Source organism: Nicotiana tabacum, chromosome 8 (genome assembly GCF_000715075.1).
Source record: "Nicotiana tabacum cultivar K326 chromosome 8, ASM71507v2, whole genome shotgun sequence".
NCBI lineage: Eukaryota > Viridiplantae > Streptophyta > Magnoliopsida > Solanales > Solanaceae > Nicotiana > Nicotiana tabacum.
Window position 1 is genome coordinate 210,612,296 of NC_134087.1, and position 71,676 is coordinate 210,683,971.

The 71,676-nt window shown below is 36.7% G+C and overlaps 6 protein-coding genes, 1 long non-coding RNA gene and 1 pseudogene across 7 annotated transcripts; 4 read left to right on the plus strand and 4 right to left on the minus strand.

The window, feature by feature from the left end:
* The first annotated feature begins 10,682 nt into the window (after nt 1-10,682).
* Nucleotides 10,683-13,267, plus strand: LOC107786851 (uncharacterized). Its single transcript, XM_016608349.2, has 4 exons — nt 10,683-10,841; nt 10,960-11,097; nt 11,832-11,907; nt 12,751-13,267. The coding sequence occupies exons 1-4, from the start codon at nt 10,758-10,760 to the stop codon at nt 12,756-12,758; spliced, it is 306 nt and encodes a 101-aa protein (XP_016463835.1). The 5' UTR covers nt 10,683-10,757; the 3' UTR covers nt 12,759-13,267.
* A 3,902-nt stretch (nt 13,268-17,169) lies between these two features.
* LOC107786849 (bHLH transcription factor RHL1-like) lies at nt 17,170-22,680 on the minus strand (annotated as a pseudogene).
* Nucleotides 22,681-28,953: 6,273 nt separating this feature from the next.
* On the minus strand, nt 28,954-34,978 carry LOC107781613 (anthranilate synthase beta subunit 1, chloroplastic). Its single transcript, XM_016602349.2, has 7 exons — nt 34,514-34,978; nt 34,031-34,101; nt 33,209-33,246; nt 33,001-33,111; nt 32,165-32,264; nt 29,419-29,554; nt 28,954-29,225 (listed from the first exon to the last, which is right to left on the minus strand). The coding sequence occupies exons 1-7, from the start codon at nt 34,808-34,810 to the stop codon at nt 29,118-29,120; spliced, it is 861 nt and encodes a 286-aa protein (XP_016457835.1). The 5' UTR covers nt 34,811-34,978; the 3' UTR covers nt 28,954-29,117.
* A 3,654-nt stretch (nt 34,979-38,632) lies between these two features.
* Nucleotides 38,633-40,729, plus strand: LOC107781615 (uncharacterized). The gene is made up of 4 exons (XM_016602351.2): nt 38,633-38,822; nt 38,915-39,230; nt 39,379-39,929; nt 40,110-40,729. Exons 1-4 carry the CDS (start codon nt 38,633-38,635, stop codon nt 40,727-40,729), a joined length of 1,677 nt encoding a protein of 558 aa, XP_016457837.2.
* A 223-nt stretch (nt 40,730-40,952) lies between these two features.
* LOC107781614 (uncharacterized) lies at nt 40,953-41,285 on the plus strand. The gene has a single exon (XM_016602350.1). The coding sequence runs from the start codon at nt 40,953-40,955 to the stop codon at nt 41,283-41,285; it is 333 nt and encodes a 110-aa protein (XP_016457836.1).
* An 8,428-nt stretch (nt 41,286-49,713) lies between these two features.
* On the plus strand, nt 49,714-58,192 carry LOC107781612 (putative galacturonosyltransferase 6). The gene is made up of 9 exons (XM_016602348.2): nt 49,714-50,604; nt 50,694-50,728; nt 53,749-53,790; nt 53,887-53,962; nt 54,067-54,140; nt 55,141-55,373; nt 56,049-56,406; nt 56,890-57,411; nt 57,520-58,192. Exons 1-9 carry the CDS (start codon nt 50,493-50,495, stop codon nt 57,790-57,792), a joined length of 1,725 nt encoding a protein of 574 aa, XP_016457834.1. The 5' UTR covers nt 49,714-50,492; the 3' UTR covers nt 57,793-58,192.
* A 1,399-nt stretch (nt 58,193-59,591) lies between these two features.
* Nucleotides 59,592-61,380, minus strand: LOC142162620 (uncharacterized). Its single transcript, XR_012693844.1, has 3 exons — nt 61,169-61,380; nt 60,756-60,812; nt 59,592-59,906 (listed from the first exon to the last, which is right to left on the minus strand). It is a non-coding gene; the product is annotated as an uncharacterized LOC142162620 (long non-coding RNA).
* A 666-nt stretch (nt 61,381-62,046) lies between these two features.
* Nucleotides 62,047-66,684, minus strand: LOC142163527 (uncharacterized). The gene is made up of 9 exons (XM_075220828.1): nt 66,367-66,684; nt 66,206-66,259; nt 66,020-66,098; nt 65,372-65,716; nt 64,804-65,185; nt 64,036-64,111; nt 63,568-63,787; nt 63,052-63,411; nt 62,047-62,327 (listed from the first exon to the last, which is right to left on the minus strand). Exons 1-9 carry the CDS (start codon nt 66,682-66,684, stop codon nt 62,047-62,049), a joined length of 2,115 nt encoding a protein of 704 aa, XP_075076929.1.
* Between the last annotated feature and the right edge of the window lie 4,992 nt (nt 66,685-71,676).

Consider the following 71,676-nt stretch of genomic DNA (forward strand, 5'->3'; position numbering starts at 1 on the left):
CTGATTTAACAAGTTTTTTCAAAGTGTTTGAAGGCCTTTAATTTATGGCAGAAGTCGTACATCTCCGAGCCGCATTATTTTGGCCGTAGCCTTTTTATACGACCGTAGTCTTTAATATGGTCGTAGCCTTCGGGTATGCCACTTGGACTTGTTTCCCAATAACTTTTCGAACTTGTCCGAAAAGTTAGTCCCCGAGTATATTGGCCTTAGCCTTTGTTTCGAGCGAATGCCTCTTTGAGGTCTTATGATTCTGAGTATTCAATGGTGCTTTTGTATTTTGGCTCTTGAGCCGTTTCCCGTAGGATTATAAGTGTAGAGCTCGTATAATAGTAGACTTCTTTAAAACACAAAGTGTTTTGCCGTCGGGTATAAACAGTATGCTTCTTCAAGTTGTTACTAAGTACATGTTTTGTCGTCGGGGCTCGACTATTCTATATGGACACGGTTCATTTGACCCCTTGGACAATTACAAAGTTCTCCTATCGAGGCTCTCTTAGGCGTGAAGTATTTTTCTCAAAAATATAACCTCCGAGTGTTATGCCCTCCAGTATTTGAGGTTGACTGAAAAGAAGCCTTGGATACTGTTGAGTTTTCATTAAAAACCTCGTCGGTAAAACCCATTTGGGACAAAATCTGATCTAAGGGAAAATGAGAGCAATGCATGCTTTAAAACCTAAGGCCTTCGTGTAAAAAGGGTTCCTTCAAGATCGTATGCCTTCGATAGCTTCGATCGAAAATCTGCCATGACTTTGTTTCAAACTCAGATGGACAAAATGATAAAGTCATACCTTAGCAGTAGTATCGTTTGAGTAAGGATACATTCCAATTGTTTGGCAGTTGTTCACCTTCCATCATGCTAAGTTTGTAAGATCAATTTCCAACAACTCCGAGGACTCGATATTGTCCTTCCCAATTCGGGCCTAGTTTCCCTTCATTCGGGTCTCGAGTATTGAGGATGACTTTTCGTAGAACTAAGTCCCCGACTCCGAAATGTCGAAGGTTGGTCCTTCTATTGTAGTACCTCTCGATTCTTTGCTTTTGTGCGGCCATCCGAACAAGTGCTGCCTCTCGTTTTTCATCTAATAGCTCAAGGCTAGTGTTCATAGCCTCGTGGTTTGATTCCTCCGATTCATGTCGAAACCTGATGCTGGGTTCTCCGACCTCAACAGGGATTAGGGCCTCGAATCCATATACTAAAGAAAACGGGGTTGCCACCGTGCTAGACTTCGATGTCGTCCAATATGCCCAAAGGACCTTGGGTAAAATTTCTCTCCATATTCTCTTCGCATCGTCTAACCTTTTCTTCAGGTTTTGAATGATAGTTTTGTTTGTTGACTCTGCCTGTCCATTTCCAGTTGGGTGGTATAGAGTCGATAAAATCCTCTTTATTTTATGTGCCTCGAGGAATTCCGTCACCTTGCTGCCGATGAATTGTTTTCCATTGTCACATACAATCTCGGTGGATATCCCGAACCGGCATATGATGTGGTCCTAGATGAAGTTAATAACTTCTTTTCTCTGACCTTCTCCAAGGCTTGTGCTTCCACCTATTTAGAAAAATAATTAGTCATAAACAAAATAAATTTAGCTTTAACTGGGCCCGTTGGTAGAGGGCTGACTATATCCATTCCCCATTTCATGAAAGGCCACGGTAATAGGACCGAATGAAGTTGTTCTCCGGGCTGGTGGATCATCGGCGCAAATCGTTGACACTTATCACATTTTTGACAAATTCTTTAGTATCTTTTTCCATGTTATCCCAGTAGTAACCTGCTCTGATGATTTTGCGAACCAAAAACTCGGCGCTGGAGTGATTCCCACAAGTGACTTCGTGGATTTCTCGAAGAACATAACCGGCATCCCCCGACCCCAAACATACCGCCAATGGCCCATCGAACGTTCTTCTATATAATGTTCCATATTCATCTAGGGCGAACCTAGCAGCATTGGTTCGTAGAGCCCTCGATTCTTTGTGATCCGATGGGGGCTTTCCATTTTTCAAATAGTCGATGTACTTATTCCTCCAGTCCCAAGTCAAACTTGTTGAATTTATCTCAGCATGACCCTCTTCAACCCCAGACCTTGATAGTTGGACGATGGTCCCCGGGATGATGTCATCTTTGTTGACCAAGGATCCCAAATTAGCAAGTGCATCGGCTTCACTATTTTGCTCTCAAGGCACATGATCGAGGGTTTATTCCTTGAAGCGATGCAATGTTACATGTAGTTTATCTAAGTATCTTTGCATTCTATCTTCTCGAACCTCGAAACTCTTGTTTACTTGGTTCACCACCAATAAAGAGTCGCATTTGGCCTCGATGACCTCCGTTCCCAAACTCTTAGCTAGCTTGAGACCTGCAATCATGGCCTCATACTCTGCCTCATTGTTAGTCAATCTAGAAGTTTTGATAGATTGCCTAATGGTATCACCCGCGGGTGGCTTCAAGACAATGCCAAGCCCGGACCCTTTCACATGTGAGGCACCGTCCATAAAAAGGGTCCATACCCCCAATGATGTACCCGAACTTAGCACGAGTTATTTCTCCACTTCGGGTATGAGGGTCGGTGCAAAATCAGCTACGAAGTCAGCTAGGATTTGAGACTTGACGGCGGTTCGAGGTTGATATTCGATATCGTACCCGCTAAGTTCGACGACCCATTTGGCCAATCGGCCCGATAACTTGGGCTTATGCAAAACATTTCGAAGGGGGTAAGTGGTTAATACACATATAGGATGACATTGAAAATATGGTTTTAACTTTCGAGATGCGCTTATCAATGCAAGTGCTAAATTTTTCTAAGTGGGGGTACCTAGTTTCAGCATCTCCTAGAGTTTGGCTTACATAATAAACAGGGAATTGCGTACCTAGCTCTTCTCGAACTAGCATTTCGCTTACCGCTATCTCGGACACTGCCAAATATAGGTAAAGTTTTTCATCTACCTTCGGGGTTTGAAGCAAAGGTGGGCTCGATAAATATTGCTTCAATTCTTCTAAGGCTTGCTGACATTCCAGGGTCCATGCGAAGTCCTTTTTCTTCTTGAGCAAGGAAAAGAACCTGTGACTCTGATTCGATGACCTCGAAATGAATTGACCTAGAGCAGCTATTCGACCTGTTAACCTTTGCACGACCTTCACACTATCCATGATCGTGATATCCTCGATCGCCTTGATCTTATCGGGGTTAATTTAGATTCCCCGATTTGACACCATAAAGCCGAGGAACTTACCCGAGCCGACTCAGAAGGCGCATTTCTCCGGGTTAAGCTTCATGTTATATTTTATCAAAATTGCAAATGTTTCCTGCAAATGAACTAAATGGTCCTCTGCGCGCAGAGACTTAACCAACATATCATCAATGTAAACTTCCATTGTTTTACCTATTTGTTCTTCGAACATTTTGTTAACTAGGCGTTAGTATGTAGCTCCTACATTTCTTAGCCCAAAGAGCATTACGTTGTAACAATAAGTTCCAAACTTAGTAATAAACGGAGTCTTTTCCTGGTCCTCCGGGTTCATCTGAATCTGATTATACCCGGAGTAGGCACCGAGAAAAGTTAGGATCTCATGGCCAGCCATGACATTGATCATACGATCGATGTTTGGCAAGGGGAAAGAATCTTTTGGACATGTTTTGTTCAAGTCCTTATAATCTACGCACATTCTGAGTTTGTTTCCTTTTTTAGGAACTACAACTACGTTGGCTAATCACACGGGGTACTTTACCTATGGCCTCCTTTTTTTGTTTTACCGGTTTAAACCTGGGATCGGTGCTCAACCGATGCGTGGTGATTTCCGGTGGAATCCCTACCATATCTAAATGGGACCAAGCAAAGCAATCCACATTATCAATAAGAAATTGAATGAGTTTTTTCATGAGTTCGATGGTCAATCCCGTTCCTAGGTATACCTTTCTCTCGGGCATGTTTTCTCTCAAAACGACCTGCTCTAGCTCCTCGATTGTTGATTTGGTTGCATCAGATTCTTCGAGAATGATGAAGGTTCAAGGAGTAAGGAAATCCTCACCTTCGTCTTTGATTACCTATTGCTCCGACTCCATCGAGGTTGGAGGCGGTGATTGGTATTTGGCCGCCTTTTTTACCTTCGGTGCTCGATTTCTCCAAGGTCAAAGGTTCTGGTATCGGCACCACTTCCTCGATTGCAAACATCTCTTTTGAAGCATGTTGCTCTCCGTAAACTGTTTTCACTCCTTCCTCTATTGGGAATTTCATCATCTAGTGAAGGGTTGAAGGCACTGCTCTCATGTTGTGTATCCATGGTCTCCCGAGAAGTGCGTTATACCTCATGTCACCTTCGATGACATGGAATCTAGTGTCTTGTATGGTCCCAGCTACATTTACTGGCAAGATAATCTCTCCCTTTATTATTTTGTTTGCCATGTTGAAGCTATTCAGGACCTAGGATGCAAGTACAATCTGATCTTGTTGGTCGAGTTGTTCCATGACCCTCAATCTGATTATGTTTGTTGAGCTACCTGAATCCACTAAACCACGTTTAACTTGAATTTTATTTTAAAGGATAAAGATTACCAGGACGTCATTGTGAGGTTGAGATATGCCTTCTGCTTCCTCGTCACGGAATGATAAGACGTCCTCGGGCACATAGCTCCGAGTCTGTTTTTCTCTGGTGATTAATACTTTGGTGCGTTTGAATACAGGCCGCTGAGGGACATGAACTCCATCAATGATCATGTGGATTATATGTTGTGGTTCTTTTTGCTCATTTTTCCTTGCATCTCTATCCCAAAAATAATTCTTATCCTGATCACTTAGGAATTCTCGAAGGTGGCCATCGTTGAACAGCCACGCTACCTTCTCCCTTAGTTTCCTGCAATCTTCGATTTTATGACCATGTGTGCCATGGTATTTGCACATCAAGTTCGGGTTTATTTGAGAAGGATCGGTCTGTATAGGCATGGCCCACTTGGTGTCTTTGATTCTTCCAATAGTTGAGACAATTCCCGGCGCATCTATGCTGAAGTTGAACTCTAATAATCGAGGAGCCTCGGCTGGGTCGGTATGTTTATCATACCTGCTCTTACTCATAAGTCCTCGAGAATTTTGGCCTCGATCGTTCCTCTGATCATTCTGAGGAGCGTTACGACCTGGACCATTGTTTCTCCGATCGACATATGGCTGATATTGTTCTTTGTTGAATCTCGATTCTCGGTCTGTGTCCCTCTGGGCTTGGCTGCGAATCTGTTAGGATAAACTGAACCTGTGGGGGCTTACAACTGCCGTCCTCGACCCTAATTTTTTATTGGTAACGATTGTGCACATCTGACCATGTCACAGCTGGATATTCGATCAAGTTCTATTTTAACTATCGAGATGCAATCAAACTTTGCTCGTTTAAGCCCTGCATAAAAGCTTGTACTGCCTAGTCATCGGAGACCGACAGTAATTCCATTCATTCCATCTGAAACTTGGACACAAACTCCCTTAACATCTCGTCGTTCCTTTGTTTTATTTTGAAGACGTCTGATTTTCTCGTGGCTACCTTTATGGACCCGACGTGTGCTTTCACTAAGGCATCTGCTAACATAGCGAACGAGTCGATAGAGTTAGGAGCTAAGTTGTGATACCAAATCATAGCTCCTTTTGACAACGTTTCCCCAAACTTTTTTAACAAGACCGATTCGATCTCATTGTCATTCAAGTCATTTCCTTTGATCCCACAAGTGTATGAAGTAATATGCTCGTTAGGGTCGGTTGTCCCGTTATATTTGGGTATATCGGGCATGCAAAATTTCTTGGGAATAGGCATCGGAGCCGCACTTGCGGGGAATGGTTTTTGTATGAACTTTTTGACATCTAAACCTTTCAAGACCGAAGGTGCCCCCGGTATTTGATCAACACGGGAGTTGTAAATCTCCACCATTTTGTCATTTTCTTCAATCTTCTTTTCCCCGAACTCGATCCTCTTAGTGAGCTCTTCGAGCATTCTCATGATGGCGGGGTCAATCTCCAAGTCATTTTCGTTTGACCTCTTTTGCGCTGGTTCAGCACGGCGAGTATTTTCTGGTTCAGCTATACTCGGAGTCATATTCTGACTTTGAAGTTGAGCCATGGCGATTTGCTGAGCTTGCAGCATATCGAATATCACTTGGGGGCTGATTCCCCCGCTCCCATTCCCTGTGCTCCTTGGCCACTAGATCGAGCCCCCATGCGTACATTCTCTCTAGGGTCTGTGCCTGAATCTGCGTTTAGAGCATTGTGTGAACTAACATCAATAGGTTCCATATTTGGCACTTCCTCAAGGTTTATTGGTGGTACACCGACCCCATACTGTTATTTTCTCCAAGACCTTCGTTATCATGAATAGGTGCGTTTTGTGAGCTAGACATGTTTTAGCATGAGAATTAAAAATTCTTGACAAGAAAAAGTGTAAAAAATAACGTGTGTAATGAGAATCAGTAATGAAATAATCACTATTATCTTTAGTCCCACGGTTGACGCCAAACTGTTTACCTCGAAAATACGAGTAACAATTAAACTTGATTTGTGATTTTAAAGATATGTGATATAGTTCATTACCAATTAATAATCAAGAAAAATGAAGTAAAAATGAAAGAAACAAGTAAATCAAACCAATGTTACGCAGCAGTAGTGACCTCGAAATGGATTAAGAGCAATAAAGTAAGAACAATAAATGTAAAGGACAATTCTCATGAACAATAGGCAAAAAGTAGAGAGTATATTCTTTGCTCAATGATCAGATAATCTTACAAATGATTGGGGTCCCTTTTATATAATATGAGAACTCTAAATAAGGAATATTTCTATTTACAGTAAGGAATATTCTTGACACATCTGTCTAACTGCCTAGTACGAAATCGTACAATCCTATTCCGGGATTTGCGCCATGATCTTGGGGACGTGGCAAGAATCTAACTCATTATGTTACAAATCTATAACGGTATTATTTCGGGGTCAAGCATACTCGGCTTCGGTCTTCCTCGTACTCCTACCTCCGGGCATTGCACTCTGTCTTTGAGCTCGAGTCTGGTCTCAAACTCGCACTACTAGAAATTCGGTAAATACCGACCAAAAAACTGACCAACTTTGGTCGGTTATGGCCAATTACCGACCAAATACGCTTGGACGATATTTTGATGGTCGTTTTAATATACCGATCAAAGTTGGTTGGAAATTACCGACCAACGTTGGTCGGTCAATTAAATTCAAAAAAAAATTGCAAAAAAAAACGGCCAAAGTTGGTCGGTATTCTCCGATAAAAGTTGGTCGGTATTTTAATTATGTAATCAAAAGATTCACTATCTGGGAATCAAACCAGGGTGTGTACTGTGGCAGGATACTATTCTACCACTAGACCATTGGTGCATTTTTTTTTAAGATTGTCTTATTTTTTATTTATACTCTTTAATTGTATTTTCGCACGAAAATAACCGACCAAAGTTGGTCGGTTTTATTAAAAAATAAAATTACCAACCAAAGTTGGTCGGTTTTTTTAATATTAATTTTTATTTATTTTAATTGCAAAAACCGACCAAAGTTGGCCGGTTTCTTGAAAAATAAATTTTGCGGCACTGAAAAATAGTTTCCCTCATTTTTGCGCCAAAGAAAACCGACCAAAGTTGGTCGGTTTCGTAAAAAAAAATTAAAAATTAAAATATTTTAAAAAACCGACCAAATGGTCGCTGCCGTTTTTTGACCAACCAAAGTTGGTCGGTTTTTCTTGGGCAATTTTTGCCGAATTTCTAGTAGTGTCGACCTCGCCCGGACTTGGGCCTAGGACGAACCCTCGAGCCTATAAATCGGAGGCATATGATTTTGACCGTATACATTAGTAATCTCTCTTATTGTGAGTTTGTTACTTATACTTACATTTTAGTTAATTTAATAGTGCAAAAGAATCTATGAGATCAATATATAGAAGTTATCTTTTTTTTTTTGGATAATAATAGTGGTAGAGTCAGAACTTTTACTAATAAAAATCAAAAAAGTAAAAAGGTAAACATATGAGTAAGTAAAGGAGATTCAATTAATTTTATATACATAATGTAATTTACAAATGAGAAGAGTTCGGATGAATCCCTCCCGCCCCTACCTTCATTATGGTGTAATAATAAGAGCCACCTAAGTACATCTGGGACCTCTAAGATGGCCGTTTGATTATTATTTTTTATATAGAAGTTTCAATGAAAATTCAAAAATATTTTCCTAAAAAGGGAAACTCACATGCCTAATTCCTCCTACCAGACACTTGCCTCTATGGCTAATGGAGGGGGGGGGGGGTGAGTACCAGCTAAATTGTACTAGTAGTCTATCAACAGGAGTGGCAGAGCTACATTTAAATATTTGAAAACTACGTAAAAAGTACTATAAGTCGCAATAATTAATAATTCAAAATATTTGAAAGGCTTATAAAAAATTACGGTAAAAATTTTGTTTCACTCTTGAAATTTGAACTCCGCTATATAAATTGGGGCGGAGGAAATAAGAATAAGAACTAGCGGAGACAAGGGCTAGGGGTCAAATTAATTCATGTTGTATAAAGTATATTAAAGAGAAAAATACTTCCTAAGTTTTCATTTTGATGGCCCGAAATTAATTAAATTTTTAATTGTAATGTAAATATATAAAATCACAAAATAGAAAGAGGGAGCATACTTAGAAGACTTTGGTCATAGATGCATTCTCAATGGTGCATGAAAAATAGATTTTGTTTTTGCCATTGCGATAATTGGACAAATATAAATTTCTGGTGATTGTTAATTTTGTCCTTAAAAATAATAAAAATAGCTATTATTTGTGCTTTTAAGAAAACTACTCTTTTCCAAAAAAATTATACCAATTGAATAACAACTTCAAAAGTTTTTTTTTAACTTAGTCAAACATCTTAATTTTTTGAAATAAATATTTTTTAAAGAGAATATACACCTTTAATTCTTAAAAGTTTTGCCACAAAAGATTATTATAAGCTTTTTTGCTAACATAACGCTTACATAAACAAACAAAAAAAGGGAAAATGATATTACATAGCCACTTTTAGGACTGCTCATTAGAATATAGCCAGCACTTGTTAAAAAAAATAATATATAGACATGTCTTAAAAATGCGACAAAGTAGTTACTTATGAAGTAGTCACACGAACTTAAAAAATAAATTCAATGATAGGGCCCCCCATAAGCGCCAAAGATCGGTGATGTTGTCATGATAAGTGTGGGAAGTCGATAGTGTACTCGATGATTGAAGGACCTATCGACTTGCATTAACTTCCCGTGGCTAGTAGGGGGAACTTTAATGTAATTGCGGATCCATTAGAAAAAACTTGGGGGTCGGCCTCCTGACTTCAATGCCTTTATTGAAGTGATGAGCTTTGAAGATATGATTTTCTCGTTTGGATTATTTGATTGGGCTTTCAATGACAGCAAATTGACTTGGAGCAATAATCAAACCGGTCAACATTGTATCTGGGCCAGACTAGATAGAATCCTTTTGAATGGGGACTGCCCGCTTCTATATAAAAGCCGTTTTGCTTCCACCAGAGTTGACCATTTGCCTAGAGTATCCTCTGATCACTCTCCTCTAGTAATCTTCTTAGAAGATTATAATACTCGCAGGCCTGGGGTCTTTCGTTTCCAAAGAATGTGGATTCGGCATTCTGATTTTCACATTGATCTCAACCATGCTCGGGAAATCCTTTTACATAAGATAGCAACATATCAAAGAAAGCTCTACTAGCTTGGGAGAAAGTATGCCAACCAACGTTAGCAGGAGGTTTTAATGTAATGAATATTGGTTTATTGAAGAAAGCAAATGTAAGCAAGCGATTCTGGAATCTATGCAAAGAAAAGAACAAGCTATGGATACAATGGGCGCACTGCTACTACATAAAGAATAAACATGAATGGGAGGTGCAAATGAACCAAGCATCATGGATATAATTATGAAGATCTCAAGCAGATGGATGCTTGCTCTATCAAGCACATATACCATAAACTGCAAGGAAAATTTAATAAAGCGAGTTGGAGAAAATTAGTATGCAACAATGTAGGATGTCCTAGGTGGATATTCACGCTAACTCTGGTGGCAAATGGCAGACTGTACACAAAGGATAGATTGTTAAAGTGGGGTATTCACAATGATCAAACATGTCCTCTGTGCGCACAGACAAATGAATCTATACAACATCTATTCTTTGAGTGCCAATATGCAGCTGAACTATGGAAGAGGATGCTCAACTGACAAGGTATTAGCAGGAACATATATGGCTGGTCTGAGGAGCTGAAATGGGCAGAAAACTAGACAAAAAGTAGGAATGCAAAAACAGAGCTGATCAAGATTGTATTAGCAGGGTGTGTATACTTTGTATGGAAGGAAAGGAACGCAAGACTATTTCAAGCCAAAGCGAGGAACTGGGAAATAATTAGCAAGCTAATTGTACAAGAAGTGCATTGTAGAAGTAACAGTAAAATAGAAAAAGCTCTAAATAGATTGGATTACTATCCAACGTAATAGATAGAGTAACAGACGGATAGCAATACGAGAGAGGGAGGAAAAGTATAGGAATATCTGTAAGGGTTCTGTATTGATTGTAAATATTTTCCCTAGTATATAAAAATTTTAATTACCAAAAAAAAAAAAAAACATTGTACAGGCCCGGCCCAACTAAGTTGGGCCATTACACATTCAAAACTCACACGGGTGTAGATGTAGATTTTCTCATTTCTTCAATGTCTTGCTTTTTCGTTTAGCTCCCTCTTTAGTGTCAATGGCGCTAGAAGCTTACGCATCACAAAACACTGATAAAATCCATCCAGATGTTCTCTCACAAGCTCGAATATCTTGTTACAAGGTACAATTTTTTTAAGGTCCAAAAGATTTATATGTATTTTTTTTCTTTTAATTTTTTCATGTACATATTGATCAATCTTGGTTAGGCTAATATAAGCTATTGAATTGGTAATATAAAGGCAAGAGATGCATTTTATTCATGTCTGGAGAAAGAATCGAGTAAAAAGCCTACAGAAATTGCTACAGTTGGGCTTTTATATCCAGTTGAATGCAAGAAAACAAGAGAGGAATATGTGAGACAATGTCGACCCACTTGGGTAAGTTCTAACTTTATGAAAATGGGTTAATTTTTTCTAATTTTTTTTCTAATTGATTATGGGATATTAGTCTCGTATGCCAATTTATATGACACTCTTTACTTTTTAGTCTGTCCAAAGGGCAGCCTAGTGGACAAAGCATCCCCGTTCATGCAGGGTCGGGGAAGGGTCGCACCGTTTACCCACAACGGATGAGCCGCCTCCACCAGGTAGGCGGCCTCGGGTTATAACGCACTCTTCGCACAACAAATCCACTTTGAAGTTGACTTATTCGCTCGGCCAATCGTCAGAATGTGGACGAGATACCATAAGGGAAAATACCTTAAAAGTCTGGTGCATTGAGCTCCCGCTATGTGCGTGGTTAGGGAAATAGGTGGACCACATTGGGCCTTACATACCGAACTTACCTTGCACTTTTGCAAGAGGTTGTATCCGGCTTGAACTTGTGACTTTCTAGTCACACGACGACAACTTTAATTGTTGTGCCAAGGCACCCCTTCACACCTTTCTATATTTACTAGTAATTTAACTTTAAACTTTTAATTTTACTTTTAATGAGATGATTTATAGTTACAGAATTGGCTATGACTTGTTTTGGACCACAAGTTTCATGAGTAGTTCTTTTATTATTAAACTCTGTGTCCAGGCAAACACTCTCACAGAAACTGGGACGGAGGGAGTAGTTTTTTTCTTGGTGCATTGGTGTTTATTTGTGTCTTTTTTGGTATGTATAGGTAAAGCATTTTGATAGGCAATACTGTGCTAAGAAGAGAGTTCAGAGACTTTTGGATGATAATGATTCAAGAAGAGGTCCGTTGTTACTTCCTGAACTTTATGCTTTACCCCTTTATTCATGTTTTGGTGGCTGCATTTGCATATTGCTATGTCAAACATATAGGCTGTTCAATTTTGTAAATACTTGGATCAAATTGGTAAAGTTCGCATTTTTATAGTGAATGAGCAACTCTCACTTACTTGTAACACGTACATAAGTTAGTAAATGGGTTCAAGGGAGGCATTGCCTGATGCAAAGTTTCTCTATATCATAACAAGATAAATAGTATAAAAGAAAAGGAGCTGCTAGACTCCTGCGAAGTTTTTGTTTGGGGGTTGGGTTGGGGAAGAGGGATTGCGATTATGGGGTTCACCATACCAAAACAAGAAAAATAGTATGAAGAAAATGAGTTGTTTTTTCTATAACATGGTGTTCGGGCCAGCTTGCGCGTACCTTGACTAGTTTCACGGGATTCCTGGCACCTCCCACCAACAATATGTAACTCTATCCACCGAGGCTTGGATAAATGAGAAGAAATTAATTAGTGTTGTCTCTGCTGGAATTTGAACCTGAGAATTCATGGTTCTCAACCCACTTCATTGACCACTAGGCCAGACCCTTGGGTGCTAAAGAAAATGAATTGTGTTTTTGCAGTTATGAGATATAGTTACTTTTGCATGGCTGCTATCTTCATTGGTGTTTCTAGTTTTCTTGTTAAATTTTCATGTGATTGAATTGATATCAAGTCTTGATTAGTGAGAGTTAGTTGCTTATTAGTTTCTATGTCTCTCAATTCTTTTGAGGAGGGTGTAAAGAAAGTTTGTAAGTTGTTCGGAGCAATTTGGCCTCATTGGCGTGGGTTGAACTATTCTTTGCAGGGGTTTAAAGCTTGGCCACTGAGGAAGAGGCTAGTACATAACTCATTATCATCGTAAACTTGTTGGTTGATTCTTGCTTTGAATGTTGAGAACTTCCATATAAGAACAGAAGTATAAACATTCTCAGTTCCTAGGGATCAACCAATCGAGTGGCCTGCTTCTTTAGGTATTGGTAGCTCGTGCAACTCGATTGTAGAAGATCCTGGGATTGGATTTTACCTGCAGAGTGAAAATAAATGTAACTTGGAGTCATTGTTTTACATTTGGAACATTAGTTTCACTTTGATAGTTATACAGTTTCTTGAGATGAAGTAATTTTCTGCTACTCTTATGTCCAATAATGTAGACAAAATGGTACTTATTTGGGTTAGTATCTTTAATCTTTCGCTTTTCTATGCACATATCTTATATCCTCAAGTCTGTGGCATTTAATACGTCAGAGTTGAACATGTTTATAGGCTGTAAAAATGCCTCTATGATGTAGTTGATTGATTTATACCAAGTAAAACCATTTTGCTATTCTGAGATTGATGTAGAAGAGATTAGGGCTGTTCATTTGGATCGGATATCCGAAATCCAAACCGATCCGTTCAATTTCGGATTTCGGATATTTGGATCGGATTCCGGATTATTTTTATTAATATTTTTGATATTCGGATCGGATTCGGATTGATATATTTTTAACCCGATACGATCCGAAATTCGAAATTATTGTGGCATGTATAAATACTTAACTTTAATTTCGGATAGTCAGTACTTCCTTTACATCTTCCTCCAAGTTATTACCTTTACAATTGCTGGATTTAGCTATATTGACACCATAGTTGCAGAAACATGAATTTTTCATGCTATATTGCCTCTTTTTCTCGGATCGGATTCGGATTGCATTTTGTAGAATCCGAAATTCGAATCCGAAATGTGCTAAATTCGATCCGATCTAATCCATGCGCAGCCCTAGAAGAGATAATTCAATTCTTTTCCAGAAATTTTCTGAAGGTCGTTTAGACGTAGAGAAGAAACACAAAAAAATTATTATGTTGCTAGCAAATCTTTTGACAGAGAGAATTTAGGCTCCAAAACCACTTGTAGCAGTGGACAAGATTTAACACAGAAAATCACAAAGAATTTAGGCTCCAAAACTACTCCAAACACAGAAAATCTTTTGACTGTCGGCCTACTGCTATGTTGCGGACTCTTCAAAATGATGTCGCGCCCGTGTCGAATCCTCCAAAAAGACATTATTTCTATTTTTGGACGATCCGATACGCATCCGGAAACATTTTTGGAGAGTCCGAGTAACATAGCTGCCCGGTGCTTTAATTTTACTTGATTAAATTTGATTTCTTTGACCTCTAGGACTCCTTTTCCTTGTCCTTGCACTTCTTTCTTCTCTAGAAATTCTTCTTGTTTGCACTTTGCCTGGGAAGCTCTTCTTTCTTTGTGTGTCTTGCACCTGTAACTGTTATGTCTAGGCAGTTCATTTCATATAATCTCACCATTCTGTGTTCACTGCAGTTGTTATAGTTTTTTGAGATAGTAATGGTCCAGACGAAGGGAGCCTTGGCGTAATTGGTAAAGTTGTTGCCAAAGTGACTAGGAGGTCTCACAGGTTCGAGCCGTGGAAACAACCTCTTGCAGAAATGTAGGGTAAAGTTGTGTATAATAGACCCTTGTGGTCCGGCCCTTCTCCGGACTCCGCTTATAACGGGAGCTTAGTGCACCGGGTTGCCCTTTAGTAATGGTCCAAATGAGTCACCCTAGCTGATTTAGACAAATACTTGATGATGCTATCGTGCACAATTTTTTTTCCAACACGGTGTTCGATATTCATTTTGAGGACCGACTAGCACGGATCCGCGTCGAGAAATTCCATTTAAAGGACGTTAAGTGTTATCTATTAAAAACGTTTTCATACTCAGGACTCGAATTAGTCTCATCTTGCTAAGAATACAGTAGTATATACAACTCTACTACAACATTTGGTGGTTCTATCACGAATAATTACACAAAAACTAAAGTAAAACTTTAAAAGAAACATTGTAAAGAACCTTGATGTTTGGCACCTTTTAGAAATACGAAACAGCTGTTTTTTTTATTATTGTCTTTGCTATATTATAGTATCAAAGCTAAGCCGTCTCTAACCTAAGGTAATTAGTAATTTTGGCACCATTCAACTACTCTTTAAAGTTGTTATTTAATTTATGTCTATTAAATGAAATTGATCCTTTTTCGTTTTTAAGTTTTAACAAAGGAAATCGGAGATTAATCTTTCGGGTAAAATGAGAAATTCAAAAATAGCCAGATTTACAATTGATCGTTCAAAATAGCCCAGTTTCAAAAGTAATCGAAATTTAGCCATTTTTCATGTAAAGATAAATTTGAGCGAAAATACTGTTCAAAACCCGAAAAATACGCCAGTATATTATACTGGAGTTCCAGCATAAGTATGCTTGAACTCCAGCATATTATACTGGAGTTCCAGGATAAGTATGCTGGAACTCCAGCATAAGTACACTAGAACTCCAGCATAATATACTGGAGTTCCAGTAAGTATAATTGTCCAGTATAATATACTAGAGTTTGGAGCACCGGTGCTCCAGTCTCCCGTATATTATACAGGAGTCAGCAAAGTATACCGGTCCAGCATAATATGTTGGAGTTCGTACACAGATGATGCACCGAACTTTCATATATTATCCGGGACCGGTCTCTGTTGCAGCAAAATAGTGGCTATTTTTCATTGACTTCGTAAATGGTGACTATTTTTGAATGACCAGTCCGAAAACTGGCTATACCGTGCTATTTTAACTAATCTTTCGGGTAAAATGAACGATAAAGCAAGGCCCTATGCTGTCAATCCTTATCCATTGGACGACAAATAGAAGATTCTCCCCCCCCCCCCCTCCTTTCCAGATCCCTTATTTCCTCATATTTATTACTAAGAATATTCCCACTCCAACTAGCATAATTTTGAAGCACATGAAATATTATAGGTTCTAAAAGGGTGTTCAAACCGAAACGAAAAACTGCGCCAAACCAATAAATCAAACTAAATCGATTAAAAACTCCGATTAAATTTGGTTTGATTTGGTTTGGTATTAAATAAAAAAATCCGAACCAAACCGACATATAAATATATAAATTTTATTTATATTTTTAAGACTTTATAGTGAATTTTCTTTAGAAAATGTAAAAATATTTGGGATCCTCTCATGTATTAACCTTGAAAGCGTAAATTAACGAAAACTTATTGTTAGACGACTACGAAAATAACTATCATGTGTTACTAAAAAAATTCTCCCTTTAGAATATTTTAATAGATCATATGTTTGTCAATTTTTTTTCCATATTTACTAAACATATATTCACTTATCAAAGTTTTATCTATAATTTTAACAAAGTAAGATTGAAATAATATTCATGTTACAAAAAAACCCGAAAACCCGAAAAACCCGACAACACCCAACCAATCCAAACCGATATAGTTGGTTTGATTTGATTTTGATAAAAACCGAACCAACCTGATCCATGTACACCCCTAATTACAACCTATCATTAGATATTAATAATTCCTCATTATCACCGAGTAGGCTTCCCAAAAAAGAAAAAGAAAGCATAATAAGTAATTGATCAGACAAAAAAGAAGTTCAAATTAAGAAGGAATATCAAAGGAGATAGTGAGTCATTAATTTCTATTGCAACTTCTATTGTTAGCTTTAGCTTACAACTTGTTTGGATGGTTGTTACTAGTTGTATCGTATCGTATTGTTACTTTAAATACAATGTTTGTTTTGATTGTTACTTAAATTTTATTGTATCGTATCGTTAAATCCGTTGTTACGTAACGATGAAATGTGTCACTTTATGTAACGACCGATTTGGTGTGGTCGCGTCGTTTTCTTGTGTTTTTCTCCCAATCTCACCCTTTATTATTATTAAATAATTTTATTTTACTATTTACCCTATCTTTTTATATACCATCTCATAATTTTTCTTTATAATATTGCAAGTTTATTCATCATATTACTGGTGCATGATACCATGAAACGACGGCAAAACAACACAATCCATCCAAATATTGTATTCATCAAACGATACAGTACAATACAATATAATACGATACGATACATTATGAAACGATATGTAACAACCATCCAAACAAGCTGTTACTTAAGCCAAGTCTACTTAATACGGCGTATTAGTTCTTCTTTCTTTTTGAGAAATTTGGGTCCTATTTTAGTCTTTGTAATATCTGATTAACCACTTTAACTTTCAATTAAGTGAGTGTGCACTTTTGATCTATTTGTGAAGCTTCACAAAATAAATCAATTACTATTAATTTTTAAACAATTTAATTGCTTTAATGGTATGTTAAAATTTGTATTATTATTCCATATTTGAGTGCACCTAAATATAACATATTTTATATATATAAATATGCCAAAAACGCACATTGTAATCAATTCAAGATCAAAAGCAATCAAGCAATTAGTAAAATATCAAATGCTTTCCAACAAACTCAAGCCCCCCCATTACCCATTGTGGCTGACTGGACTGTGGAAGCCGACAAGCTAGGAGAGGATGGCCCCCCACCACCGCCGTTGATGGCGGCAGAGCCTCCGCTTCCGCCGCCGTGTAGTAGTGGGTTGTTGGGTTTCATGGAGTGACACGTGGCAGTGGAAATAGCTGTGGCTAAAGAAATTGGCATAAGACACAAGCCTTTTCCTTGTAAGTATTGCATGGCTGATCCCATATCCTCCTCCATTAGCTTTGCCACCTGGTGTTCCGTCATCGTCATGCTGTCATTGTTAGCTAACGACGTCGTTCGGTTACTGCCCCTCCCTCCTCCATTTGCTTGTGCACTATCACCTCCTCCTCCCTACAAAACCCAATTATTATTAAATTAAGCAAACACTGGACTAGGAGCGGTAAACGGGCGGATGGGCACGGATATGGTTCGGATCGAAATTATGTAATGAGAAAACGGATGAATTATACGACTCGAATCATATTTAATACGGATAAAAAATGGGTTCACTGGCGGATAATCATGTTATCCATGACTTCTTGAATATGATCCCAAATTTCTAGTCTCCCAAACTTGAGGAACCCCTATTTTGAGGTTTTACAAAGGAAAAAGTTAAACTCAGTAGTTATCCATTTGTTACTTATTGGTTATCCATTTTCAAAATGGATAATGTGATTTTTATCCATATTTGATCCATTTTTAAAAAGTTCATTATCCAATCCGTTTTTAGTGGATAATACGGGTAGTTAACTATTTTCTTTTAATCATTTTACCACCACAACACTAGACTGTTATACGACGATTTTATAATTATATACAATGTTTAAGGAAAAGGAAATATAAATTTAGAATTTGTAGTCTTAAATAAGTCAAAATATTTCTGCGGTAATAAGAATATGTTATTTAGGTTATGCTCAACCAATGGCAGAATAAGAATTTTCGTGAAGTGAGAGTCAACATATAAACATATAAAGGAGTAAACACATGAAAAAATCAAGAAAATTCAACGTATATAAAAGAAAAAAATTAACATATCTACACAATATAATTTTTTAGCAAAAATTTATCAATTGACTCTCCCTTTTTTTATAAGACTGTCTAAATTTTGAGTTCGAACCCTGAAAATGAAGAAATTTCTAGTAGGAATTTCTTATTTAATAGGATTTACATAACATAAATCTGAATTAATCGAACCAGTAGTCAATAAATAGGAGTACCGAATGATTATATAAAAATATCACGTTACGCCTAAATGAAAGTTTTAAATTTAAATACAAAATATTATTCTGTTTTGAATAGATTAAAAAGAACTGCAGGTAAAAATGGGTACGGTGAGGAAAAAATAGAGCACGCGTGATGCTTTTTGAGTTTGTCACATTCTGCTGACAGAGAATTTGAGAGGGACAGATTAGAGGTATTTTGTCTGCTCAAGAATTGTTCCCATACTTTCCTACTGATCACAGTACTATATGCTGTTTTCATTTCTTGTTGATTTTTCTATAAATGGAAAGCCTTTAAATGGAAAGCCTAATAGGTACTATATTCTCTAGCATAGGTTTTACTTTTTCTTTATTATATTATATATCGTACAGTAAAAGAATAACCATTCAAAAGTAGAACAAGTAACTATTTAACTAGACACGAAGTTTAAGAAAAGAGAGAGAGTTTTTGAACTTGTGATTTAAAATAAAATATATATATTTTGTGTGTTCATAAATTATTGCATAAATATAAATTGTTTTCAAATAAGTAAAGAGATTCTTTTTTTTGTTGTACGGATTAAAAAGGAAATATGAGGGAGTATATAGGAGAAAGTTATCCGCACAATTTAACCATAATCTTATATGTGATGATGCTATAATGTGTTACGAATATATGAATATTAATTTTTTGCGGCGAAAAATATGTGCATTAAGATAAGTTCAAAAAATTTCAAAAGTAACATGCAAAATGACTGAAAATTCAACTAAGGTATGATGTATTACGTACCTCAGAGGACCTATCAGCAACTAGGGGAGCAACAGCTGCAGCACCGCCCAATCTACTCATACTCAGAACCTAAATTCACAGAAAAAAATAAAATGGAAAAAGCACAAATAACATAAAAATTATAGTCTTAGAGATAGCCAAAAGGAATTTTATTACTAGAAACTCTTATTCGTGCTTAAGTGTGTGGTCTAGTGATCAACAGAAAAAATAACAAGATTTTACGTTTAAATTTCAGAGAAGATAAAAAATAATAGGTGATTCATTCGATCTAGTGTTTGACATTTCTTTCATTTAGTTTAAACCACTAGAAATTATATATATAAAAAATTAGGCTATGAGATGACTCGTAATTGATCTAGTTGTTGGACCCTGGACCCATTTGGCCCTGCTCAAGTTTTGGTGATAGAATTACTCGAAAATACTGATGCAAATTAGCCTGAACATCACCCTAAATAAAACTATATTCACAAACCAAGTTGAAAACAATCACTAGAACATTTTCCATCCCAATTTGTCAACTATTTTTAAGTGCAAGAGCAATAAATGTGGAAGTAGAAGAAAGGGAGTGAGTACTTTGACTTGAAGCTGGAGGAATCTGACATAGTCGATGATCTCATCTAACATTGAAGCCTTGTCTGTCTGTCATTCCATAAACACCATCACGTTAGTTCTCCATTTATCTCGTTCATTAGCAATAATTAAAATAATTAAGATAATAAAGCAATTATGATATTGTCATAAGCCACAATTATTAGTGTGTAATATATATAAGTCTCATAATCTAATAATTAATCTGTCAGGTCAATACTATTTGCATGCTGACGCAGGAGAACATCACACAATTGAGTTTCAATAATATATACTTATATTTATATAGTTTGATTAATTACTAAATAGTCTCATCTCCAGCTTGATTATAGATTTAAAGTAAGTTACCATATCTTCATACTCTCAAGCACCCATATTTTGTTTCTGACACGTGTCCCAATGTGATCTCTATTGGCACTTGGGACGACAAAATTGGAATGACACACATGCCCACTAAAGCAAACACTGGTGACTATACGGTGTGATTTCACAAGTGAAATTTAAATAAACTCATATACTTTGTGTAACGTCGAAAAACTGTTTTTCATATACAATCGAAAGAGGCGGAGCTAGAGTGTCGCCATCGGGTTCGGCCGAACTCAAACTTTGGTTCGAATCCTGTATTTGTTTTAAAAATTTCATTGAATATGTATAAATTATTAAGTTAGAACCCAGTAACTTAAAACGATTAGAATCCCGAACCCATAAGCTTGAAATCCTGGTTCCGCCTCTAACAATCCACTCCAGAAAAGCGTTTTTAAAATAAATTTGAAAAAAAAATATGAGTAAAGATAGTATGATGAATAAGTAAAATTAAATTTAATGAATAAATTGTATACACAGTCATTGTATGGTATCGTATTCTTCTTAATTAAAAAGATGAATTTTTTATTTGAAATTTTTTCCGGTAAACTTTTATTTTATTTTTATTGACATATTTTTATAATTATATAAACGTCATAGCATATTTAATAGCATAAATTCTAAATATACTTTTAATATGTGCTAAAAATTTAGTTGTCTATCTTTAGGATTCTTCCTGGGAACGAAGACAGGAGCAACACCTATTAATTCACCAGTTTGCTAACCTACTTATCGGCTAACGGCACTCTGTAACCAGAATAAGGCTTAACATCATCATATAAAATGAAACGAAAATATATATAAATAAAATGTATATTTGAATTAAGTACCTCTATTAACAAAAAATTGAATTTTTATTAAGTTTTTACAGTGAGAATTACCTTATTGGCATTGGGTACCAACTCCTACAACGACTTCATTCTCTCAGCAATTCTCTCTCTCCGTAACTGTCTCACAACAAAACAATTCAGAAACCACAAAATTCGGCATCAGAAGCTAACTAACTGATCACAACAATAAAATTCAAAAACCCACCAAAAATAAAATCACTAAAAAAAAATAATAATCGCGCAAATGATTGAAAATTATTAAGTGAAAAGACGAGTTTATATATATATATATATATATATATATATATATATATATACACACACACGTACTCTTTCAGCAATGCTGTGAGGGTCAGTTGCTTGTCCTCTCCGAGCCCTAACTTTCTGTTGCTTTGGCTGCCCTCCACCAGCTGAACCACCACTCGCCGCCGGCGTTTGATTCATTGTCGATGACGCCGGTGCTCCGAAACTCTGTGCTTGCATTGATCCTCCCTATATTTTCACATTAGAGTTTGAGTTTCGTGCACTGACTGACAATGTAAAAAATATTTACTGCTTAATTCACTTAATAATTACATTCAAATCATTTCATAAACATTAAATGAAAATATAGTGAAATGATAACTAACTTACTATCACAATTCAAAATTTATTGGCTGTATAAAAAATCTTTTATACTTTTCAGTGTATATAACTTAAATACTTTTAATCGGCACTAACTTTTTGCATATAAAAATGTATATAAATAAGAATGTTCTCTATAAATTAGCGTAAACATAATGAATTCTTATGTTATGAAGACGTAGAGAAAAATCATATAATCAATCACGATATTGATTAATATATTTGAATATCTAAATAGGACTCAAGTTATATATATCAATAGTGTAATGATTTTTTACGTTATCGATGTAACTTAACATATTATAACATGTTATTTAGCAATTTATTTTATTATCAATCAACAATATCAACTAATTTTATTTATAATTACATTTTAAATATATTTTTATATATAAAATTCAAACTCATCTAAATATGCATACCTGAGCATGGTGAAAATGCTGAGGTTGATTAGAGGTTTGACCAAGAGATCCAGCGAATCCATTGTAAAGAGCTTGAACTGAAATCTCATTTCCCTACAATTAATTCACCATAATTCAGATAATTAGAATCCTAAACATGATTAAACAAAATTAATCTACTGAATTTTTAGTAAAATGAAATTAGACTAACCGGATTTCCAACGTCATCGTTTTGGTCACCATTACCGTCGAGTAATCCTCTAGAAAGCAAAAGCTGTTGTTGAAGCATCAACGCTTTAGCAGCTGCGGCAGCTCCACCGCCGCCGGTTATCTGGTTCTGCCGGAGCTTCGAAGCTAAGAAAATTGACTGGTCGTCAAAATGACTGTCACCGCCGCCGGAGAGGTCCGGCCAGGGAGAGGAAGAAGGAACGGAAGAGAGAATCTGTTGGAGAAATTCATCGTGAGACGACGTCGGGTCAAAATGAGAGTGACCCATATTTTGACCCGACGAAGCTCCATTTTCTTCTTGTAGTGACATTTGTGAATTCATAGCTTGCATTTTTTTTCTTTTTCTGTTAATGAATGAGAGAAGACGTGAATGAATTAATCATAATTTTGGTGTTGGAATGTTGTTTATATAGTTTTTTAATTTATTTATTTTATATGTAGAAAAACTCCTAGCCTAACCACCCACCCACCCCTCTCCCTGCACCCCTCAAAGTCCAAATGCTATCGTTAAAAAAACAAATTGACATATTTTTAGGAAGAATAAAGTAAGTTTTATCTATTTACTGCAGAAAAATATGGGTTTAAGTTACAGTTAAGGCTGGTTTGGCACGAGAGATAAGGGATAATTAATTTTGGAATTAAATTTTGAGATGAGTTTATCTCTTGTTTGGTTGGAATAATTAATCGTGGTATAACTAATCTCGGGATTAGTTATCCTGGTATTGTAGTGTTTTTTATTTCTATGGGAGGATGAGATAACTAATCCCGAAATAATTAATTGTAAGATAACTTATTTCCCAACCAAACGGTCCCGAAAGGGAAATCAATCTTTGTAGGAGTGTTGTCCTTCTCGGAACCTGCGTAAACCTAAAATAGATTGTCATATTTTATTGCTTTAAGTTATACAATAAGGGCTCGTTTGGTATAAGGGATAAGGGATAATTAATCACATGGTTAAATTTGAGATGAGTTTATTTTATATTTGGTTGGGATAAAATTGTGATATAACCAATCCCGGGATTATAGTGTTTTTTATTTCTATGGGAGGGTGAGATAATTAATCTCAGTATAAGTAATCCTGGAATAATTAATCATGAGATAACTTATTTCCCAATCAACGGTCCCTCAATGAAATCAATCTTTGTAGGAGTGCGGCCCTTCTCCAAACCTGCATAAACCTAAAATGCTTTGTACACTAAACTGTCATTTTAAGTTGCATCTTATTACAAATTTATTAATTTTCAGCATGATGTTTAAACTATTTTTGGATTTAAAAGCCTTGTTTTAATTTAATGAATGATATATTGACTTAGGTACATTGTAATAAATAGCACAATGAGCTCTATTAGCCTCGTCCGTTGGAAATTGCTTGATTTATGAAAGAAAGAATGACGTAAATTGAATGTTGAAACTAACTCACATTTACTATCCTTTTACGCGAGAAAGTGTGCTGCTAAGGCTGGGAAAGAAAATATTGGAATTGTAGACTCGAGGAGAGGCGAGGCCAATATTTAAAATTTATGCGTTGGAATTTTAATTTCTTTATATTATTAGATTCTAAATTTATAATTATATATTCAATAGAATTTTTAGTCAAATTTAAATTTTTGACCAAAGTTAGTTATTTAGTTCAGTTGAACCCGTGGACGAAGAGCTAGCTTTGCCCCTGCTCATCCCATTAACCCTCAATGCCGAATCGCCATTCATTAAATTAAAATTATTTGTAATTGAAATAATTAGTTACTAAAATTATTGGCGATTCGGCATTTTAGTAACTAATTAAAATAATAATAAGATTATGTTATCTCCCCAATTAGCTAATAAAAAGATTATGTTATCTCTCCCCCCCCCCCACAACCCCAAATCCCCCAACTAAACCTATTGTGCATTTATTACCTTGGGATCACCCAAGTATATTTTTCTTCTTTGTTTAGTTCCTATTTTCAATATTTATTTAACTACAAGTTTGCTTCCCAATGACTCCTTCATTTTTGGGAAAATAATTTGCTCCCATATTTTTCAATGAGTCCATTTGTTTTGGAAAAAGATTGACGGGTAAAATCTTGTGGAATTACGCTGAGTTTATATTGTATTGACGGGTAAGGTCTTGCTTTTTTTTTTCTCAGTGAAAGGTAGTAGGAGTTGTGGGGGGTCGGGGGTCGGGGGGGGGGGGGGGTTATAAAGGCAGCAAGAACTTTCATCAAACTATATAACTAACTAACAACGAGGGTAGCGTGTACGACCTTATTCTCTACTTTGTGAAGATAAAAGAACTTATTTCTGATAGACAATCAACTTAAGGAAAGCATAATTATAGCAGTTATGGAAAAAAAACCGACAATAAAAAACCATGAAAAACGAGAATAATAACAACAACAAGTTGCTCCATTTGGAATTATCATAATGGAATTTGGAATTTCAACTTAATTGGGATAAAAAATCTGTTTGTATATATGAAGGCCGACAAAAGAACAACAAGCTTGATATAATATTTGGGAAGTTTTTCAATGTCTTCAATTCAAACAAGTAATAATCAAGAGTTAAACACAATATAATTTAAAGACAAGCCCGACAAAAAATCACCATATATTGTTCTTAATTACTTCATAAGGTTATATTCATTGTATCAACAATGAGATCTTAAACACAAGAAAATCATATCTAAAGTAGAGACGGGTATCAGTCGGTTCAGTTCGATTATGAATGGTATTGATTCAGTATATCTGTTATTGGTTTATAAATATATTAAATTGATAATCGTATTGATTTATCTGAAAAGTTTAAATTTTAAGATTATTTTAACATAATCCAAATCACAATTTTACATGGTTTGGGTCTGCGTATCACGCGGGTACTGATATCAAAACACAAGAAGAATGATATCAAAAGGCTAACGTGACAAGATCTAGTTCACTTGGTTTCATGAGATTAGAGAAATCATATCTCTATATACTATACAACAACAACAATTATATGTATGAAATAATTTATCCTAAATAATTTGGAGTCACTTATATGGATTCTTAAGACAAGAGGGGTTGCTCTGATGGTAAGCAACCCCCACTTCCAACCGAGAGGTTGTGAGTTCGAGTCTCCCCAAGAGTAAGGTGGGAAGTTCTTGGAGGGAAGGATGTCGGGGGTCTATTTGGAAACAGTCTCTCTACCCTAGGGTAGGGGTAAGGTCTGCGTACACACTACCCTCCCCAGACCCCACTAAGTGGGATTATACTGGGTTGTTGTTATTGTTGCACTATTCTCATAAGTGTCATTAGAACCTAAAATAGCTAAAAAGTGAAATAATAACTCATATTTATGGCAAAGCACAAAGTCTTTTTTTTTTGGTAATTAAAGATTTGCTTAGTTAGGGGTGTTCATGGTTCGGTTTGGATCGATCATGGTTCGGTTTGGATCGATTTTTCAAATATTAGAACCAAACCAAACCAATTAAGTCGGTTTTTTCTCGATTCGGTTTATGTCGGTTTTTCGATTTGTTGTCGGTTTTTTCTTAAATATAAGACATACACTACAAAACACATATTCCGGCGATCACATTTTCAACGTAACACTATCAAATCAATTGTCCTTTAAGAAATCTATTATTTACCGAGATATATTGATGATAATTGAATCAAATAGTGATGGATAATTTAAGGACTCAATTAAAAATATATTATTTTTAACACGAAATGAATTCTTACACTTAACAAAAGAAAATTACCAATCAAACTAGAATGTAAAGGTAAAGAACTATACTAAAAGTGCAGACTATAAACATTTACCATTAAATTTTTGAAACTTTGTATAAAAATATACATATATATAAATGTAATAATAAATTTGAAACAGCTACTCCTATAGTCGGTTTGGTTCTTTTTTTTTTTTAACATACTCCATTCTTTGTCAGATGATCTCGCTGTAATTATAATAATAGCGGCATTATAAAGGTCACATGCATTTTATAACATGTTTGGCCAAGCTTTTAAGAAATTAGAAATGCTTATCTTAAAAATTAAAAAAAATTAAAAAAAAAAAGAAGCTCATTTTGAGAGTTAACGTGATTGGTTTAGCTTCTTTGATTTTCTTTTGTAGATAAGAAATCGAAAAAAGTAGCTTCTCCTAATTAGAAACAGAAACATAAGTCGTTTTAATTTTTTTATTAAGAATAAAATCATCCTTACGAAAAGCTTGTATTTGCCAAACTATCGTAATAATACGGAGAAAATCTAGCCTAGTGCTTTTAATAACAAGTTTTGCAAATTTTTAAATTAAAAATACCTTAAAAATCTATTGACTTTTGCCCCCAAATTTTACAAATTGGTTCCATCGCCTATCGATTATAATACAAATAGCTCAAAGGAATGACTCATATCAACTAATACAAAACAAATTATAATTAGTTCCATTCACAATTTGACATGATATTGAGTTCATTATCAATTAAGTTTGGCTAAACAACTAGTAATATGGATTTCTTTGGGAAAAATGACATTGTATAGCCGTTGTAAAAATAATAGCCGAAAAAATATATAAAATTTGTATATTTTCGTGTATATATATACATTCTGTATGTTATATACAATAATTATACAAATTTTATATACTTTTTCGGTTACCAGATATAAAGAGTTTGTGGCGCTAGCTAAAGATAAGTAACAATTTGCAAATGTGTAGATATCTGTCATCGTCTTGTACCTATCACATATCCTATAAAAAAAACTCTTTAATATTTTTTTTCCAAGTAAAAGATTTCCTTTACATCTCAATCCAATTCCAATATAGCCCAATATACTCATTAGAGCATATCAAGAGTATGTGATTAATTTTTGTATATATTTAATTCGAATGGGATAACGCCCTTGTCAAAAATGATAAAAAGCATAATAAAAACAAAAATAGAAAATCAGAAAAGTATCAAGAGAATGTTATGGATAATTTCAGCAAATAGTTCCACAATTTTCAAACAAAAATAATGGGGTAGGGATGGGAAAAAAGTAAAGAGAATATAGCTGTTTTCCCACACCAATAAAATATTTTAGTCAACTCTTAGAACTTATAAAGTTATAATAACTTAATATATTTTCTAAAACAAAAGGTTATTTACATGAAAGGCTATACATAAAGTAAATTAAATAAGATATTTAGTAGGTTCAAATCCCAGCGAGACAAAAATATTAAGTGATTTTTTCTTATTGTCTAAGTTTTTATGGACAGAGTTATTTGGTATTTTGTGCTAGTGGAAGATAATAATATCTATTGGAGTTAATCGAGGTGTACAAAAGTTGCCCCGAACATCACTGTTATAGAAAAAATTAGAGTGTATGCGAGTATCCACCAATTGTTATATATTTTTTCGACTATTTTTTAGAGCGGTTGTACAATGTCATTTTCCCTAATGATAATCCATCAATATCGCTTAAATTAGATATATGCATATGGTGTTTGGTAGCTGTTAGGGCTGTTCATTCGGATCGGATATTCGAAATCCGAACCGATCCATTCAATTTTGAATTTCGGATTTCGGATTGGATTGGATTTCGGATTATGTTTATTAAAATTTCGGATTTCGGATCGGATTTCAGATTGGTATATTTTAATCCAATCCAATCCGAAATCCGAAATTATTAGGACATGTATAAATACTACACTTTAATTTACATCAACCTCCAAGTTATTACCTTTACAATTGCTAGATTTAGCTATATTGACACCATAGTACTCTCATAATTGCATAAACATGAATTTTTCTTAATGTATTGCCTCTTTTACAAAGAAAATATACATATTAGTTTAACTTTGAGGCATAATAATACGATCCGATATCCGATCCGATCCAAACTTTAAAATCCGATCTGATCCGATATAATTCGGATCGGATTCGGATTGCATTTTCTAGAATCCGAAATTCGAAATTCGAATCCGAAATATGCTAAATCCGATCCGATCTGATCCGTGCACAGCCCTAGTAGCTGTATTATCCCCTTTTCATACCACAAATAAATATATTATTAGTATTTCCATAATGTATTCAACTTGGTTAACAAGCCTTAGACCAGACATAGGAGTAGGTAGTAGGAGATGAACCTTTAATTTATTGATTGATTTTTGCTTTATCTTTTTTGGTTATATTTAATAATAAATAACTCCTTAAAATGAGAAAAGAAATGTATGATTTGGTTTCTGCCTAAAAGTAGATAAACATACAGATTGGCCAATCATATTTGGAATGAGTGCACTCACGTCGGATTTTATTATTCTGTTTTTTTTAATACATTGTTTATCACCTAATCCATTTGAGTTAGGTTTAACAAAAAGTAGTCCTTTTTGGCATAGAGGAAGTATAATTTTTGGACAAATTCTAACGGGGTTGGAAATTTTATCCGAGTTGTTTACAATGCTAATCTTCGTCTTTCTTTAATCGAAATTCGATTTCAATAGGCTTGTATAGTCTTGATATATGCAATTGTGATGTCAAAAAACAAAAAGAAAATCCAAGTCTTGAGTTAATCAAGCCAGTCAACACATATATAAAGATCGTTATTAGAAAATAATGGGCAAGCCGGTGCACGCAAGGTCCGAGGAAAGGCCGTTGAGTGTGATATAGACAGTCTACCTTAATGCAAGTATTAGTGGCTACTTCCACAACTCGTGCCCGTTATTAGAAAGCACAATGCAAATTAAATCTATTTCCACGACGAGAAGAAGAATACAAGTATTGACAACTTATAAATTACCTTTGCTAGTTTACAAGGAAAAAGTACATACTTTTGCATAGGTTATTTAGGCAAAATCATAATATTGTATATGAATATAGAGGGTCTAGTCTTGAGTTTCTGCTTCTTCTTTCCTCTCTATCATTTTGACAAAATTGCGAACTATTGTCTTGCCTTCCGTTGTGATAATACTTTCAGGATGGAATTGCACCCCCTATATTAAACAAGCAAGATGCAATAGATCAAATTTAAACATACACGATTCTTACTTTATTAATTCACATCACCATATAACATTTTCAAAATTTTAAAACTCTTCACCAAGTCAAATACAGGGCTCGGAGCAATGAATCGATAGCAGAATGACAACAGCACTAGTTTAGTACATAAAGGATGCAGATTTTTACCTGTAGATGTCGATAAACTTTGTGACGAGCAGCCATTATAAGACCATCTTCTGTCCATGCAGTTATCTCAAGAGCGTCTTTGGGGAAAGTATCCTTGTGTATTACAAGACTGTGGTATCTACCAGCTGTGAATGGGCTGAAATGAGATAGGTAATATCAAGATTTCAGCATAAATCAGACAAAGTTCCACTTATTTTAAGATAATAGAAGTGGCACTGATATTACAAGGACTTGTTAGACTGACATAAAGTAGAATTTAACTTAACCTGAACCAATTAAGTGGGTGGACGGGAAAGTTGCGCGATAGAGAAATTCTGTAAAAATGCTTTATATGTAAGAGAAGATCCCACAAATCAAAACTAGAGCTCCTCGGAAGGCTTGTTGGAAAACACCAGAATATCGAATATCGAACCATGAAAGAAGAAAGGCATGAGAGAAAAACATATTGGCTAGTGATTGTGAGGCCCCAATTCTTGACTGGACAGGACACCAAAGGCCTCTGCCCTTCCATTGTTTGGATATATAGAGAGGGAAGGAAGAGCTTTTGGTTTTTTCATGAAGAGATGAAATCAAGATAGAAATTTACCAAAAGAGGTAGTTTGGTTAAAAAGAAAGGAAGCTTTGGAGGCATTATGCTCACCAAAATTGACATAGTAGAGTTCAATCCTAAGTTTTGAAGTATCTGCGAAGTTCTCTCTTTGCTTCAGTTGTATAAGTAAACAATAAAAATTGTATTTGAATGTGTTGGCACACAAAGTGATAACAAAGCGACAAAACAACTGGTATGCTAAAATACGAAGAAAGCAAAATTTGTCTTGCTGCAAAAGTTTTTCCTTTAATGTAAGATAGGGGACATACAATGACAGCCATTTGAGAGATAGATTAAAGACCACCTTATAAACAATCAGGAAATCTTCTGTCCTCCCACTACCTGTGTATTTGTTATTCGCTCACCCTTTCCATTACCAAAATGTTTCAAGAAAGAAAGTCAGAGTGAAAAAGAAAGGACGACAAGAGAGTGATTCTACTGTCCGGAGAAGTGCATTATTGGTTTCTTGGGAGAAATGCACGGACAAGCATGAAGAAATATGAACGGTGTTACTCCACAGAAAGGGACTCCACCACTGAGTTCTCCCAAAGTATATATGGATAAGACAGTGTATTCTTAAAGTGATTTTCTGGAGTTGAGTTCATAGTTCTCCCACTATGAACTTAAGGCAGTCAAATTTGTTGAAGATATAGTGGGTTTCTTGAAGGTAGCAACTCGTGAAATGGAAAAAACAACTCAGCCACAAAAGGACCGACAGCACAGAGGTTGAAGTTACTGCGACTGTACATGGTAATGAAGAGGAGGAGACCATGTTAAAAAGCTGCGAGTAAAGTTACTAGTTCCAAGGAAGTGGATGAGGAAGAAGTTGAAGGTTCTGAAGAGCAGCTGTAGAGGGGTCAAGCTCTTGTTAAGAAGGATCCTGATCAAGAGAACCAGAGACCATCAACCCTGAAGCATTAGTTGATGAGATTTCAAGTATTGCGCACAAATGCGCAGTTTGCTCATTCAAGCAACAAAGTTGAGCAAGCAGAAGCTAACTACAAGGTTGAGCAGGTCAAGAGAATCTCACAGGAAAGCAACAACAACAACATACCCAGTGGAATCCCATAAGTGGAGTTTGGGGAGGGTAGTATGTACGCAGATCTTACCCCTACCTCGTAAAGGTAGAGAGGCTGTTTCTGAAGAATCTCACAGGAAAGCATTGGAGAAGAATTAACGGAGACAGAAATAAAAGGAGCTGAAGAAACTAACTGGAGTTCGGAAAATTGTGACACGGACTTTGAAACCAGCAGCTTTGACATTGAAATAGACTCAGCGGAATAAGTCAAGGAAATTGGACTGAATAACGCAATTATCATTGAAGTTTTTGCAGCTTTAGTACTTTCGGCATCACTAGTTATCATCTATGTTTCAAGAAAACTAAGAGGTTCTATTGAATCTCCTCCGGTGGGCATACTTCCCATTATTGCTAGTGTTGAAGGAAAACTCTTAGAGAGGCAAACCGAAACTTATGAGGTTTCATCTTAACACGAATCATTGGATGGTCGATCAGAAAAGTTTAGCAAAAGTATTTCCAATTCCGCCTGAAGAATTTTAGACTTGAGACACTCAGGCTACTACTGCACCATGTTCAAGTAGAGCACCTTGAGATAACACCTGCTATTGGATCCATTGCACAAGCTTGATTGTTGCTGGTCCAAAGAAAGAAGCACTGAATCCAAAGGCAAAAGATCACAAGCCCATTCTGCTTTACCACTTGCTCAGCCAATCATTCTATAACAGATTCTCTATTGTATGGAAGCTTTTCAGCTTAAAGGAAGGTCTTAAAGGAAATGCAGGGGAAGAAAGATGGACAAGAGGTCAAGAACGCAATGTTAAAAACCCCAGTTAGGCAATCAAGTCGATTTCGAGGTCGTTTTGTTAAGCCCCTTGAATATCTACTGTACTAGTTTTCATTGGTCTAGTGGAAAGAGCATCTCGGTTGTTTCATAGTCTTTGGTCTTCTTCAGATCAAATTGCAGGGTGATGTAGCTCGTATCAATCGCAAAGGAAACTAATTGTAACTTGTAGGAAATTATGATCTTAACTTTCAATGGAGAAATTCACTTATCTTGATTATAAAAAATAATCAGAAAGACCAAACTGCAATTTGTTATGATATTTGTCTAATCAATTATTAAATTAAGGAGAGCTTACTTTGATAGCCCAGCAAATAAGCCGTCTTCCCCACCTTCATTATAATACACAAGGGAGCTTTTCCCATGCATCACACCGTATGGAGCACGAACAATTTTACCTGCAAAGGAACAAATTCACATGAAAGAGGATTAGGGAATAGGGAAGTGAAAAACACAGTAACACACAATTGACTACTTGAATAACAATAACGAAGAAAGTAGAGATAATACTCCGAGAAGATTGTTATACTCAAAACTTTAAATACTTTTTCAACTGTTCTTTTGCACTGTCACCAGTTCTCCTCAAAGCATTATAGTTTTCTACTAGTACGATATGTTTCTCTGCTCTAACCGGTCAGCAGAACAGAAAATTTAAGCCCCGAACAGTACTCATTTAGGACACTATAGGACTAATTTCAGTCTTATCAAAACAAATGACACTAACTTTGCAAATATGGTACATATCTAATAATTTTTATGTTTTACCGTTCTGTACAGTATATAAAATTCATGTGACTAAAAACTTTCTTGGATCAAATGTTGGTGAAGATCATGATTTCGATATTGGAAAGGGATAACAAACTTTTTTTTTTTATAACCGTGGTGATCGGGCCAGCTTCTGCACACCTCGATCATTACACCAGGTACCTGGTATCTCCCACCAGCACAAATACGGGTTAACTCAACCCACCAAGGTATAGGCAAATAGGGAAGAAATCACCTAACGTTTTAAGGGCCTCTGTAAACCTAATTTTTTTTCTCTTTCTCAAATAGAATAGAAACAAACTATCCATCAGATAGGCCAATTATTGAAACAACAAAAAAACTCCAAATATAGTTGATTCAATAACACACCTCCAAAAGCCTCTCCAATACATTGCAAACCCATGCAAACACCAAATAACGGTACAGTTGGTCCAAGCTCCAGTACAGTTTGCAATGATATCCCTGAATCTTGAGGTGCACCTAATCCCAATAAAATTAGATCAGAAGTACTAATCTTTCCATAAGTTCCAGGAAAAGGAAAACAATAGCTTGATATTTTTGGGTAAATTCTTCTTACCAGGTCCAGGCGATATTAGTATTCCCCTTGGATTTTTCCTGCAACAAATTAAAGCAAAACCACATGGTATCAACTCAATCAGTTTCAGGGAGTAAGAAGGCTCATTCTTTGCCAGGTCTGAAGAAAAACATAAAATCCTCTTAAATTTTCGGAAAACCACCTGATTCTCTTTTCAATTAAACGTACTTTCTAGTCCCTTTCTTATTATTATTTTGCCAATTTCAAATAAGCATCTTGTTGCCAAAGCAGTTCCCCTTTAGATCAGGGGGACGGGGAACCTGATGAAATAAGCCAGAAATAATTAATCATTTGACTTAAGGAACCTATAGTGCATATGCATCTCATTCAGAGAAACTTAGCAATTCAATTTTCTTTTTGTCTTCTTATCTATACTGTTAATCATGCGCACACAAGTATGTACCCACAAAATTCTAGCTCAAATGAATTGATAGTTATGCAGTTATCATTCGACCTACAACTTCCACTCTGCTCAATGTGCAAGCTCAACAGTTTCAGTTCTACAATAATCTGTGCCGCTACAATTACAGTTATTCAATTTGAATGATCATGTCAGCAAATCCAGAACAGAAAAGACCAATCAAAATCAGATAACGCAGATGCAGCCTTAATTTAACAATTAACTAGTTAAGGTAGAAGCGCTGAAACCAAAGGTCTCAAATTTAAATTTTATGAATTCAAGCCTTACTTAAAGGTTGGTGAGCCCATACCAGCATTGCAAGTTAGCTTCCACTTGGTAAAGTGTAAATATTGTAACTACACTACAACAGCTTGACCAAAAAAAAACAGAACTTTGAGTATTACTTTTTCAGTTCATCCACAGTAAGCTCGTCGTTTCGATAAACCTCGAAATTGCATCCAAGCTCTCCCATATACTTCAAAAAAAAACAAGTTAATAAACACTAAAATAATAATTAGCCTCAGTATTTCAAAATCAATATAAAGCTACAATTTCAATATACTTCATTAGCAACAAAAAAGAGAGGCAAAATTAAGAAAACTAAGATAATACTTAATTCTTTTCTTAACTTTTTAAACTAAGATAATAACTCACCATATTTCAAAGTTCTAAGATCAGTTCAAACAAAAGATCATCTCAAGCTTCAAATACTTCGAAATTAAGATAAACTAAGTTAAAAATTTTGTACATTTCTCAATTTTCAAATATCAATTCTTTTCTCACGCTTCATTATAATTTTAATTTAAAATTACACGAATAAAGCATACTCATTCATTCATATTCAAAAAATCAATTCTCGATTCAACTTTGAAAAAGTTCAGCATTACCTGACAGAGATTATAAGTGAAGCTATCGTAATTATCAATAACAATAATTGGACTCTTAGTCCGTTTATTAGTATCCGATAATTCAACACAAGTAGGTGAGCTATTCTGCGATATAGCAAACGCCGTCCTTTTGAGCAATTTTTCACTTCTGATTCGGAGAGCAGAGCCTCCGGAGCTGGAGAGAATTGGAAAAGCTAGAGTCGTTTGGTGAGGATGAGGTGAGAGAGATGTGTTTTTGGCGTTGATTTGAATGACGGAAGATTGTGAAGAGGATGGAGGGACGATAATGCTGGCCATGAGAGATTGTTGAGATGAGTTAAACGTTGTCGTTTGAGGCTGTGACCTGACGCCGGAGATCTACAGCGGCGGCGGTGGAGGTGAAGTACAACCGGGGGTAGTGTGTTTATTTGCGGCGGGTGTTTTATAGAACTTTTGTCAAGGAAATTCAAAACAAAAAATAAACACGTAAATAAATAAATAATATATATATATATATAAAATTTTGATATTATAATTTTCAGGCAAAGAAGGATAACTCCCTTTCATCTAGGGCTATTCATTCGGATCGGATATCCGAAATCCGAACCGATCCATTCAATTTAGGATTTCAGATTTCGGATTGGATCGGATTTCGGATTTTGTTTATTAAAATTTCAGATTTCGGATCAGATTCGGACTGGTATATTTTAATCCGATCCGATCCGAAATTCGAAATTATTAGGTAATGTATAAATACTACACTTTTATTTCGGATAGCCAGACTTTCTTTGCATCTTCCTCCAAGTTATTACCTTTACAATTGCTAGATTTAGTTATATTGGCATCATGGTACTCTCATAATTGCATAAACATGAATTTTTCTTAATGTATTGCCTCTTTTACAAAGAAAATATACATATTAGTTTGCAACTTTGAGGCATAATCCGATCCGAAATCCGATCCGATCCAATTAAAATCCGATCTGATATAATTCGGATCGGATTCGGATTGCATTTTCTAGAATCCGAAATCCGAAATTCGAATTCGAAATGTGCTAAATCCGATCCGATCCGTGCACAACCCTACTTTCATCCCTTAGCTCCGCCTCTGCATATATTGTTAGTAAATTATAATGTAATTATACCTGACATTATTGCTCTAATCGAAGTATAATTAAATAAATAGATATATTTAGACCCTTCCAAAGTATTTTGATACGTGAGTGTTAAAGATAAAGTCAAATTAATAAAAAAAAATTACTAACCTCAACAATATGAATGACCCAAATATATAAGGATTGTCAAAATTCTTATTGTACATGAGTAAATTTAGATAGTTTTCCTATTCATAATGTAAAATAAGGCCCGTTTGGCCATACATTTTGGCAACATTTTTTCAAATTTTTTTTGAAAACATTATTTGTTCATACAAGAGGGGTTGTTCTGATGGTAAGCAACCTCCACTTCCAACCAAGAGGTTGTGAGTTCGAGTCTACCCAAGAGCAAGGTGGGAAGTTCTTGGAGGGAAGGATGTCGAGGGTCTATTTGGAAACAGTCTCTCTACCCTAATAAGTGGGATTATACTGGGTTGTTGTTGTTGTTGTTTGTTCATAAATTAATGATCTATTTTTGAAAAATTTCTGAAATTATTTTTCAAGTTCCCAAAATCTAGTTTAGGGTAGATTTTGGGTGAAACTTATTCTCCCACTTACAAAATTTCAAATTTTTTTCAAATAAAATGCATGTCCAAACATAATTTCAACTTCCAAAAATTATTTTTCAAAAATTATTTTTTCAAGTTTCAACTAAATCTATGTCCAAACGCTAACTAAGTCTTTCATTTGGTTTCTTCCTAAAATTAGATAACATACTGATTAGCCAATATGTGGCATAAGTACATTAAATTTGGATTTTATATCTTGTGATTAAAAGAAACAATAATATAAATGGAGTAATAGATAAGCATTTCAAGCATAGGGATTAAAAGGGAAAAAAAAAGTAGCTAATGAAAAGGACAATCACAAAATTAGGTTTCAATGTGATTATGAAAAAGTCATATAAGTTAGTTGAGATGAATTCATGACCAAGGATTTAGTAGTGCACGAAGAGAAATTAAAATTATTATAATCTTTACATTGAAATGGTCCTTTAATAGTGGAGATAGTCATATTTAGGCTGATCTAGTTATGGTCAGGAATACTTAGGATTAAGAAATCATAATTATGTTGGATTGGAAGAAAAAAAATTGCTCATTAAGGGGAGGGTGAAAAGTAGGGGTGTTCGTGGTTCGGTTTGGGTCGGTTTTTCTCTAAAAATAAACCAAACCAAGTAAGTCGGTTTTTCAAATATTGGAAATAAACTGAACCAATTAAGTCATTTTTATCGATTCGTTTTTTATTGGTTTTTCGGTTATTTATCAATTTTTTTTTTAAATATGAGACATATACTACCAAAAGCATATTCCGGCGACTACATTTTCAACGTAACACTATCAAATCAATTGTTTTTTTGATAAATCTATTGTTTACCAAGATATATTGATTATAATAATCAAATAGTGATGAAGAATTTAAGTACTCAATAAAATCAATTATTTTTAACATAAAATAAATTATCAAAAGAAGACTACCAATCAAACTAGAATGTAAAGGCAAGGAATTAAATTATTATAGCAGAGAACGAGATTAAAAATACAAATGATTAATATGTACCATAAAATTTTAGAAACTTTATATAAAAATACATATATATAGGTGTAATAATAAATTTAAATAACTACTTTTATAGTTGGTTTGATCCGATTTTTTCGGTTATTTTTTTTTATTAAAACCAAAACCAAATAAAATTTGATTGGTTTTTAAAATTCAAAATCAAAATCAAACCAAACTTAAAAGAGTATCGGTTTTTTGGGTCAGGTTGGTTCGATTTTCGGTTTGGTTCGATTTTTTGGGTTTTTATTAACACCCCCAGTGAAAAGGTAGGTAGGGGAGGAGCAAGGGTGGTGGTATAAGGATATTAATAGGAAAAAATTTACTCGCAATTTGGAATGTTTATATAAAATCGACAAATAAAAAATGAACCTTTTTTCATAAGATTTTTTTTGGTTTACACATTTATTACTTAGCTACAACGGCTAATGTTTAGAATTCGTTTGAGTTAGCAAAATATTTTAAAGTGGCAAAATTGATTTTATAAATAAATAATTACATGTTAAGGTAGAAGCGCTAAAACTGATCTATTACTTAGTTATTATATTTGGTGATTTATATTTTTTTTAATTAAAATGATTGAAATATTCTTTAAATTATTCTAAAAGTATAAACATAAAATTATTTTTACATAAAAAGAAGGAGCTAGGACTTTATTTGGGAAGGTATTTTGGAATTTATAAAAATATTAGAAATAAAATGGTAAATTTTTTTATCAAATCAAAAGTGGCTATAAGCCGATAAATTTATAGTTTTTGGTTCATTTTAGCTTATAAGTATTTGGCTTATAATCACTTTTAGTTTATACCACACAACAACAATAACAACAATAATTACAACAAACTCAATGTAATCCGATAAGGTGGGGTACGGAGAGGATAATGTGTACGTAAACCTTAATACTAGCTTCTAAAGATAGAGAGAACATTTCCGAAACTAAAATGTAAACTAAGAAATAATTATAAACTAATTTGACCGATTTACAGTCTTACCTATATTATACCCTTTTTAATCTTGGATTTCATAAGAATTGAGTACGAGTAAAGTAAAAGTTAATATATTCCAATAATTCCAGTGGTCTGTTATTTTTAGGGAAAATTTCATATTAAAACAACTGGGTTGCCTCTTTTTCAATTTTATAGCTCATATTTCAATTTACAATTGAGTAGCCCAAAAATTAGAGGCCCATATCCGAAAAAAGGGCGTTATTTCCGTTTTTGGGAGTAAGAAGCGGGATTTTCTTTGTTTCAGCTGGATTTTCTCTGATTCTTTCCAATTTTCTTCCCCAAATACTACAAAAACGAGATCTTACGATCAATGCAGCTCCAAAAACCCTAGAATTTCTTTTTCATCTCGAATTTCTTCAATTTTTTTGCTACAAATCAGCGCAATTCTCATTTTTTGCTGCAATTTTGATTTCAATTTTTTGTTCGATGGAGCTTTTTCCAGTTTACATTCTTCATAGTGGTGAATGGGAAGAAAACAAGTTTATCAATTTCGTCAGCGATTATGTAATAATTGAGTCGACATTCAGCTATAACAATTTAGTTGCAGCTATTTCGGAACAGATTAGAATCGATAGTGAGTTAAACACAATAGAGATTAACTTTCTCCCAAATGATGGTTTGCAACCGATTCTGATATACAATGATACAGGTGTAAAAGTGTATATCGAATTAAAGAAGAAAAGCTTGAATATCCCTTGTTTGTGACAGTGAAAGAGATTTATGATAATCGTTTAGTTGCTGCAAGTTCCAGTTATTTGGTTGCTACAAGTTCAAGTTGTTTAGTTGCTACAAGTTCCAATTCTATAGATGTATCCACAATTGATAGCACCGAGATTATGCCTGATATCAAATTGATTGAAAACACGAAACTTAGTGAAAACACGGGTATAATAGATAATATGTTGAACGAATTTATTGTGGAGGATCAAGTTTATAAAGATAAAGAGACAGTTATGAATGTGATGAAGAACTTGGCTGTACGCGAAAGGTTCCAATTCAAGGTGAAGAGATCTAGTGCAACAAGGTATGTCATTAATTGTATATTCTGTTATATATATGTATAAATATGTATAAATTAGTATATATTTGTATATAGGTATTAAAATTAGTATATGTGTAGTTATGTTTTTGTATACAAGTGTATTTAGAAGTTGAATGATCTTTAATCCTAGGTATCACCTTATGTGTGTGGATGACAATTGTGCTTGGAGTTTCAAATCTTATGCCGTTTTCAAGGCAAACATATTCAAAGTGAGAAGTTACAATAATAATCACACATGCGGCTATGGTGAAAGATACTTAACACAACGTCAAGCTACTTCGGGTGTAATTGCTAGTATAGTCAAGGAGAAGTATGTTAATCCAAAAAAAATTTACACCGCAAATGATATAATAGAGGACATACAAAAGCAACACGGAATTGAAGTGAGCTACATGAAAGCATGGAGAGCTAAAGAGATAGCAATGACAATGATAAGAGGGAGTCCGAGTGATTCATATAAGGAGTTGCCGAAGTATTTTTATATGTTGGAGCAAACAAATCCAGGAACGGTTACAAAGTTGCACAAATCAGAAGATGGATGCTTTCTTTATGCATATGTTTCGCTATATGCATCTATCAAGTGCTGGGAGCATTGCAGACCGATAATAGTTGTTGACGGAAGTTTCCTTAAAGCAACATATAAGGGTACCATATTGACTGTTTGCACACAGGATGGAGCTGGTGAGTTGACTCCATCTACCTTATTTATGCAGTTTGTATAATGTTATAGTTTCATGTATAAAAATGTATAGGATTTCACAGCTGTTATTTTTATAAAATTTGCAGTTGGTATAAAGTTGTATAACTATGTATGAGATTTGTATAATTGTCTAAATCCTAATATCTATTTTATATAAACAGGAAAAATCTTTCCACTTGCATATGCAATTGTAGATTCAGAGAATAACAAATCTTGGGAGTGGTTCTTTGTCCAGATAAAGGGTACTTTTGGAGTTAGGGAAGGGATGTGTATAGTTTCACATAGAAATGAAAGCATCTTCAATGCCACAAAAGCTGTGTACCCAGAAGTACCACATTGTATTTGCATGTTTCACTTGTGGCAGAATGTAAAGCGCACATTCAAAAAACATCACAAACAATTGAAGGATATCTTCTTTGCTTTGGCTAGAGCTTACACGATAGAGAAGTTTGAGTACCATATGACAGAGATGTGCAAAATTGATCCGAGGGTGAAGCCTTACTTGTTCGAAATTGGCTACGAAAGGTGGTCTAGGGCATATTCCAAAGTGAAAAGGTCGATGGTAATGACTTCCAATATTGCAGAGTCAATTAATGCAGCTAACAAGGATGCTAGAGGGTTACCGGTAATGCGATTGCTGGAGTACATGACAAATTTGCTACAACAGTGGAACAACAAAAACAGAAAAAGTGCAATGAAGACATCTACAGAGCTTGGCGAAAAGTACGACAAACTCCTTCGGGAAAATCTGATTGCATCGGAGCAAATAACGATAAAATGAATCAAATATAATGATGCTTGGCACTGCTGACTTGCATTTTACTGCTTGTATAAGTATGTATAACTCTGTATATTAATGTATAATGTTCTTTAACTTTTTTTTTTAAAAAAAAAAACTTTTGCAGGTGAGGCCTGCTACGGAGCAGTTATATACTGTGTTTGAAGGGGTAAGGCGAAATATAGTGTGACTTGAAGAGGGAACATGCAGTTGCGGAAAATTTCAAATGGATGAACTTTCATGTCCGCATACTTGGGTGGTTTTGAAGAACCAGCAGCTGAAACCTGGACAATATTGCTCTTTTTACTACAAGAAGGATAAACTCCTTAGAACTTATGAATTTCCAGTGAATCCGATGCCATATGAGAGTTTATGGGTAATCCCAACAGAGGTGATGGAAGATGTGGTCCTACCACCTAAAGGGAGAAGGAATGCAGGAAGGCCAAGAAAGGAAATACTCAAACCTGCTTCAGAAAAAGAGTCTAAGAGGGCGTTTTCATGTTCTGTGTGTGGACAAGGTGGTCACAATAGAAAAACATGTAGGAATCGACCAAAATAAATAGTTGGAAACATAACACTTCCTATTACATTTGTTGTCATATTGAGTAGTTAAGTTTCACAAACAATAGAGTTACAAATGTTGAGTAGTTAAGTTTCACAAGCAATTGAGATGTTTCATTATACATGTTTTGATTATCCAATAATAGTGTCTTATTGTTTTTAATGGTACTAAATATATTGATAGATTGTGGAAATACAAAACAGAACTGCAAACAATCAATGGTATTATATGTATATAGATGTATAAATGAGAGTATAAGTTTGCATAAATTTGTATAACTATGTATATTATTGTATACATATGTATAAACCCTGCTACACTAACAAAACTGCAACCATAATGAAAATACATACTTTGTTAAAGGACAAAAGCAACTGAAATATTCATTAAAATGTAATTCATTCACAGCCACAACGTATAATGACTACCACAAATTACACAAAAATAAAAATATCTATAATATCCTTTAAGGTTATCTCACAAGTAGCAGAATAGTACTTAGACAAAACTAGGCAACAACTCATGATACATAGAAAAACTATAGTAAAATGGAAAAAACAGAACTACTTTCTCGGTCGTCCCCTCTTCCTCTTCCTGAAAAGTCTCCCAGTGATTTCATCACCACTAATTGCACCGGACTGCTATTTTTTCCTTCCATAAGGTCGTTTAAACTGTTGCTCCATATTCTGAGGACAAGGAGGAGATGCAGCGACAGAATCATCAGTGTGAAAGGCAGGCACCACAGGCACCTCCCCTGATGCAACATCATCGGCATTAACTTCAAAAAACATGTCGATGTTCAGAGTTGACATCTCTTTACCAGTAGGGGAAATGTTCCTATAGTTCAACTACAAGAAGAAAAACTGGATTACAATAGTAGAAAAAGGAAATTGTTACATATTCATAAATATACATACAGAAAAGCTGAAATCATATATGAAGAAGTATTATGGTACAAAATGTTTACCTTGTCGTTACTACACATGATCACCCCGCTAGTCAAATTCGCATATGTTGGAGTTTCAGTCACTTTCCAATTAAGAATGCGTGGCACATTTGTGCCAACGTGAATATCTAGATGCTTGTCAACCATAAAGCAACACTCAAAAAACCATATTTGTAATGCAAGTGGCAAACCTCCAAGCCTATACATTGTCAAATAGTCACACTGTCTGTCCCTCATTGTCCCTAAAATATCTTCAAATGGCTTTTTCCCCCAAGCATACGTCTGATATTGACCACTTTCAATGATATCAAAATCATCTTTGTTGATACCATGATTATTGGCATCTGAGAATATGAAATGATGGACAAACACCATCAAGGCCATCTTGAACGCATCTTCGTCCGACTTCCAGTCCTTTTTCTTGAAGCGATCAAGAAGCTGCCCCCTCGTTATAGCCTTTTTTCCATCTCCTAGAAAGTAATCTTTTAGCAACCTATTAACATCTGGTTTGTCATATAAAGTGGTGTCGTCTTCTACACACTTCAAACCAGTGATAACAACAAACTCTCCAATGCCAAAATGCAGCAAACAACCATTAATTTTCACCCACAACTCCCTTTCCCGTCCTGGGTCGACTTCCCTCAATAATATACAATGAATAAGTTGATTTTGAATTTTAAATTGAGGGAGGTCCAAGAAGTACCCAAAACAACTAGCACGGAACATTTGAAGTTGCGTGTCAGTCAAACATTGCTTCAAAATGCTCACAATATCAATTTCGGTATGGGAACTAATCCTGTTGTGGAAATGATCAACTGGTTGTATATAGAAGTCCCCAACCTTGCATATGGAAAAAATAACAAGAAATAGATTAGGAACAAAAACTATACTAAAACATTTTATAAAAATGTATAAATCAGTGTAGTAGTACTTGTATAAAGATGTATAAACACCTGTATAACTTTGTATAGAATTGTATAAGCATGTATAATTTAATAGCAACACAGGAAATACCTTCAACTTAGATTTTCTCTCATTCAATTTGCAGCGAATAACAAACCTTTGTTCTTTCGATATGCAATCAAGACCACTCTCACCATCGTTCTTGATCTTTCTCCTTTTCGGTTTAACATTGGGGCCTACATCATCTTCATTAACTAAATCAACTTTCAGCTTTTCTTTTGATTTTTCAGGTCTCCCACATTTCTTACTCCTTATTCTAACGATGTTAACCGGAGTAGGAGTATTACTTGTTTGCGAACGAGTCATTCGACTGCTCTCTTGTTGCAACTTTTTTGTAGGAGCAGGAGACTCAAAATCATCATCATCGGGAGACTGGACATGCTTATTCGCTTCAGAAGCAGGGGTTGAGGGCAAGTCCCTCGATGATATAACTGGAGTGGGAGAATTCCTCGTTTGCGAATGAGTCATTCGACTGCTCTCTTGTTGCGAGTTTTTAGGAGGAGCAGGAGACTCAAAATCATTATCATCTGGCGCCTGGGCATTTACATTAGCTTCAGAATTAGTGTTTGAGGGCAAGTCCCTCAATCGTTTCGCATAATCGAACTTAACGCCTTTTCCAGCAACCTTCACCCTCTGCCCCTTGGAAAAGAGCCCGAGGCACCTCTTTACTGATAAAAAGAATAGATAGAAAGAATGGGTTGGCTTAATTTTTGCTTTTAGAAACAGAATTTTTTGAACGCATTGTCTACAATAAACCAAACAAGCATAGCTTTAACAAAAGTGAAGACAACTGAAGGAAAACACAAAAATCAAAATGTAACAAAACTCAAAAGTGAACCAAAAATAAAGGCCATGAACAAAAAGCAGAGGCCAATTTTCCCAAATTGTAACAAAACTCAAAAAATAAAAAATTCTACCCTAAAATTCGAAATAACAAAGCATGCAAACTGAAACATCAAGTTTAAGCCTAGAACGAAGATAGAAGGAACAAAAATCAAACGAAAAACACAACAACATTGTAAGAAAATAGGCATAATCAGAAAAGCAAAAAAAAAACTAAAAATAAAACAAAATTCAAAACCAAAACTGTGGTAAAAGCATAAAATAAAACGAAAATTACCTAAAAATATGATTGAAAGCTCGAAAAAGTACTTGAACCCAACAATGGAGGTCGGTTATCGTCGGCTCTGAGAAAGCGTGAGGAAGAGAAACAGAGAAAGTGAAATTTAAAATATTAAAACCGTTGTTTTAAGTTGTGGGCTACCGGGTGAAAACTAAATTTCATAACATATACAATCTGGGCTAAGCCAGGTAAAAGCTTCAAATATGGGCTATTTTCGAATGGCCTGTATGTCCCAAGTGATATATGATGTAATTTTGTCTTATTTTTAAGAGTCACAAATATGCAAAAAATTGTAGCTTATGAAAAGAAGTTGAAGCAGAACGAAAAGAAATTGTAAAACAATATACAGGTAGGGAATCACAGTGAACTCGACTAATAAACACAATATTGAAATGTGACTTATAAATCACAATAGTTGAATACGTTATATAAGTCCCATTCACTTATTGCGTTTTATACATCGGATTTATGTAATACATATAAGTAAATGGACCTACTTTCATAAACTTCTGAATGAAGATGGGGACTGAGATATTATACTAGGTGAAATGGGGCATCTCGAGGGTCACCGAAACTGTAGGTACTGTAGGCGCATTAAGGTTAAGGACGTCATGGGGGCTATGCATAAGATGAGTAGGGGTAGAGCAACCGGACCAGACAAAATTCCGATAGAATTCTGGAGGTGTGTGGGTAGAGCAAGCTTGGAGTGGCTGACCAAACTGTTTAATGTTATTTTTAGGATGAAGAGGATGTCATATGAGTGGAGGTAGAGTACGATGGTACATTGTACAAGAACAAAGGCGATATCCAGAGTTGCAATAACTATAGGGGTATCAAGTTACTAAGTCATACTATGAAAGTGTGGGAAAAGGTAGTGGAAGTGAGGGTGAGGAATATAGTGTCTATATCCGACAACCAGTTCGGGTCCAATGTCGGGTCGTTTGACTACGGAAGCGATCCGCCTTATTAGGAGGCTGGTGGAACAGTAAAGAGATATGAAAAAGGATCTGCACATGGTGTTTATTGACGTGGAGAAAGCGTATGACAAAGTCCCTAGGGAAGTCCTTTGGAGATGCCTAGAGGCGAAAGGTGTGCCGGTTGCCTATATTATGGCGATTAAGGACATGTATGATAGAGCTAAGTCTCGGGTTTGGATCTGAGCTCAGCCCGTTCTTCTTTGCTCTGGTGATGGACGCACTGATACAACATATTCAAGGGGAGCTGCCATGGTGTATGTTGTTCCCTGATAATATATGTTACACCCCGCATTTCCGTACGTAAAAGTACGCCATAAGTAAATTGATAAAAACTCGGAATAAGATATTACATCCCATATTTTCGTACGTTAAAATTTCGTCGTAAGTTGATCGACGTAAGTTCGGGAATGAGATTATTTTGGGATTAATAGTATCACACTATTTCAAACAAGTGATAAGTAAATTCGTGAAGGTGAGAGGGTAAGTGAATCGAAGAAAATGAATTTTCGTCCAAATTTGGCATGTTGGGATAAAAATTCGGGCCGAGCGTTAATACACGATATTTATGAACTAGTACCATACAAAGTATCCTATGACCCATGGTAGTATGATATATAAAAGGGTATTAAAAATAAGTAGAATTTTAAATAATTTAAGACAACTTTTAATTATGCGGGTAATTGATTAATTTTAGTAATCTCTTGAGGTTCAGATGATATTCATTAACCATATAGCTGATGATTCCTACATAAAGATCTTAGTTGTACGTTTATTTTAAGAGCTTGTTCCTCTGTCGAGGTAACACTTGACGCAGCTTTTTCCATCGGTGGTGAAACATTGCTCCGGCGACTCATCGGCGGTCATTTATAAAAGCCGATTTGATCTTAAAGACCAAGACTACAATTCAGGCGTAAGCCTTGCCATTAGAAATACGAAATGCTTACCAATTCCTACAAAGGAATACTACAATAAAACGCTAGAATTCCTACAAGTTTCAATAATTTCAATGAAAATTATTTAGACATTAGCAACGCAAGATTTTGCAGTTTTAAAGGATTACGGTGCAACCTTTTCCAAGAACATCATACGGATTTTTCCTTACACCAGGTATGTTAAGGCTAAGCTCTTCTTTCATTTGACATGATCTCGTCATTACATTCATATCCCGAAATTTATGTATATTTTACTAGTCTTGCAAATTGCGTATATTTTTCTAGTGTTGTAAGTTATAATATTCTCCTTATCGGGACTGCATATTCAGTTGAGTATTTTCTTCTTCCACTCAAAAGAGCAGAGAATTTATATATATACAGTATTAAAAGTATTTTCATTACCATCGAGCTATAATCGATGGGCAGGCCCCTATTGGGCAACCTCTGATCAGATGGTAAGTTATATACCGAGCCTACTGTGGCGAGCGCTTATGAGCGAGCTCAGTTGGTCGAGACACAGAGCCTAGTATGGTCGAGCGCATATGAGCGAGCCTACTATAGAGCAATTATATATATACCGAGCCTGCTGTGGCTGAGCGCTTATGAGCGAGCCCAGTTGATCAAGATACAGAACTTAGTATGGTCGAGGGCTTATGAGCGAGCCTACTACGACAGAGCAGTTATATATATATATATATACCGAGCCTTATTGGGCCAGACAACTATTTTACTTACTATATTAAGAGAGTTGAGTTAGTATCAGCAAGTAAGCATATCTTCAGATTATCTTTGACTTCCAACTACTTGCAGTTATTATATTATTAGTTTAGTTTCAGCTTTTAGTATATTGCCTTACATACTCAGTATATTATTTCGTACTGACATCCCTTTTTTGGGGACGCTGCATTTCATGCGTGCAGGTAAGACAGACAGACGGGTAGGCCTCCTCAATAAGTATTGCCCGAGTTCAGCTTGATCGGTAAGCTCCAAGCCTTTCGGAGTTTCCAGATCTAGAATCTTATGTACATCTTGTATATGTATGTATATATGTTATGAGTAGGTCGGTTAGCTGTTCCGATCACAGTATATCCATCAGTAGAAGTTTGTAGACACATCCTATCAATTAGTGCAATATGTTGGGCTTGCAGGTCTTGTATGTATATTTGGTTGGTTTGTCAGCTGTAATAGTTATGATGGCTTTGTCGGCTCAGTTATATATTGACATTTAATCAGCATTCGTAGTTAATGTGGCCTATGGCCAAAGTATGACATCATATGTTCAAAGTCCCTTAGTTGCAAATTAGTACACAAGGATAGGTGAGGCACTAAGTGCCAGTCTCGCCCCCAGGTTCGGGGCGTGATAGTATAATTCTGATTGATAAGACGTGAAGCGGTGTTAACGAAAGGTTGGAAGTTTGGAGACATGCCCTTGAGTCTAAGGGTACAAGTTGAGCAGGACTAAGATAAAGTACCTGGAGTGCAAGTTCAGCGTTGAGTCGAGAATAGCGTGCTTGGACGTGATGCTTGGATCACATGTCATCCCCAAGAGAGGCAGTTTCAAGTACCTTGGGTCGGCTATCCAAGGGAATGGGGAGATCGACGAGGATGCTACATACCGTATAAGGGTTGGATGGATAAAATAGAGGTTAACATCTGGAGTCCTGTGTGACAAGAAAGTGCCACCGATACTCAAAGGTAAGTTTTATAGAGCGGTGGTCAAACCGGCCATATTGTATAGGGCAGAGTGTTGGCAGTTAAGAACTCACATATCCAGAAGATAAAAGTAGCAGATGATGTTGAGGTGGATGTGCGGGCACACTAGGATGTATAAGATTAGGAATAAAGATATTCGGGAGAAGGTGGGTGTGGCCCTCGTGGATGACAAAATGCGAGAAACAAGACTTAGATGGTTCGGACACTTGCGAAGGAGAAGCCCAAATGCCTCGGTCAGGAGGTTTGAGCGATTGGCTTTGGCGGGTTTGAGGAGAGGGAGATGTCGGCCTAAGAAATATTGGGAAGAGATGATCAGGCATAACATGACGTGGCTTCACATTTCCGAGGACATGACCCTTGATAGGAAGATGTGGAGGTCGGGCATTAGGGTGATAGGTTAGGAGGTAGCTGAGCATTTTTCTACTTCGTTCCGGGTGGAAGGCTGGTCTGATAAGGTTTTATCCCAGGCTGCTAGCGATTATTATTGTATCCACACTATTCTTCCATTTTTCATAGTACGGGGCCTTATTCATTGGTTTTTATTATTATTTTTCATCTATTTTTTGGTTTATAGTGTTGCTATTATTCTAATGGTTCTGTTGATGGTACTAATATATTACTATTTTTTTTTGTCTTTTTGAACAGAGTCTTTTGGAAACAGCCTCTCTACTCTCCGGAATAGGGATAAAGTCTATGTATACTCTACTCTTCTAGACCTCATTTGTATTGTTACGCGGCGCCTTCCTGATGTTCTTTGGAAGGGCAACGTAAGGCTAAGCAACCGATGTTAGTGCGGTTGTTGTCCGCCAATGAGGTCCCCTCCGCACGCTAGACTAGATTGTCAGTGTCGTGCGGGAAAACCCATGTCATAAGCAATTGCGGAAGCTGAGAGAGAATTGAGTTTTGAATGATGATGATGATTTTATTGATGACTGAAAATGATGATTACAATGATGCGGTGTCGAGGGGGAGAGACACCAGAAAATGCTTGCTTGAAAATGTTTGATTGTTTGGTCCCCCTTAATAATGCTTAAAAAAAATAAACCAACATTACAAGACTAGTCCTAATAAAGCTGTAGAAGCACACTGAAATGAAAATGGTGTAAACTAGCCTATGATTACAATGAAAAGGACTTAGATTATTACAAGGTAAAACTAAGTCCGATGGCAGCAACTTTGTCTTGCGGGTCAGGGTCTGCGCGCGCGTTGCTGTGGGCGCGCGCGACACTTGATGTGCTGGCCTGAGGCTGGGCGCTGGTGCTTGGCATCAGGATCTGTGCGCGAGGCGCTGCTGGAATGGGCCTGCAGCTGGGCGCTGGCGAGGCATCGGGATCTGCGCGCGCGACATTGTCAGGGCGCGCGGCGCTGTTGTCATTGGCCAGCCTTGGGCGCTGGCGAGAGGCATCGGTGGGGCGACAGAGGCGCATGCGCGCTTGTCACTTGGCGCAGCCAAGACCACGGGGCCGACCATGGCGCTAGGCATTGTGAGGCTTGCTAGGCCGCCATGGGGCGCGGCCAAGGGGTCATGGGGCGTGTCTGGAAAGCAGCCCATGACAGTATGAATTCACTGGGTCGTTGTTGTACAAGTAAATGGGAATTTACAGCCCACATATTTGGTCACCAAAAGTAGAAATCATTCTGTTCATTGGGAAAAAAGTACAGTAAAAGATCGTTCTCTTGTGTGGGTGACTGAAGGAGTGGGGGTGGGGGGAGTTGGGGGGTGGGGTGTCCAAAGACTATATAAATCCAAGTGTACTTTCTTCTATATTCTATTTTAAGAAAAGCTGTAATTACTCATTCCTTCTCCCTCCTAAATTTCATTCCTTTCTTTGAACTCACGAACATGGCACCACATCTTTCTCCGTTTTCATCGCTTCTCTTTTTAATAAAAATCCAATTTTTAAATCATTAATTACATTCATAGATCCTTTTGACCCCCAAAACAGACAAATCAAATAAACATGAAAAACCCCACTACTCCATTTTTTCTGTGTTCACTTTATATCAAGACTCAAGTTTTTGCCTTATAATCTGTATCTTTTTGCTTATCTTGTTTAATTTTACAATACCCTTTTGCCTTCTGTTTCAATTTTTTCCTCTCACTTTCTATCAAGACTCTGTTTTTTTGCTCACTTTCTATATATCAAGACTCAATTTTTATACTTATAATCTGGTTTTTTGGCATATTTTGTTTAATTATCAAATACCCTTTTGCCTTCTGTTTCAATTTTTCTTGTTAACTTTCTGAAGGCTCAATTTTTTTGTTCACTTTCAATCAAGACTCAATTTTTTGCTCACTTTCTATATATAAAGACTCAATTTTTATCTGATTTTTTGGCATATTTTGTTGAATGATCATATACCCTTTTGCCTTCTGGTTCATATTTATGCTTTGATGAGGCTATTTCACAGTTCACACTACTACATTTTTTTTTTCATTTTCTCTATATAAAGACTCAATTTTTATCCTTATAAAAACTGAGTCGTTTTACATATTTTGATTAATAATCCAATACCCTTTTGGCTTCTGTTTCATACTTATATGCTTTGATGAGGAGATTTCGACGATGTACGAGGATTTCTATCCTCTCTTTGCTTGCTATATCAGTGTTGACTCCTATTTTTCTGCTTTCTTTTAGGCTCAAAAACCTCAACTCTGATGGTATATATTTTGACTTCTTATTGTTAACTTTTGGATTTTTTGAGGTTTCAGTTTAATCTGAGTTGTGTTTATTTTCATTTTTTGTGCAGTATCAAGAGATTTTGTTGAAGACTTATCAATTCTTGTAAGTTTAGTTTTCTTTAGTTCCATATGTTTTATGTTGTTGCCACTTGTGATTTGTTGACTAATGTTGTTCTTGTTTATTCTTTTGTAATTAAAAAAGATTAGCTTTAGCAACTTATAAAGAAAGAAAAAGCATAAGCTTTTGTATAATTAAGTTGAGTTATGCATCTTTGGCACCATATAATGGAATTAAAGAAAAAAGCATAAGCCTTTGTATACTTAAGCTCAGTTATGCATCTTAGTGTCATGACCCACCACATTATTATGCCACGTAGGTGCCACTTGGCATATATTTTTGCCATATGGAAGGGTTACATAAGTTAGGAAAAAGATCTTGGTGGAATATTCTAGAACTATGCAGAATTTCCTTGGAAATGTTCTAGATATTTATGCACTTGTAGGAAGGTTCTAGAGAAATATAGAGGTTTTCTTAGGAAGACCTTATAACCCTATAGAATTGTTAGGAAAGTCCTTAGAAGAATTTAGATGTGTAGAATATTCTAGAGAAGAGACTTAGTTGTAAATATGGAAGGACTTGTAGAACAATTATTATTTACATATTAGCCCCTAGGTGATTATTATAAATAAGGGGCATTCATTTGTAATTCAGGAACCAAGCAAAACAATCAAGTTCTCTATAATACAAAAGCTTCCTTTGGCAATTCTCACGTGTTATAACATTTCTTAGCAATCTTGAGTGTAGTAAGGCTGACTTGGCATAGCAAGAACGTGAGCAGGGTGTGCAAGATCGTGAGCGAGTTGTCAAGTGCCGCACGTTCGCTTAGTTTAAGACTAAGGATGTGACAACGTGGTATTAGAGCAAAGGTTATGACTAAGGAATGTTAGAAAGAATACAAGAGATTGCTAGAAGGAAGTTTTGTAGGGAACCATGGCCGGAATTACCAAGGGCTTGGTACTTGCAGAAGGGATCAACTCGAAGGTCCCTAAGCGAAAGCAGTATGGTGGTGCACGGGCTGCACGCGAGGTGGCAGACTGGCGGAAGCTAAGGGAGCTCCGACAGAGGCCACAATTCGGGAGTATGTACGCGAGTTCACTACCTTAATGCTGCAAATCTCGTCATTGTCCGAGGAAGATTTCCTCTTCTACTTCATGGATAGGTTGCAAAATTGGACAAAGCATAAGTTAAGAAGACATCAAATAGCCAACGTGAATGGGGCCATCGGAGTAGCCTAGTCACTTGTTGACTTCAAGATGGAGCCTGCCAAGTCCAAAGAAGGCAACGCCGAGAGGGATGGGGGAGATCATGATGAGGACAACGGGAAATGCATAGCCGAGGTATACAAGGGTAATGGCAAGGGGCCATCCCATAACGGACAGGGGTCCAAAAGAAACGGCAAGGGGCCGGAAAATGGTAGGGAGTACGTGCCTAAAAGAGGGTGCTATTTCTTTGAATGATCACATCGGGCAAGTGAATGCTCAGAGTTGGGGAAGCTTGCAGCAATGATAGGGAACTTTGCTCAAGCACATAAGGATGACACAGGGGGAATCACCTGTATTGGAGGGATGCGCTTGGAATCTAAGCCGAAAGTAGGGGATTCCAAATCCTATCTTGGCACGATGCAAATGGAGCATGGTGGCAGCAAGAAAAGTTGGACGGACATAGTTGAAGAGGATGGCGAGTTATAAAGTGATGGCATGCTATCAGACTCAGACGATGCACCAAGCAGAGGGTTCAAGTTTGCCAGTAAGGATGGACCATGGAGGGCAGCCAAATAGGGAGTGGAAGCATGGACTCGATGCTTGAGAAGCTGCTACACTTGGTTGAGTCATGGGAAGATTCAGGTCAAGAGCAAGGAGGGGCATCCGATGGGCGGAGGATGGAGGCCATCATTGCTAGTTGTCCAAAGTACAAACGACATAAGAAGAAAGGTAGTCAATACCTTGTGAAATGGGAAGGAGAACCACTTCATAGGGTATCATGGCTAATGTACAAAGATTTTCGATGATGCCAAGGCGATGTGCGCGCGTACGTGTCGATGCTTTGTGCCGAGGGCGGCACAAAATTGGGTGGGGGAGAGTGTCATGACCCACCACATCATTATGCCACGTAGGTGCCACTTGGCATATATTTTTGTCATATGGAAGGGTTATATAAGTTAGGAAAAAGATCTTGGTGGAATATTCTAGAACTATGCAGAATTTCCTTGGAAATGTTTTAGATATTTATGCACTTGTAAGAAGGTTCTAGAGAAATATAGAGGTTTTCTTAGGAAGACCCTAGAACCCTATAGAATTGTTAGGAAAGTCCTTAGAAGAATCTAAATGTGTAGAATATTCTAGAGAAGGGACTTAGTTGTAAATATGGAAGGACTTGTAGAACAATTATTATTTACATATTAGCCCCTAGGTGATTAGTATAAATAGGGGCATTCATTTGTAATTCAGGAACCAAGCAAAACAATCAAGTTCTCTATAATACAAAAACTTCCTTTGGCAATTCTCATGTGTTCTAACATTTCTTAGCGATCTTGAGTGTAGTAAGGCTGACTTGGCATAGCAAGAACGTGAGCAGGGTGTGCAAGATCGTGAGCGAGTTGTCAAGTGCCGCACGTGTACTTATTTTAAGACTAAGGACGTGACACCATTCCTGGTCTGGGGAGGGTAGTGTGTACGCAGACCTTACCTACCCCAGGGAGGTAGAGAAACTGTTTCCGAAAAACCCTCGGCTCGAGAGGATGAATAGAAACAAACAATCTTAGGCACCATATAATGGAAAGAAAAAGAACATAAACTTTTGTATAGTTAAGTTCAGTTATGCATATTTGGCACCATCTAATGGAAAGATAAAGCTGAAATAGATAATGTTTTCTCTTCCTTTGTTGTCCTGCTCCTGTGGATAAGCAAACAGGATCGAAGCGAAGGAGGAATCTACATTTCTTCAACTATTTTCTTGCTTTTCTTTTTGCATAATTGTCTTATTAATGTTATCATACTAAATAGAGAAACAAATATCTGACTGATTTGTTTTATTTTTTTGGGCACTTGAATTCTACTCTTCAGAAGCATAGAATAGAGGCTCAAGCAAATAGTGCAGTTAAACTGGTAATAAAAAGTTTTGATAAAGCCTACTTACTCTGTGTGAAAGTCTAACCGTGATCACTACTGATGCTTGTAAATCTTTGTACGTTGTTTCTTTAGGAAGAAGTTGTAGGCCTAAAAGAACCAACATTGGTTGTGTACAGAGATGGAGAGCATAGCTCTACAGTCAGTTCAGGTGAGAACGATAGGCTTGACAAAGCAGAGAATTTTAACTTTAAATGCCTTTATCCCTTTTTTCCTTCATTTCTGTGCAGCATTTAACTATACTCTCAATTACAGGAACCACATATGGTGGCGAAGAAAAAAATCAACAAAATCTATCTGAGCAAAAAGTGTCCTCATCAAGAGAAAAGGTATTTTTCTGTTTAGCAATCTATTGCGTGTTATAGCTGAAGATAGAGGAGGCTATAATTTCCTATCTCGCGAGAAATTATAACTTTCATCACTTAGTACTTAACAAGAACGCCCTTCATGTTGGTTGTCGCCAGAATTGCGAGTATTAGACTTACTGTAACTTCTAATTTGGCTGCATAGACTGGAAAATGTTCACATTTAGTTATGTAATGTTGGAAAAGTTAGGAGTTAGTTATACATAAAAATGTTTGCCATTGTATCCATTTTGAATTGTCAAGCTGTTGCTTTAATTGTGATGATCATGTTGATGTGTAGAGAGAAAAAGAAGTATCCACATATTTGCTTTTGCTATATCTAGAATCGCATTTTCTAACTTCAGTTGAGTAGAAATGTTTGATATTAGACGTGCATGAGGTAGGAAATAGAGAGCATGTCAATTTAGGGCTTCAATGAAAGTTCACGAGAAGAATTGAGGATGCCATTTCCACTTTCACTTTGTCAAAATTCATTGAAAACATTAAGGCCCCGTTTGGCCATACATTTTGGCAACGTTTTTTTCAAATCTTTTTTGAAAACATTGTTTGTCCATAGATTAATGATCTATTTTTGAAAAATTTCTGAAATTATTTTTCAAGTTCCCAAAATCTAGTTTAGGGTAGATTTTGGGTGAAACTTGTTCTCCCACTCACAAAACTTCAAATTTTTTTCAAATAAAATGCATGTTCAAACATAATTTAAACTTCCAAAAATTATTTTTCAAAACTAATTCAAAAATTATTTTTTTCAAGTTTCAACTAAATCTATATCCAAACGCTAGCTAAAATGTTAGATTTGGTAGTCCGAACCTTCCTTTCCTCTCTTTTCTGATAGATATCTCCATCTGGGTGCACTTCACTTGGTCGTGTGCAACTCTAATGTTTTTTTTTCTTATTTTGTTCATAGCAACTACACTCTTATTGTGAGTTTGCAGTCCGCTGATTTCTGTTAGGGTTATGGCAGGAGAAGTCCAGACCAAAAGGGGTTCAACAAAGTCAGGGTGTACAGGCCCATTCGCGGAGGTCATTAGATGAGAAGGTAAAAGAGATGAAAGATCAGGTGATTAGGGCCAAAGTATACTTGAGTTTTGCCCCGCCAGGTAGCAACTCTCATTTTGTGAAAGAGTTAAAGCTACGAATTAAAGAGCTAGAACGAGCTATGGGTGATGTTACAAAAGATTCTCGTTTGTCAAGGAGGTGAGATCATTTTTCTTGCCCCCACAATATCCACTGAACAGGCTACGACGTGCTCCTTCATTTGTTAAATATAAAGCTTAATCAATGCAGTTTATAGAACCTGGCTCATTTGATCTGTCAATTTCTAATCAGCAGCATAAAATCTGTTTGGTTTGAGTAGTGGCTTTGTCGTGCTATGATCTGTACTAACTGAGACTGCTCTAATCTTAGCAGAGGATAATTTATTTAGAGTAGAAGTGGGGTATAAGTCAGTCAAGCTATTGTCTCGTAATAGACAAGAATATTTACTTGATATTGACTCAGGATATTTGAAATATATTGGTTGACCTTACTGACAATTGTTTAAAATAGGCAACAAATACTGTTCTTTAATACTCCCTCCATCCAATTTGTTTGATGCATTTCGGATTTCGAGAGTCAAACAGGTTTTCTTTGACCATGATTTTTTTCATATCTTTTAAATATTTTAATTATTAATTATTGTGACTTATAGTACTTTCGATGTAGTTTCCAAATATGTAAGTTTTATTTCAAAAAAATTAAAGATTTTATATTTGAATTGACGGTCAAAATTAAGAAGTTTGGCTTTTGAAATACGAGATGCATCAAACAAATTGGGACAGAGCGAGTAGTTAATATGTTGTATGTATAATCTAAGAGTAGCTAGCTTTCCAGGGCAACACAGAAGATGAAAGCCATGGACTCGACGCTGCTGAAAGCGAGCAGAATGTACCCTGATTGCTCAGCTATGGTGAAGACACTTCGTGCCATGATGTATAATGCTGAAGAACAGCTTCGATCACAAAGGCATCAAACTTCCTTCCTTGTACAGCTTGCTGCAAGAACTGCTCCGAAAGGCCTTCATTGCCTTTCCATGCGTTTGACCACTGAATATTTTGCCCTGCAGCCTGAGGAGCGGGAGCTTCCTAACCAACATAAATTCCAGAATCCAGATTTCTATCACTTTGCTGTCTTCTCAGACAATGTTTTGGCATGTTCTGTGGTTGTCAATTCAACTGTTTCAACTGCTAAGGTATGCTGCTCCATTTTTTCTTTTTTCTTTTTCTCCTCATCACCTTTCTTTTAAAATCCCTTATTCCTTCATGTGCTTTTCGTCTTTCCTTCAATTTTTCCCTTTTCCCTTTATATAATATAGCAACATTAATTATAGTACGATATGGATGGCCTTCAGAGGAAACACCTCATTTTCTTGGGTTAGTTTACACTTTACAGTGTTTGTCATCATTTTTTGGTCGAACTGTAGGAAAGAATTTTTGCCCCAAGTTTGGAGGTGACAAATTCTAGGTCATGCACATAAATACTACTAAGTTATAAGGATATAAATGAGTATTACTCAGGCATCAGTCTTCACTTCTGCAAAAACATTTTCATGATCAGTTGCTTGCCTCTGCCCATTTTTATGATTGCAGTAGTACTATCCTTTCAACAGCTAATTAATGCAATAAGGATAGGATAAGCGGAGAAAATTTGAAGGTAAATGTTTATGTACTTGCAGGATCCAGAGAGAATCGTCTTTCATATAGTGACTGATTCTGTTAACCTGCCAGCCATGACAATGTGGTTCTTGATGAATCCTCCCGGCAAAGCTACAATTCAAATTCAGAGCATAGATAGTTTTGAATGGTTACCAACCAAATACAACGAGGATATGAAGAAGCAAAAGGGCCTTGATCCAAGATACGCTTCTGCATTGAACCACTTGCGCTTTTATCTGCCTGATATTTTTCATTCCCTGGACAAGATTGTGTTCCTCGACCATGACGTGGTTGTGCAAAAGGATTTAACCAGACTTTGGGACATCAACATTAAAGGTAAAGTGAACGGTGCAGTGGAGACTTGTCGTGAAGGTGAGCCTTCATTCCGCCGAATGGATATGTTCATCAATTTCACAGACCCCTTGGTGGCAAATGGTTTTAATGCAAATACATGCACATGGGCATTCGGGATGAATATATTTGATCTACAAGAGTGGAGGAAACGAAACCTAACTGCACGATATCACGATTACTTGGAGCTGGTAATAGATCTATATCCTGCTGTTTGCAAATTGCTGTTTTATTATATACTCTTTTCCTTTTATCGTCATTGCTAAAAACATTTAGTTTATGTCGTTATGTTGATGCAGGGAAGTAAGAGACAATTACTGAAAGCTGGTAGTTTGCCAATTGGTTGGATGACTTTTTACAAACACACACATCCTCTAGATAGGCAATGGCATCTCCTCGGATTGGGGCATGACTCTGGCGTCGCACAAGCTGAAATTGAGCAGGCGGCAGTGATTCATTATGATGGAGTTATGAAACCATGGTTAGATATTGGGATACAAAAGTACAAGCCATCTTGGACAAAGCATGTTAGCTATGAACATCCATATCTGCAACAGTGCAATTTACACTAGTAGTAATCTTGATCCTAGAGGTGTAGTTTGAGTTATTCCACTTCACTATGATTATTCTTTTCTTCACAGTGTAGGAGCCACTTACATCCACCTTGGCGCAATGGTAACAAGTTTCCGCCATGTGACCAGGAAGTCATGGATTCAAGCTCTGAAAACATACTCTTGTACAAAATGCATGGTCAGGTTGCGTACAACAGATCCTATGCAGTATGGCCTTTTCCAGGATACGTGCATAGCGAGAGCTTAGTGCACCGAGCTGCCTCTTTTAGTGTAGGGACCACTCCTGTTAACCTGATTCTTTCCATATTGATCCACTATATATTCTTCCTTTGTAAAGTTCAACTCCCCTTGTTGCCCCTTTTTTCTCCACTTGAAATTTTACACAAACTCATCCCAAATAGCAATAACTTTATTTGAACATTTTCTGAGATGGCTTCTAATTTCTTTAGATACGTTAGAAGAGAGCGTGACTTTAAATAATAATTTGACATTTTGAGTCTTAGACAAATCACATTTGATTTAAACTTGGATCCTTAATCCATTTGTGTGGCAAAGATGAAAGCATTTTGGCCTTAACTCATTTTTTGGTAAGACAACTTTCTTTTGAAAAAACCAATTCTGCACCTCTATCATTTGAAATCCTTCAAATTGTCCCTTTTCAAGACTTCGACCATTTGATTTCACAAATGAAAGTTATTATTTTAATTAATTTAATCAATCACTTTACTCTATTTCAACACTCAATATTTAGCCTTAATTAATTTTTTAGTTCGATCGCTTAACCATTTAATATGGATCTTAAAGGGTGCTTTTAAAACTTTCTCTTTAGATTACTTGAACACTTAGAATCTTTAGGTTAAATAGACTAATTGACGGAGTTATACTTTATTACATTGCTTTAATTAATTTAGGTGTCCTGATCACCATAGAAATAACTAGGTGGCGACAAACAAAAACTCGAAATTACCAATATGTTGTACCATAGTTTAACTGAGAGATCTGTACTGATTATTTTCTTGTAACTTGATCTGCAGTGGTTTGTTGATGACTAATCATACTGCTTATTTGGTTTTATAATGTAGCCAACATTAGAGAATACTGAGTATTTGGTTTTATAGTGTAGCTAACATTAGAGAATACTGAGTATTTGGTTTTATAATGTAGCCAACATCAATTATTATAGGACAATATGGTTGGTCTTCAGAGGAAAACCCTCAATTTTCTTGGTTAGTTTATGGTATTTGCCATCATTTTTTGGTGGAACTGTAGGAAAGAATCTTTAGCTCGAGTTTGGAAGTGACAAATTCTAGGTCATGCACATAACTACTAGTAAGTTATAAGGATATAAATGAGTATTATATAAATGAGTATTACTCAGGTTTCTACTCTTCTGCAAAAACATTTTCAAGATTAGTTGCTTCCTTCCGATAAGGGGAGCCTTGGCGTAACTGGCAAAGTTGCCATGTGACCAGGAGATCATGAGTTCGAGCCGTGGAAATAACCTCTTGCAGAACTTCAGGGTAAGGCTGCATACAATAGACACTTGTAGTCCGACCCTTCTCAGGGTGCATAGCGGGAGCTTAGTACACCGGGTTGCCTTTTTTTCGTTGCTTCCTCCTGTCCATTTTTTATGATTGCAGTAATACTATCATTTCATCAGCTTATATGCAATAGGGAATATGCATAAGTACCCCCTGACCTATACCCGAATTCTTGTCACACCCCAGCCTTGGGAGGTGTGGCTAGCACCCGATGCCCGAAGGCCCGAGCGAACCAACAATGAGATATGATCTGAAATATAAAGAGCCCAACACGACATATATATATGACCTAGGCCAACAAGGCTGCAACAACAGTATAACAACTATCTAGAAGGCCGATAGGGCCATACGAAAAATATATATATACAATGACCGCTAGTCTGCAAGCCTCTAAGAGTGTAAGACAATCTCAACAGGGCGGGACAAAGCCCCCGACATGCCCAAAACCACACATATACATCTGTAATAGTACCTATGGACTCAAAGTCAGCAACTCCGAAGAAGTGGAGTGCGAAACCCAACGCTGATCCTGGGGGTCCTACTGAGAAGGCACGCCACTCTGTCTATCCGAACCTGTGGGCATGAACACAACGCATAAAAATGTGTCAGTACGAAATATGTACTGAATATGTAGGGCGACAAGTGTAACATAAAAAATGTAATTAACAAGAGAAGAGATATAAAGACAATTTGAATTCTGAAACTAGCCTCGGTAGGAAACTAAAATTCAACATGAATATAAATGTATGCTCGTGAAATCGTCATTCACTATCGCTACTTATAATATATCACATTATATAATAATAAATCCCTCTGTGGGGCTATAATATCCATAACATACCCGGCCATAATAAAGGCTCGGTAGAATCGTACCCGGCCACGTAAAGCTCGGTAATCCCAATTGATCTGTGGTTACTCAATAGGTGTCATACCCGGCCGTCTATAGTGCGGCTCGGTAATGAAAGTAAATACATACATGTATTAAATCGTGAATTATATAAGTGCAATGCAAAACTAACCTTAAAAGATGTATTCTAAGAAGAGTCAAAGTGGCCGACCATCATTATTCCTCGACTATCATGGTTGTTGCTAAAATATTTAATTTTTTTACTACGAGCCAATAAGTACTAAGAACATGAGAGTTATGTATTATGAATACCTTTGAAGTAAGTGTTACTTATTCATGATTTATATGAACGTCGAAAGGAGAACGAGTAAAAAGGCTCTAGTTCTTTTTAAGCAAGGAACAAGGAAATCCGAGAATTCATAGATATTCTCTAGAGTAAGCAATCTATGAGAAAGGATCAGATCTAAGCATCTTTATAAGTTGAAGGTGAAATAACTCGAATCCGACGAGACAATTCGATAAACGTTTATTCGAATTCTAGTCATGCCGAAAAGTATAGCGAAAGCTCTACATACCTTGTCGATGGAGTTATATACTCTTTCTGAGACCTCGAAAGCCTTGGGAATGATTTCCTACATAATACGAAATATTCAATATCAAATTCAAGCTCATATCTTATATAATTCTTCATTTAGACATTTACACGAACAACTTGTGGCCATGAATTTGTAGACTCTTTTGTAGATTAATTTCCCCCCAACACACCACCAAATTTTACTTTACTACATCTCCTCATCGACAGGATTCCATCCATGTCTTCACAGATCCAAACAACACAATAAAACCATATAGAACTACCCCAACAATCAAGCCATATTAAGAGAGGTTTCTTTAAAAAATCAAGAACATTTCTATAGATGTTTCAACTATTTCTTAGGAATTCTTATGGTAGAAGTTTACAAAGATCAAAGAGGAAGTTAAATCATACCTTATGTGAAGAATTACTCAAAATTCGAAATTTCTTCAAGGCGGAGTCTTGCTATGAAAAGTGAAACACCGAAGAATTCACGATTCCGAAGTTACCATGGTGTTCTCCATCTTGAGGATGACTAAATTGTTGTTATCATTGGCTAGATAGATGGGAAGAGTTTGAGAGGAAATCCCTAGGTGTTAGGTTCTGTTTTGGAGAGGATAAAACGCAGGGGTTCTGTTTTAAAAATTGACTTAAATAAAGAAATTTTAACTAAACCCGACTAAGCACACTGTTCCCGTAACAGTGTGCACCCCTGTACGAAAATATTAATATCTCTCTACTCCGAAGTCATATTAACGAACGGTTTATTGCGTTGGAAACTAGACTCATAGACCTTCGATTCGGTAGATAGAACACACCATAACACCCAGCATATTGAGAGAAAAGCTCATCAACATTTTATCCAAATTCCAGTGAAATTTAAACCCGTAACTTGCGGCGATCTTTGTCGAATTTTTAATCACAACTCAAATGACTTCCAATCTTAACGTATAACTATCGCATCATTTAAATATCTCATAGAAATTATCTTCCTATAGAATTATCCCATTTACAACATGATAACGCCGAATACACAAGGAGTAACATTCTCCCCTCCTTAAGAACATTCGTCCTCGAATGTTAACGGTTAACCTAACTTCTGATATTTTTTTTTAAAATTTAGCTAGAGTTTCCCCTATAAATAGGACTACCCAAAACCTGTCATCAGCCCAAACATACATATCTAAGGCCACACAGGGCTACACATCATCATAATAACATCAACTTGGCCTCACACGACCATTTACTTATACAATAATGATAATAAGAAGGTTAGCCGTAACTTAATTACCTCAGTTGTCACTGGTTGATATCTGTGCAACACCTGCCATATTTGTCTCAAACATATCACCTGAAGACTCAAATAAATGAGGGTATCTGGACTTCATGTCCTCCTCGGCCTCCCATGTCAAATCCTCTACATTATTGCTCCTCCAAAGTACTTTTACTGAGGCTACCTCTTTAGTCTGTAGCTTACGGATTTGACGGTCAAGAATGGCAACAAGTATTTCTTCATATGACAAGTTCTCGGTGACTTGAATATCCTCAATAGGGCTGATGCAAGAAGGATCACCTAAGAATTTGCGAAGCATGGAAACGTGAAATACCGGATGGATTGCGTCTAATTCTGGTGGCAAGTCAAGTTTGTAGGCTACTCGCCCAATTCTCTGAACAATCTAATATGGCCCGACATATCTAGGGCTGAGTTTTCCCTTCTTGCCAAATCTCATTACACCCTTCATAGGTGACACTTTTAAGAATACCCAGTCTCCCACAACAAATTCCAAGTCTCGACGTCGGTTATCTGAATATGATTTGTCGACTTTGAGCTGTACGCAACCTTTCCTAGATCAACTTTACCTTTTCTACAGCTTGTTGTACCAATTCGGGTCCTAGAAACTTTGTCTCGCCAATATCAAACCAGCCAATATCAGATCTGCATTTCCTCCCATATAGTGCCTCATAGGGTGCCATCTGAATACCGGCGTGATAACTGTTATTGTAGGCAAACTCAATAAGCGGTAAATGATCTTCCCAACTTCCCTTGAAGTCTAAGACACAAGCTCGCAACATATCTTCGAGTGTCTGAATAGTGCGTTCGGCTTGTCCGTCGGTCTGCGGATGAAATGCTGTACTAAGGTTAACAAGAGTACCCAAACTTTCTTGAAAAGACCTCCAAAAATTAGCTGTAAATTGGGCACCTCTGTCAGATATAATAGAAAACGGAACTCCATGTAGCCGAACTATTTCCTTGATATACAGGCTCGCATAGTCTTCAGCTGAATAGGTGGTCCTACCTGGGAGAAAGTGAGCTGATTTTGTTAGCCTATCCACAATGACCCAAATAGAATTGAACTTACGGCGAGAATTGGGCAATCTTGTAATGAAATCCATATTAATCGATTCCCATTTCCAAGCTGGAATCTCAATATTTTGAAGTAGCCCTCCAGGTTTCTGGTATTCAGTTTTAACCTGCTGGCAGTTGGGACACTGAGCCACAAATGTGGCTATATCTTTCTTCATGCCGTTCCACCAGTATAGCTGACGAAGATCATGATACATTTTGGTTGAACCAGGATGAACTGAGTACCGAGACTGGTGGATCTCTGTCATAATTTGCTTACGAAGCTCCCCAACATTAGGTACACACCATCGGCCTTTATATTTTAGAATTCCATTATTAGATTGTTTGAACAACTGCTTCTTCTAAAAAGGGATGCTCTCTTTAATCTTGACTAGCTCCGGATCCTCAAATTGACGTATTTCTACCTCATCTACCAGTGACGACCCCACAATATTTTGGACTACTATACCCTGGTCACCTGTATCATGTAGTCGCACACTCAGGTTAGCCAATCGATATATCTCTTTAGTCATTTCTAATTTCCCAACTTCTACATGCTTCAAGTTGCCCATGGATTTGTGACTCAACGCATCAGCTACCACATTCGCTTTGCCCGGATGGTACAAAATATCCACATCATAGTCCTTCAGCAATTCAAGCCATCTCCTTTGTCTTAAGTTCAAGTCTTTCTGCTTAAATATATATTGTAAACTTTTGTGATCTGATAATTGTATTTTCAAGATAATGACGCCATATTTTCAACACCATAAAGATAATGACGCCATATTTTCAAGGCAAATATAATGACTGCTAAATCAATATCGTGAGTCGGATAATTGTATTCGTGCTTCCGCAACTGCCTCGAAGCATATGCAATAACTTTTCCATGCTGCATTAGAACACATCCCAATCCCACCCTGGATGCATCATAACATACCACATAACCTTCAGATCCTTCCGGAAGTGCTAGAACAGGTGCTGATGTTAAGCGTTTCTTCAACTCATGAAAGCTCCTTTCACATGCATCAGACCATTGGAACTTAACGGCTTTGTGTGTCAATTTTGTCATGGGAGCAGCAATAGAAGAGAAGTTCTCAACAAATCTCCGATAATAACCAGCTAAGCCCAAGAAACTACGAACTTCTGTAGGAGTTGTGGGTCTAGGCCAATTTTGTATTGCTTTAATTTTCTGACCATCTACCTTAATACCTTTATCGGAAACGATATGCCCAAAGAAAGCCACTTAATTCAACCAAAATTCACATTTGGAGAATTTAGCATATAATTTCTGATTTTTCAAAGTCTGTAACACCACACGCAAATGATCCTCATGTTCTGTTTCTGATCGAGAATATACCAGAATATCATCAATGAAAACAATTACAAATATATCTAGAAATGGCTTGAAAACCCGATTCATTAAATTCATGAAAGCTGCTGGTGCATTAGTAAGACCGAAAGACATCACAAGCAATTCATAATGGCCATATCTAGTCCGGAAATCCGTTTTCGAATATCTCTCTCCTTAACTCGCAACTGGTGATAGCCGGATCGAAGGTCAATCTTTGAGAAATATTTGGCACCTTGCAACTGATCAAATAAATCATCAATTCTGGGTAAGGGGTACTTGTTCTTGATTGTCACTTTGTTGAGCTGACGATAGTCAATACACATTCTTAACGAACCATCCTTCTTACGAACAAACAACACTGGTGCACCCCAGGGAGATGTGCTGGGCCTGATAAAGCCTTTATTCAGAAGATCCTTCAACTGGGCTTTCAATTCTTTTAATTCAGCAGGAGCCATTCTGTATGGAGGAATAGATATTGGCTGAGTATATGGAAACATATCAATAGCAAAGTCGATTTCTCTTTCTGGAGGAAGACCAGGAAGTTCATCAGGAAATACATCGGGAAATTCATTCACGACGGGAACCGATTGAAGAGTTGGAGATTTCACCTCCATATCATGCACTCGTACCAAATGATAGATGTACCCTTTCAAAATCATTCTTCGAGCTTTAAGGTAAGAAATAAACTTTCCCTTAGGCGCTGCAGCATCACCTTTCCATTCAATAATAGGCTCACCTGGAAAATTAAAACGAACAATCTTTGTCCAGCAATCTACATTGGCATAACAAGAAGCCAACCAATCCATACCCATAATGATATCAAAATCAACCATTTCTAGCTCATGCAAATCAGCTAACGTATGGCGGTCATGAATCTTCACGTCACAACTTCGATATACCCGTCTAACTACAACAGACTCACCCATTGGCGTAGATACCTCAAAGGACTTTTGCAACAATTCAGGCTCTCTATCCCATTTACTAGCAACTAAGGGGGAGATATACGACAATGTAGAACCAGGATCTATCAAGGCATACATATCGATAGAAAAGACGGATAGTATACCTGTAACCACGTCCGGAGATAACTCTAAATCCTGACGACTCGATAAAGCATATATGCGATTCTGCTGACCTCTTGGACCAGAGGCGCCAAATCTTCCCCTACCCCTGCCAGCTGATGTCTGCATACTCTGCCTAGGAGGACGTACCGAAGAAGAAGAAGAAGCCCATGCAGATGCCGTCGGCTGAGCCATACCCCCTCCACCTGTCATCGGACAATGTTTCATAATATGACATGGCTATCCACATCCATAACATGCATCAGAACCCTGGCGACATGGTCCAAAATGATTTCGGCCACATCGATCACATCTAGGAAACTAAGGCCTCATCTGACTGAACTCGCCTCTAAACTGTGGACCTGGGATACGAGAACTCTGACCTGGACCAGAATAAGTGGTCCGATCATGTCGCTATCCCTGAAACTGTGGCGGCGCACTGGCTACTAGATAAGATTGACGCCGGGGAAAATGTGGCCTAAATCCACCTCGAAACTCTCATGTGTTACCTGCGAACCGCGCCCTCTTCTGCTGACCTCTATCATGCTCTCGATTGGCTCGTTGTTTCCTCTTGCGATTCTCTAGACCCTGTGCATATGCTTGAGAATACGAGCAATATCCATTCCTTGGTTTAGAGAAGCTGTAGTGCACTCATTTATCAAATGTGCCCCCAAACCACTAACAAACTGGTGTACCCGATCACTCATATCAGCAACAATCGTAGGAGCATACCTAGACAAAGAGTTGAACTACATGCTATATTCCCGAACACTCATATTACCCTGTTCTAAGTGTAAGAACCTATCTCGTCGGGCTCTTCGAAGCTCAATTGGCAAATATTGCTGTAAAAATGCACCTTCCATGTCACTGGTGGCACATTAGGCCCCCGAGTCTGATTCCAAGTCTCATACCATGTCACAGCAACATCACGTAGTTTATAAAAAGTAAACTCCACTGACTCAATATCCGTGGCATGTATAATTTGTAAGGTCTGTTGCATAAGATCCAGAAAATCCTGTGGGTCAGCATTAAGATCAACCCCTGTAAATACTGGAGGATCCAAGTTGATAAAGTCCCGAACTCTTGCACTCACGGACCTATCAGCAATACCGAGGGTCTGGTGTTGGGCCTGAAAGGCCACTATTCGAGTCAACAATTGTACAACACTCCGCATGTCTAGGTCCTAATCAGGAATAACTGCGAGAGGGACTAGAGGTATGTTAGCTCCTCTACGCCCTTCCGGGGGTGGTGGGGGTGCTGCCCCGGAAGCCTGAGAATTAGCCTCATTCTGTGGCTCATGTTGATCTACATTAGCAGGTGGCACCAGACTTGTGCCCTCTCCCGCCTCCTCATCCAATCTTTGAATAAATTTCATAGCCACTTGTCGTCTCGTAGTATTAGGCATCACTGAGAAGGTAAACAAAAAGAGAATTAGGAATGAATACTTATGATTAGGCTCTATTGCACGATCTAGATCAAGAAGAAAGTAATAATCCTAAATGCCCAATAGCCTCGTGTTTATAAGTGTGGTGCACAACACACCATAAACAAGACTCTACTAGACACGACTTGCAGACTCCCTAGGATTGACCTGCTCTAATACCAAGTTTGTCACACCCCAACCTTGGGAGGTGTGGCTGGCACCCGATGCCCGAAGGCCCGAGTGAACCAACCATGAGATATGATCTGAAATATAATAACCTGCAGCACGACATATATATATATATATATATATATATATATATATATATATATATATATATATATATATATATATATATATATATATATATGAACTAGGCCAACAAGGCTGCAACAACAGTATAACAGCTATCCAGAAGGCTGATAGGGCCATACGAAAAATATATATATACAATGATCGCTAGTCTGCAAGCCTCTAAGATGTAAGACAATCTCAACAGAGTGGGACAAAGCCCCCGACATGCCCAAAATCACACATATACATCTGTAATAGTACCTATGGACTCAAAGTCAGCAACTCCGAAGAAGTGGAGTGTGAAACCCAACGCTGATCCTGGGGGTCCTACTGAGGAGGCACGCCGTTCTGTCTATCCGAACCTGTGGGCATGAACACAGTGCATAAACATGCGTCAGTACGAAATATGTACTGAATAAGTAGGGCGACAAGTGTAACATGAAAAATGAAATTAACAAGAGAAGAGATATAAAGACAATTTGAATTCTGAAACTAGCCTCGGTGGGAAACTAAAATTCAACATGGATATAAATGTATGCTCGTGAAATCGTCATTCACTATCGCTACTTATAATATATCACATTATATAATAATAAATCCCTTTGTGGGGCTATAATATCCATAACATACCCGGCCATAATAAAGGCTCGATAAAATCGTACCCGGCCACGTGAAGCTCGGTAATCCCAACTGATCAGTGGTTACACAATAGGTGTCATACCCGGCCGTCTATAGTGCGGCTCGGTAATGAAAGTAAATACATACATGTATTAAATCGTGAATTATATAAGTGCAATGCAAAACTAACCTTAAAAGACGTATTCTAAGAAGAGTCAAAGTGGCCTACCATCATTATTCCTCGACTATCATGGTTGTTGCTAAAATATTTAATTTTTTTACCACGAGACAACAAGTACTAACAACATGAGAGTTATGTATTATGAATACCTTTGAAGTAAGTGTTACTTATTCATGGTTTATATGAACGTCGAAAGGAGAACGAGTAAAAAGGCTCTAGTTCTTTTTGAGCAAGGAACAAGGAAATCCGAGAATTCATAGATATTCTCTAGAGTAAGCAATCTATGATAAAGGATCAGATCTAAGCATCTTTATAAGTTGAAGGTAAAATAACTCAAATCCGAAGAGACAATTCGATAAACGTTTATTCGAATTCTAGTCATGCCGAAAAGTATAGCGAAAGCCCTACATACCTTGTCGATGGAGTTATATACTGTTTCCGAGACCTCGAAAGCCTTAGGAATGATTTCCTACATAATACGAAGCATTCAATATCAAATTCAAGCTCATATCTTATATAATTCTTCATTTAGACATTTACACAAACAACTTGTGGCCATGAATTTGTAGACTCTTTTGTAGATTAATTTTCCCCCAACACACCACCAAATTTTACTTTACTACATCTCCTCATCGACAGGATTCCATCCATGTCTTCACAGATCCAAAGAATACAATAAAACCATATAGAACTGCCCCAAAAATCAAGCCATATTAAGAGAGGTTTCTTAAAAAAATCAAGAAATTTTCATAGAGGTTTCAACTATTTCTTAGGGATTCTTATGGTAGAAGTTTACAAAGATCAAAGAGGAAGTTAAATCATACCTTATGTGACGAGAATTACTCAAAATTTGAAATTTCTTCAAGGCGGAGTCTTGCTATGAAAAGTGAAACACCGAAGAATTCATGATTCCGAAGTTACCATGGTGTTCATCGTTGGCTAGATAGATGGGAAGAGTTTGAGAGGAAATCCCTAGGTGTTAGGTTCTGTTTTGGAGAGGATAAAATGCAGGGGTTCTGTGAAGACCCTTGAACTTTTTTCATAAAATTCATAGAATAATAAGACTCTAAAAAGGCCTAATGTGAGAGCGCAACGGATACGCATGACGTGTCGGATAAGCGTTCCCATGATATATATATATATATATATATATATATATATATATATATATATATATATATATATATATATCCCGCCTTGTCATGCCACATATGCAAATATCAATAGAAATCACGGCACGACAGAAACCTCGTGCAATCCCTATAACAGTCGTACGATAGAAATCTCGTGCATCACAATAACAAGTACAACAACAAAAATAAAAATAAATACAAGAGTGTGGCAAGTAAATCAACTCAACAACTTTGGACCACAAGAAAAGGTAGAACTAGCTCACAAGGAATAACCGTAGTAGAGAATGCTAGGTGTAAACAGAACAACTCACAAGGAAGAGAATAATATAAAACAGCGATCCCACAACATACCATTCAACAACAACATAGGAGCCAACACAAATCGAACAATTTCCAAATAAGGATATATCAACTAAATATAGAATATCAAAACTTCTTTTAAGATTAGGTAATTACGAAAATATACATAAATTTCAATTAAGGATAGGCAGAGGAAAGATAATCACAACTTTAATTAAGACTAACAATTTCAAGAGAGATAATAATGATTCCCAAATAAGACAAGCAGTTATGAAAAGATAGCATAACAATAGGAGAGGTAAAAATCTTCAGTTGAACCAAATAAGAGTCAAATAAGCAAGAAGAGTGAATCATAAAGCAACAAATTCCAATTAAAACATGTAGAGGTGAAACTAATAGTTAGTGAATATAAGGACCTATGAACCCTAAAAGGCTAATTTTCATAAAGAAATCCGATCACGCACTCTTCACCTCGCGTACACGGACAACAATCAGCATAGAAGACTCAAATCCTAAGGGGAAATCCCCCACACAAGGTTAGGCAAGATACTTACCTCAAAGAAGACATACCAATACTGTAAAATGAAGTTCTCGGGTGAAAAGACCTCCGAATGGCTTAAATCTAACCAGAATAACTTCAAAGCACAAATAAAACTCATAAGAAATTATTACGGATCATAAAGTCTCAATCTTTAATAAAATCCAAAAATCGGTCCAAAAGTTGACCCCCTGGCCCACAGCTTGGAACCCGACAAATTTTACAAAAATCGAATACCCATTCTGATATGAGTTCAACTATACAAAAATTATCAAAATTTGATACTATTTTGTCCTCAAATCATGATTTTTTATTTTAGAAATTTTCTTCAAAAAAACCAAGATTTTCCTCAACTCAAAATACAAATTAAATGATGAAAATGAAGATAAAATCATAGAATATGTTAGATTCTAGGTGAAAAATACTTACCCAATCGATTTGCTTGATAAACCCCAATGGAAGCTCCCAAATTCGAAGTTTAAAACTCAAAATATGAAGAAATGACCAAACCCTCGACTTATATAATTCTGCCCAGCACTTTCCGCATATGCGGGCAATTAAGCACATCTGTGCAAATGCATTTGCGAGAAAAGAGTCTGCATCTACGGACTCAGCTAACCAGGCCTAGAACCACATTTGTAGATTTACGGCCGCATCAGCGGCACCGCATAAGCGAAAGGGGAAACTGCAGAAGCGAGATACATCGCATGTATGATTGTTGGACCGCAAAAGCGGTCAACGCACCTGTGTGCCAACCTCCACAGAAGCGAGAAACTACAAGGCCTTTATGACCGCAGAAGTGGCCATTCTCACGCAGAAGCAAAGCTGCACCTGCGCTCCAAGGACGCAGGTGCAAAAACACCAGAAATCAGACATGTTCAAAAACCATGCAAAACATCCGAAACTCGTCTGAAACATACCCGAGGTCCCCGAGACCCATCTAAACATACAAGCAAGTTCTATAACTTAATACGGACTCGCTCGGGGTTTTAAATCATAACAAACAACATCGAAACTATGAATCGCACAAAGAATCAAACTTATGAACTTTCAAATCTTCCAACTTCTAAAACTCGTGCCAAAACCAATCAAATTAACTCGGAATGACGCTAAATTTTTGTAGACAAGTCCCAATATCATAAAATTCGACTCTTGGTCAAACTTCTCTATTTTCCAAACTTGAACTTTTCCAACTTTCACCAAAATGCTCCAAATTGCTCTACGAACCTCCAAATTCAAATTCGGAAACACACCTAAGTTTGAAATCACCATATGAAGCTGTTGAGATCATCCAAAACTCATTCCGAAGCCGTTTACACAAAAATCAAATTTAGGTCAATTCTCACCGCTTAAGCTTCCAAAACTAAGTTCCTACTTCGAATTCGACTTTGAATCATTTAGTAATTGAATCCAATCACGTACGCAAGTCGATACATATAATATGAAGCTGCTCAAGACCTTACACTGCCGAACGGAGCTTAAATTCTCAAAATAACTGGCCGGATCATTACATCCTTCCCCTCTTAAACAAGTGTCCATCCTCGAACGTGCCAAGATTCGCCTCGAAGTCATCAAATCACTGAATGCACACTTCCAACATACACTCGTGGGTGACCCAGCCATCCCAATCCACATAAGCATGATAAGACCATCTCAACCGTAACTTATCCCTTCCACCA

Excerpts from the sequence above, each read along its gene's own strand:
- LOC107786851 (XM_016608349.2), top strand. The coding sequence starts at position 10,758 with ATGGCGCTAGAAGCTTACGCATCACAAAACACTGATAAAATCCATCCA. Across the intron at positions 10,842-10,959 it reads CTCGAATATCTTGTTACAAG|GCAAGAGATGCATTTTATTC; the intron begins GTACAATTTTTT and ends GGTAATATAAAG. Across the intron at positions 11,098-11,831 it reads GACAATGTCGACCCACTTGG|GTAAAGCATTTTGATAGGCA; the intron begins GTAAGTTCTAAC and ends TGGTATGTATAG.
- LOC107781613 (XM_016602349.2), bottom strand. The coding sequence starts at position 34,810 with ATGGCCAGCATTATCGTCCCTCCATCCTCTTCACAATCTTCCGTCATT. Across the intron at positions 32,265-33,000 it reads TATTGGAGAGGCTTTTGGAG|GTAAAATTGTTCGTGCTCCA; the intron begins GTGTGTTATTGA and ends GTTCCTTTGCAG. Across the intron at positions 29,555-32,164 it reads TTATTTGCTGGGCTATCAAA|CCCATTCACAGCTGGTAGAT; the intron begins GTAAGCTCTCCT and ends ATCTCATTTCAG.
- LOC107781615 (XM_016602351.2), top strand. The coding sequence starts at position 38,633 with ATGGAGCTTTTTCCAGTTTACATTCTTCATAGTGGTGAATGGGAAGAA. Across the intron at positions 38,823-38,914 it reads TAACTTTCTCCCAAATGATG|TGAAAGAGATTTATGATAAT; the intron begins GTTTGCAACCGA and ends TGTTTGTGACAG. Across the intron at positions 39,930-40,109 it reads TTGCACACAGGATGGAGCTG|GAAAAATCTTTCCACTTGCA; the intron begins GTGAGTTGACTC and ends TTATATAAACAG.
- LOC107781614 (XM_016602350.1), top strand. The coding sequence starts at position 40,953 with ATGGATGAACTTTCATGTCCGCATACTTGGGTGGTTTTGAAGAACCAG.
- LOC107781612 (XM_016602348.2), top strand. The coding sequence starts at position 50,493 with ATGAGGAGATTTCGACGATGTACGAGGATTTCTATCCTCTCTTTGCTT. Across the intron at positions 50,729-53,748 it reads TTGAAGACTTATCAATTCTT|AAGCATAGAATAGAGGCTCA; the intron begins GTAAGTTTAGTT and ends TCTACTCTTCAG. Across the intron at positions 54,141-55,140 it reads TGTCCTCATCAAGAGAAAAG|GAGAAGTCCAGACCAAAAGG; the intron begins GTATTTTTCTGT and ends GGGTTATGGCAG.
- LOC142163527 (XM_075220828.1), bottom strand. The coding sequence starts at position 66,684 with ATGCGGAGTGTTGTACAATTGTTGACTCGAATAGTGGCCTTTCAGGCC. Across the intron at positions 63,412-63,567 it reads ACATGATACAGGTGACCAGG|GCCGATGGTGTGTACCTAAT; the intron begins GTATAGTAGTCC and ends TAAAATATAAAG. Across the intron at positions 62,328-63,051 it reads ATCAGCTCACTTTCTCCCAG|GTGATCCTTCTTGCATCAGC; the intron begins GTAGGACCACCT and ends GCAAATTCTTAG.